The following is a 72,089-nucleotide window of genomic DNA, read 5'->3' as shown; positions in this document are numbered from 1 at the left end:
GCTGAAGTCTCTAATAGAGAACTAAAAAGAATCCTGGAACGGACTGTAATTGCCCGTAGAAAGGATTGGGCAAAATTCTTGGATGATGCTCTGTGAGGATACAGAACAGCATTCAAGACTCCTATAGGAACCTCTCCATACCAGCTTGTGTATGGCAAGGCCTATCATCTGCCCATGGAACTGGAACATAAAGCCTACTGGGCAACCAGATTCCTAAACCTGGATGCTAAGTTAGCTGGAGAGAAAAGATTGCTCCAGCTGAATGAGCTAGAGGAATTCAGACTCAATGCTTTTAAAAATGCAAAAATTTATAAGGAGAAAGCAAAAAGGTGGCATGACAAGAAACTATCATCTAGAGTCTTTGAACCAGGACAGAAGGTTCTGCTGTTTAACTCTAGGCTCAGATTATTCCCTAGGAAATTGAAATCCCGGTGGAGTGGACCATATGTGATTACAAGTGTGTCACCATATGGATATGTTGAGCTTCAGGATATTGACTCTGACAAAAAGTTCATTGTTAATGGACAGAGAATCAAACATTATCTTGAAAGCAACTTTGAGCAAGAATGCTCAGAACTAAGACTAGAATAAAAGCTCAGTCAAGGTCCAGCTAAAGACAATAAAGAAGCGCTTATTGGGAGGCAACCCAATGTTCTTTAATTATATATATTTATGTTCCATTGTTATTTTGTATTTTCTTTAGGTTGATGATCATGTGGAGTAACAAAAACAACTGAAAAAGCAAAAACAAAATGAAAAACCGCATTAAAAACAGCACACCCTAGAGGATGAGCTTCCTGGCGTTCAAACGCTAGTAAGGGCAGAAGAATGGGCATTAAACGCCCAGTCTGGCACCATTATGGGCGTTTAACGCCAGAAAAGGGCACAGACTGGTGTTTAACGCCAGAAAAGGGCACAAAGCTGGCGGCACAAAGCTGGCGTTAAACGCCAGAAATGGGCAGCAACCTGGCGTTTAACTCCAGGATTGGCACTCTAAGGGGCGTTTACAAGCCAACATGGTGCAGGGATAAAAAATCCTTGACACCTCAGGATCTGTGGATCCCACAGGATCCCCACTTACCTCAACTCTATTTTTCTTTTCTTCACACCTTCCGATAACACCCTTTTTCTTCTTCTGCTCGAGGACGAGCAAACCATCTAAGTTTGGTGTGGTAAAAGCGTTGCTTTTTATTTTTTCATAACCATTTATGGAACCTAAGGCCGGAGAAACCTCTAGGAAGAGGAAAGAGAAGGCAATTGCTTCCAATTCCGAGTCATGAGAGATGGAGAGATTCATCTCAAAAGCCCATCACTAGAAAGAGGATGGAGCAAACAAGAGAGCCCACTCATGGACCTCAACAAAAGCAACCCATTATCCTCCATGAAATCAGAGAAGAGCAACAAAGGCAAGAAAGAGATATTGAGGAGCTCAAGCACTCCATAGGATCTTCAAGAAGGAGAACTAGCCGCCATCACTAAGGTGGACCTGTTCTTTAATTTCCTTGTTCTTATTTTTCTGTTTTTCGATTTCTATGCTTGATGTTCTATCTATGTTTGTGTCTTTACTACATGATCATTAGTATCTTAGTGTCTATGCCTTAAAGCTATGAATGTCCTATGAATCCATCACCTTTCTTAAGTGAAAATGTTTTTAATTGCAGAAGAAAAAGAAGTACATGAAATTCAAATTTTAAAACAGTTTAATTATTTTGATGTGGTGGCAATACTTTTTGCTTTCTGAATGAATGCTTGAACAATGCATATTTTTTAATTTATTGTTTATGAATGTTAAAATTGTTATCTCTTGAAAGAATTATGAAAAAGGAGAAATGTTATTTGATAATCTGAAAAATCATAAAATTGGTTCTTGAAGCAAGAAAAAGCAGTGAAAAGCTTGCAGAAAAAAAAAATAAAATATGGCGAAAAAAAAGAGAGAGAGAAAAAGCAAGCAGAAAAAGCCAGTAACCCTTTAAACCAAAAGGCAAGGGTAAAAAAGGATCCAAGGCTTTGAGCATTAATGGATAGGAGGGCCCAAAGGAATAAAATCTTGGCCTAAGCGGCTAAACCAAGCTGTCCCTAACCATGTGCTTGTGGCGTGAAGGTGTCAAGTGAAAAGCTTGAGACTGAGCGGTTAAAGTCGTGGACCAAAGAAAAAGAGTGTGCTTAAGAGCTCTGGACACCTCTAGTTGGGGACTCTAGCAAAGCTGAGTCACAATCTGAAAAGGTTCACCCAGTTATGTGTCTCTGGCATTTATGTATCTGGTGGTAATACTGGAAAATAAAATGCTTAGGGTCACGGCCAAGACTCATAAAGTAACTATGTTCAAGAATCAACATACTGAACTAGGAGAATCAATAATACTATCTGAATTCTGAGTTTCTATAGATGCTAATCATTCTGAACTTCAAAGGATAAAGTGAGATGCCAAAACTGTTCAGAAGCAAAAAGCTAAGAGCCCTGCTCATCTAATTAAGACTGATCTTCATAGATGTTTTCAGAATTTATTGTATATTCTCTTCTTCTCATCCTACTTTGTTTTTAGTTGCTTGGGGACAAGCAACAATTTAAGTTTGGTGTTGTGATAAGCGGATAATTTATACGCTTTTTGGCATTGTTTTTAGGTAGTTTTTAGTATGTTTTAATTACTTTTTATTATATTTTTATTAGTTTTTAAATAAAAATCACATTCCTGGGCTTTACTATGTGTTTGTGTGTTTTTTTTTATTTCAGGTATTTTCTGGCTGAAATTGAGGGACTGAGCAAAAATCTGATTCAGAGGCTGAAAAAGGACTACAGATGCTGTTGGATTCTGACCTCCCTGTACTCGAAGTGGATTTTCTGGAGCTACAGAGGCCCAATTTGCATGCTCTTAATTGCGTTGGAAAGTAGATATTCTGGGCTTTCCAGCAATATATAATAGTTTATACTTTGCTCGAGATTTGATGGCCCAAACCGGCGTTCCAAGTCAACATAAAAATTCTAGCGTCAAAACGCCAGAACTGGCATAAAAGCTGGAGTTAAACGCCCAAACTGGCACAAAAGCTGGCGTTTAACTCCAAGAAAAGTCTCTACATGTGAAAGCTTCAATGCTCAGCCCAAGCACACACCAAGTGGGCCCTGAAAGTGGATTCTACATCATTTACTCATTTCTATAAACCCTAGGCTACAAGTTTTCTATAAATAGGACCTTTTGCTATTGTATTTAGACACCTCATGACACTTTACACGTTTTATATTGTATTTCTGACGGCATGAGTCTCTAAACCCCTTGGTTGGGGGTGAGGAGCTCTGCTGTGTTTTGATGAATTAATGCAATTACTACTGTTTTCCATTCAATCACGCTTGTTTCTATTCTAAGATATTCACTCGCACTTCAACTTGATGAATGTGATTATCCGTGACACCCATCACCATTCTCAACCTATGAACGCGTGCCTAACAACCACCTCCGTTCTACCTTAGACTGAGTGCATATCTCTTAGCCTCCTGATTCAAATCAGAGTCTTCGTGGTATAGGCTAGAATTATTGGCAGCCATTCTTGAGATCCGGAAGGTCTAAACCTTGTCTGTGGTATTCCGAGTAGGATCTGGGAAGGGATGACTGTGACGAGTTTCAAACTCGCAAGTGCTGGGTGTAGTGACAGACGCAAAAGGATCAATAGATCCTATTCCAGCATGAGTGAGAACCGACAGATGATTAGCCGTGCGGTGACAGCACATTTGGACCATTTTCACTTAGTGGACGAATGGTAGCCATTGACAACGGTGATCCACCAATATACAGCTTGCCATGGAAGGTGCCTTGCGTGTGTGAAGAAAAAGATAGTAAGAAAGCAGAGATTCAGAAGACAGAGCATCTCCAAAACTTCAACATGTTCTCCATTACTGCATAACAAGTATTTATTTCATGTTCTTTTACTCATTCCAATTAAATCTGAGAATTATTGATATCCTAACTAAGAGTTACAAGATAACCATAGCTTGCTTCAAGTCGACAATCTCCGTGGGATCGACCCTTACTCACGTAAGGTATTACTTGGACGACCCAATGCACTTATTGGTTAGTTGTGCGGAATTGCAAAAGTGTGATTGTGATATCGTGCACCAATAGCCATTGCTTGCTTAATCAAACAATCTCCGTGGGATCGACCCTCACTCACTTGAGGTATTACTTGGTGCAAACTAACTAAATGCAATCTATCTATATATAATCTATCTACATGAATGCATCCACTTGGTCAAAATAAATCAATTTCCAAGAATATATATACAAACACAAGGGCTAAGGCAAAAGCAATCAACTCAACCCACAATTAAATTGAATCATTGAAAGATGTTACAAACTTTCAAGAAAATACAATCATGGGTGGAAACATGTAATTGAGCGATCGAATCCTCGCCGGATGTGTATCCGCTCTAGGCACTCAAGTGTATGGGGTTGATTCACTCAATTCTCCCCTAATCATGCTCTCCGAGATTTTTTTCTCATCTAACAATCAACAATCATCTAACAATCAACAATTACTTTATGCATGCATACAAATATCATGAGGACTTTTCCATAGGTTGTAATGGGGCTAGGGTCAAGGTAGGGTGCATATGGTCAAGTGAGCTTGAGATTTGAATCTTTGATTAACTTAAACTTCCCACCTAACTTATGACAACCTATACAATTCTAAACAATCCTAGCTATCCATTCTTCACTTTTCTACACACTCATGCATTCTCTTTTGATCACCACACATATGCATTGATCATTATTGAACTTCACCTTGGGACATTTTTTTTGTCCCCTTTTTATTGTAATTCTTTTTCTTTCTTTTATATATATTTTCTTTTTCTTCTTATATATATATATATATATATTTCAAACTAAAATATATACAAGAACATCAATGCATATGGTTTACACATGATTAATACATGAGTTAAGCACTCTCCCAAAATCAAATGATAAACACTCTCACTAGCCTAAGCTAATCAAAGAACCAAATTAAGGGATATTTCTTGTTTTTCACTTAAGCATGTAATGTGCTACAATTAAGAACAAATGGGTTAAGCATAGGCTCAAGATTGGCTAACAATGGAAGATAAAAGGTAGGCTATTTGGGTAAGTGAGCTATTTGAACAATGGCCTCAATCATATAAATGCATGTGTACACAAAATAATGGACATAAAGAATCAAACAAATCAAAGATTACACTCATAGGAAGAGAATAATGCACACAAGAATGAAAATAAGTGGTAATATGATGTAAACACATAATTAGGCTCCAAACTCACATGCTTGTGTTCTTAGCTCAAGAACGTGATCCACAAAATATATAATTCAAGCAAGTTCTAAAAAAAAAATTTTTTTTCAATCAATTGGGGTGCCCTATAGATAAAATCCTTAGAAAATATCCTGATTTTGACTAAGCTTAATATACACATATGCAAAATAAGAAAATGCAACTAAGAATCCTAAAATGAAATGTAAAAGTGTTGGGATTAGAAACATGTCACCCAAAAATGCCGCACGGTTAGATGACCTCTCCACACTTAAAAGTTTGCATCGTTCTTGGTGTAGTAAATGAGCAAGGGGGTACGGTGACTTTTCGAGTCGCCACCTTCATCTGGTAGGTCAACCGGTGCTGCTTGTCCTTCCTCCCGCTTGCATTTTTGCTTATGGTGCATCAATCATGAAAAACAAAATAAACACCGTAAGATGAGAAAATACAAGAGCAAGGAAGCGTGAATTGTTGGAATGAGGTAAATCACTAGAATTGAGTGGGTGAATTGGTGTGACATTGATGAAAGATAGGTGTGTGGGTTCTAAAATTACGTGCGGTTTAGAATCACACACGGGGTAGTATAAAAAGTTATGTCACAATTACACAAAAGGGGTATACACTTCACTCATTCTAGTGTGCTTGAAGTACTTCAAAAGAAGACTTGTAGGTTAAGTCAACCAAACAAGTAGTGAAGAGGTATGAAAGCATTCAAGCAATTAGACAATCCATTGTGAAATTGGATAGTGCATGGACATTGATTGATGTGTAGGTATACTTAGTGAACAAAATGGTATATGAAACTCATACGACAATCAATGACACATATTGAAGTTGTTGCAACACCTAAGTGACATAGAGGTGAAACACATGGATGCTATGGAACTTAGGAAAAAGAAGATAGAAGTGAAAATCAATCACATCGCAAGCGTGGTCCACAAAGCTTTACAAAGCTCAAAAACATGTCACTAGGTAAGCTTTCGATCCAACTTCACAACTTTACAATCTCAATGCATGAAATAAGTGATGTGAATAAAGGTAAACCATAAACAAGCATCACCTAAAAAAATACAATGATAATATACAATTGCCTAGCAATGGGTGATGAATGCATGGTGGCCAAAACAAGCAATTCACAGAGGTAAGATGCATGATGGCAATGTAACAAGTACTTGGTATTCAAAAGTGTTAAACATGAAAAATTCCAAACCAGGTAACCAAATACAACCTCAACAAAGAAATCCAACAAGTACAATTAACAACAATGATGTTAAACTAACATCCTATCAATAAGTAGCAGTAGTAAACAGTAAACAAGATTAGTAATCTAACACTTATAATGGAAAACAAAAGTTAAACGAAAATTAAACTAACTAAAAGAAATGGTGTTACATGATATTTGGTAGTGTTGGATGATGTTTGAAGGGTGGAAAGAAAAGAAGAGAAGAGAGAAGAAGGAAAGAAATGGAAAGAGGAGAAGAAAAGAATGTGAGTGAAATAGGACAATCCACGCGTGCGTGTCATGTGTGCGTAAGTGTGGATTAATGAAATGGCAGCGACGCGTACGCATGGCTGACGCGTACGCGTCCATGGCAAAGCAGAGAGTCGACGCGTACGCGCAAGGTACGCGTACGCGTGCCCTAGGGCACAAAGTTGGCACACTTCAGGCACAACTCTCGGGTGAATGTATGGGAAGTGGAAAAATTCAATCCACGCATACGCGTACATGATGCGTGCACGTGGATGGTCGAAAGTGCTTGATTCACGCGTACGCGTGAAGCACGTGCGCGCGTGGATGGTGCTCTATTTTTTTTTTTTTCAAAATTTTTCTATGCTTTTGCACCAAACCAAGCATTTCAAACCTCCAAACAGCTACCAAAACATCATAAAACCTTATTTAACCTACTAGACTCCCGGATAAACTCAACTAATCAAAACATGAAATTAAACCTAGATTACCAATATTTACAAAGAGAAAAAGGGAAAGATGTTACCATAGTGGGGTGTCTCCCACCTAGCACTTTTGTTTATTGTCCTTAAGTTGGACTTTTGGGGAGCTCCTCATCAAGGTAGCTTGTGCTTGAATCTATCCTTGAACATTCACCAATACTTGGACTTCGATTGTGCTTCATCATTCAAAGTTAATAACTCCAAGCTTTGATGGAGTTCTTCACAACCCATAGGCTCCCAAAGTTGATTTTCCTTGTGCGATCCGGGATCCCACACTTTGTTTTCACACCCATCCTTGAGTTCATCATGGTGATTTCCTCCGGGTGACAAGAGAGATGAATTCTCATGGAAGCACTAAACTATCCTCCTAGACCCATCCAATTGAGCACTAGTCCAACCTTTGCTCCTTGAAGCTTCAACCATAATGAGTCTAGACTTACAACGCCAACCACTAAACATCCTCCTTTTACGCTTAATTCGGCAAAGCGCCCTAAGTTGGCCATCCGTCTCAAGCAAACCAAATTCAATTGGGATAATAAAGCTAAGATTTAGAAGTTTTACCCACAAAATGAAGAATTAGATGACAACCTAGGTGGAGGAGTTCCCAATGATCTTGACAAAGCATGCTCCACTCCCGTCCATCCTCTTCTAGAGGCTTCCACCATTTGGCAAGGTTATTCTAGTTCTACCTCTTGCCAAGCTTCCTCAAATTCACATTCTTCTTCACCAAGTTCTTCTACCTCTTCCTCATCACTCTCATCATAGATAGGAGACTTAGTGAAGTCTACCTCATCATCAATTCCAAGTATAGTGGGGAAGGATTCCTCAAACTCAAAAGGATCATATGTTGATGCGGAATCATCATAAATAGGAGGGCCTATTGATTGGAACACTTCTTCCAATTCTTTAATCACATTGTTCTTGGAGGTTGTACACTCTCCTCCTCAGCATTAACTTCAAACTCCATGGAAGAAGGCTCTTCAATTTGTGACTCCTTTGTGTACTCAACATATCCTAAGGTTCCAACCACTACTTCCTTTAGTTCAATCATCTCTACCTTCTCCTCTTGTTGCACTTCTTTCTTCAACTCTTCTTCTCCACCTTGAAGCTCCAATTCCACTCCCTTACTAAGCTCTTTGGGTGCTTCTCCACATTCAACAATGGGAGTACCTTGATCACATAGGCTTAGGCGGGATGAGACTATGTTCCCAATGGCTTCTACCATGATAGACATTTTTGCTCTTAACTTCTCAAACTTCTTTTCATCCTCCTTGTGTCGCCTTAAGATATGAGATTCAAGATCTCTCAATTCTAGCATGAGGGTTTCATTGGGAGGTGGTGGTGGAAGAGAGGGTTCATTATTTGAGGGAAGGTTGCTGTAATTGGAAGGTGGTTCATATTGGTGAAATTCTTGAGGTGGTGTGTGTGGAATTTGTGGCTCTTGGGAGTATTGGTGTTGAAATGGTGCTATGTTATTGGGTATTGTATATATTGTGAATAGCTTGATTTTGATAATGAAAATTTGTCGTGTTGGTCTAGATTTCCTTCTTATAGAAAAGAATTACTTCGTTGTAAGCATAGCTCCAAACCAACAAACAATTCTCACATCAAAAATTTTGGTTGTCACAAAGAACAAACCCCAAATAAGAATTAACCAAAGTATTTAGACTCCGGGTCATCTCACGAGGAATTGCAATGAAGTGTATACTTATTGGCTATGAAGGAACAAGGGGGTTTGATTTATAAGGGGCGGGAAATAAATGGCAAGAAAAGTAAATCAAGCAAGCAATCAAAGAAATCAAAATAAAGAAAAGTAAATAATAAAGAGAGAGATTCATGGCAAGAATTGAGATCATAAGCCTTCCATCCTAGTCACTGATAACAATAATTAACAAGAATTTATCTTATTACGTTATCCCCAATGATATAAGAAGATATAGGTTATCTTCCATGAGAGAAAGTCTAACAAGACTAGTTAATCTCAATCCAAATGTCCTAATTGACTCACTAATTGGATTAGCAAGAGATTAGAGTCAATGAAAATGATATTAACTAATAACTCTAGATCACTGAAAGAGCGAAACTCTCGCGCGATCTAGAATTTTCTCAAATAAATTCGCGTTGTAGGTATAGCTTCTAGACCGACAAGAATTCCTTTCTTACAAACATTTTGGTTGTCACAAGTAATAAACCCAATAAAATTTATAAATTGAAGTAATCATACCTCAGGTCGTCTTCTCAAGGAACTGCAGGGAGGTGTTCTTATTATTAGTTATGGAAAACAGTGTTTTTGGGTTTTAAAAGGTTTGAAGAAGGGAAATAAATTGCAGGAATTAATAAATTAATAACTAATAAAAATCTTGGCAAGGTATGAAATTTGGAAGTCCTATCCTAGTTATCCTTATCGACGGTGATGAGAATTGAGTTTTAATCCCACTTAGTTAATGGTGCACAGAAATTGTGATTACACTTTGATTATGTAAAATTCATCGCTCTTTCTTTCCCTGGTAATGGCGCAAAAAACATGATGCCAATACCATGGTTCACAACTTCGCACAACTAACCAGCAAGTGCACTGGGTCGTCCAAGTAATACCTTACGTGAGTAAGGGTCGAATCCCACGGAGATTGTTGGTATGAAGCAAGCTATGGTCACCTTGCAAATCTCAGTCAGGTAGGGTTAAATGTGATTGGATTAGATAATTAAAAGATAAATAATAAAGGATAGAAATACTAATGTAATTCATTGGTGATAATTTCAGATAAGCGAATAGAGATGCTTTTCGTTCCTCTGAACCTTTGCTTTCCTGCTATCTTCATCCAATCAGTCTTACTCCTTTCCATGGCTGGTTTTATGTGATGCATCACTATTGTCAATGGCTACTTTCGGTCTTCTCTCGGAAAAATGATCCAAATGCCCTGTCACGGCATGGATAATCTTCTGGAGGCATCACCCTTGTCAATGGTTATATCCTATCCTCTCAGTGAAAATGTTCAACGCACCCTGTCACGGTACGACTATTCATCTGTGGGTTCTCGATCATGCTGGAATAGGATTTACTATCCTTTTGCGTCTGTCACTATGCCCAGCAATCGCGAGTTTGAAGCTCGTCACAGTCATTCAATCATTGAATCCTACTCGGAATACCACAGACAAGGTTTAGACTTTCCGGATTCTCTTGAATGCCGCCATCATTCTAGCTTACACCACGAAGATTCTGATTAAGAGATCTAAGAGATACTCATTCAGTCGAAGGTAGAACGGAAGTGGTTGTCAGGCACGCGTTCATAGGGAATGATGATGATTGTCACATTCATCACATTCAGATTGAAGTGCGAATGAATATCTTGGAAGCGAAACAGGATGAATTGAATAGAAAATAGTAGTACTTTGCATTAATCTTTGAGGAACAACAGAGCTCCACACCTTAATCTATGGAGTGCAGAAACTCTACCGTTGAAAATACATAAGTGATAATGGAGTTCATTGGTCTCGGCCCCAGAGGGGAACCGGAGTAACCAAGACTGATCACAGGATCAAAATACAATCCAGGATGTCTAATACAATAGTAAAAAGTCCTATTTATAATAAACTAGCTACTAGGGTTTATAGAAGTAAGTAATTGATGCATAAATCCACTTCTGGGGCCCACTTGGTGTGTGCTTGGGCTGAGCTTGAGTGTTACACGTGTAGAGGTCATTCCTGGAGTTGAACGCCAGCTTTTGTGCCAGTTTGGGCGTTGAACTCCACTTTGCAGCTTGTTTCTGACGCTGGACGCCAGAATTGGGCAGAGAGCTGGCGTTGAACGCCAGTTTGCGTCATCTAAACTTGGGCAAAGTATGTACTATTATACATTTCTGGAAAGCCCTAGATGTCTACTTTCCAACGCAATTGGAAGCGCGCCATTTCGAGTTCTGTAGCTCCAGAAAATCTACTTTGAGTGAAGGGAGATCAGAATCCAACAGCATCAGCAGTCCTTCTTTAACCTCTGATTCTGATTTTGCTCAAGTCCCTCAATTTCAGCCAGAAAATACCTGAAATCACAGAAAAACACACAAACTCATAGTAAAGTCCAGAAATGTGAATTTAACATAAAAACTAATGAAAACATCCCTAAAAGTAACTAGATCCTACTAAAAACATACTAAAAACAATGTCAAAAAGCGTATAAATTATCCGCTCATCAGTTAACCTTTACGAAAGCAAACGAAAGTCAAGTGGACTAATTAGTTTGATCCTCAAGTCCTAGCCAACTCCTAAGAAAGGACTAGAGTTATTGGAATTCAATTCAATTAGCAAAAATAACAATTATCAATCACGATGAGTTTGATAACTCAAGAGTCTCCAATTAATCAATTTAAGCCAAGAATATAAAAATCTAAATAAGAATCATAAATCTGAAATACCTCAATTTATATTAAATAAAGAAAATCCTAACATGAATGGTTCATAAGCCAATTTGGCAACATAAGTAATCAACAAATAAAAGCATTAAAGTATCTGAAAGTAGAAGAGAAATATAAAGTAAAAGGAATATTGAACCTGAGAGGAAGTTGAAATCCTAAATCCTTTAAGAGGAATCCTAATCCTAAATCCTAAGAGAGAGGAGAGAACCTCTCTCTCTAAAAACTACATCTAAATTATGAAAAGTGAATAATGGAAGACATGTTTTTGAATGGATGCATTTCCCCACTTTATAACCTCTAATCTGTGTTTTCTAGACTTGGATCTGGGCCAAAAGGGTTTCAGAAATCGCTGGGGGCGTTTTCTGCAGTTTCTGCATGTGGCGTCTGTCACGCGTCCGCGTGGGTCACGTGGTCGCGTCATCTGGGAGTTTTCCTTGTCGCGTTCGCTTCGGTCACGCGTACGTGTCATTTGCGTTCTGCTCAAGGCACGCGTCTGCGTCAGTAACGCGTTCACGTCGCTGCCTTTTCGCGCTAGACACGCGGCCGTGTCGTCCATGCGTTCGCGTCACTGCCCTTTTCTTTAAAACTCCATTTTCGTGCTTTCCTTCCATTTTTGTATGTTTCCTTTTTGTCCCCTAAGCCATTCCTGCCTTAAGAGACCTGAAAATACTTAACACACAAATCACGGCATCGAATGGTAATAAAGGGTAATTAAAATTAATATTTTTAAAGCATAGGAAACATGTTTTTCGCATATATCACATAATAAGGAACGGAAAGTAAAACCATGTAATTTACATGAATAAATGGGTGAAGGATTGAATAAATCACTTAAATTGAGCACAAAATACATCATAAAATATGGGTTTATCAATCACCAACATAGGTTGGGTTCTCATGACTTGAGATTGCCTAAGTACTCTTTCCAAGCCAAGAATGCTCAAATTCTACTCTAAAGCCCAACCAAGCATTTTGTCAAACACTTGGTGGGTACAAATGGAAAGCATAGTAAAAGTACAAGAATAATAAATCTACCAACTACCAATTGCAAGAAAAGTAAATTCAGAACTCAAATCAACAATTAAAAGAACATCAACATTAAATTTCATTAAATGTAAATCAAATCCAACTTGAGTTCATCATCACCAAAGAAACATAAAAGAGAAATTAACATGAAAACTAAGAGAATCAAGTAGTAGGAACAAGAAATCATAAAGGAAACAAGATGAAAACATGAAGTTGGACCTAGATCTAAGATGCAAAATAGCCTAAGAACCCTAATTCTAGAGAGAAGAGGGAGCTTCTCTCTCTAGAAACTAACCTACATGATGCTACACTACAAACAATTCCTCCCCCCTTTGCTTGGGCTTCAATTCTGCATGAAATACACTCAGAAACAAGTTGGATTTGGGCCTGGGCAGCACAAAAATCGCCCCCAGCATTTTGCCTTTAGCGGGTTACGTGCGAGTATCAGCGCGTACGCGCCATGTGCGCGTGTGCATCGATTGGCTATTTCTTCATCCGTGCGTACGCGCCATGTATGCGTACGCGCCGTCAGGTGACTTCACCTCTGCGTGCGCGCACCTTGTACGCTTGCGCGCCCATCGATGCATTCCCAATCCTTGTTTCCTCATGCATTCTCCACTTTGTATGCTTTTCTCCTCATTTCTTCCATTCGATACTTGCTTTATGAACCTGAAATAACTCAACAAACACATCAAGGCATCGAATGGAATTAAAGTGAATTAAAATCACCAATTTAAGGGCCTAAAAAGTATGTTTTTACACTTAAGCACAATTTAAGGGAAAATTACAAAATCATTCTATTTCATTGAATAAATGTAGGAAAAGGTGATAAAATCTCCTGAAATAAGCACAAGATAAACCACGAAATTGGGGTTTATCACTTGGACGACCCGGTGCACTTGCCAGTTCATCTGTACCAAAGTTGCAGAGTTCAATTTTGCGCACCAATCAGCCATGAAATAGTTATTTTCCAAGTCTTCCTATGATGCCATCAGCACCTTCTTCTTGTCTTTCCTCATCTTGTCCTCCTTTTTGAGCTTGGAACAGTCATACTTGAAGTGACCAACTTCCTTGCAATAATAGCATATAACCTTGCTGAAATCCCTCTTGTGTTCCTTCGAGCTTGAGCCTTTGTTCTTTTCTTTGCTTTTCATGAGTCTTCTCAACCTCCTAGCAAAAAACACAATTTTGCCATCCGAAAAACTATCGTTGGAATCTTCTACCAATGAATCAATATTGGATTTAAAGGTCACTCTTTTCTATTTTGTGTCACAGTTCATGTGATGGTTTCATAGGTAAGTAGTTTTTCTCTCAACTCATCGTATGATATTTTGTTCAGATTTCTACTCTCAGAGTTGACAGTTACTTTTGTTTTCTACTCTTTAGTGAGACTTCTAAGTATTTTCCTCACTAGTACTGATGATCGAAAATCTTTCAAGTGTCTCATCGATGGTTTCTTCTTCCTTCAATGTGAACATTTCATATTCCTTTTTTAGCATATCGATCATTGTTTTCTTAACTTGTTCGGTGCCCTCATGAGTAACTTTGAGTTTATCCCAAATCTCTTTTGCTGTTTTGCACCTTGATACCTTCCGGTATTCCTCAAAGCTAATTGAGCAATGCATCATGTTGATTGCCCTTGTGTTCAGCTCCACTTTCTTCTTATCTTCATCATTCCATTTGGCCTTTTCTTTCGTAGTCAATACCCTTTCAGCACTTGTTTTTGTTGGACTTGCGGACCATTTATAATGATCTTTCAAATGTTGTAATCAACGAACTACACAAATATCCTCATTCTCTCCTTCCAATAGGTGTAGTTCGAGACATTGAAGAAGGGAGGTCTATTGTTGGGCTGACCTTTAGTGAGTGTGTAAGCCACAATGTTCACACCCATGTTATTGGCCATTGGATCTTTGTTCCAAGCTGTGAAGCTTGATTCCTTGAAACTGGGCTCTAATACCAATTGAAGATTATCAATGGCCTAGAAAATGAGGGTTAAATTTATAGCCTCTTTTAAAATTGTATATTTTAACTTGAAATTGGATTTTACTAAGTGTTGCTATTAAGTCTGCAATATTAACTATGCAGGAGACAATTTTATTTAGTCTCTTAACTATTGATCATGAACAAAGCAAACATGTTACTTTTGAGTGTACTGAGTTTCTGTGACTTCTGGTAAGTTGATTTTGTAGGAGACAATTTTATTTTGTCTCTTCTAGAAAGAAACCAGAAACAAAGAGAAAATGACACAGACATATATCCTGGTTCAACCACCTTGTGCATTGTGGCCTAAAATTGTGGTGAAATTTTCACTATCTTTCACAAATATTACTATCACCAATACGTTAGGATTCTATCCAATCCTATCTGGGATAAACCAAACTTTTACCTAAACTTGATTTAGCTAGGTTCACTCCCTAGATTTTCAACCACTAAGTGCTCACCCAACTTAGCAAGAAAATCTCTTCAGGATCATGAATACAAAACAAAAATACAAACAAAAGAGTTTGAAATAATTTTATGGCTTTTCTCCTAGAACACTCATTTTGCCCTTTCTCTCAATGGATTTTTCTATTACCTCACATAATGAATTTTTTCATTGATAAGAAAAAAAGAAAGATAAGAATTGAAGAACAGAAAACTCAATTTAAAGCCATGAAGGAGAAGAAGGGATAGCTCGAAGGCTATGAAAACCCAAATAGTGTGCTCACTCTCCTTGTTTCAATTTCTGGCTATTTACCCTTTTTAAAGAAGAGTAAAGCTTCAAAAACTTGAGCTTGGTTAAACACATTTGACTTGTTCTTCTTCTCCAAAATTTCATATCAGAGGCATAAAGGAGAGATAGGACAGTAGCAGTAATTAGAGTTGGCATACATCCTTACCTTACTGCTTCTCTTTCTTCTTTTTTCTTTTGGCTTCAAGGATCTGAGTCATTCATCCATTCTTTGGCTCCAAGTTTTGTTTATGACTTTTTATTTGAGGTAGTGATACACAATCTCCATTTTCTTCATCTTACATGAATGATGCATGTAGGAGGAAGGCAGCTTCAACAAGCTACAATGGAAGCACAAAGATGAAAGTGTTGTTCTGATATAACCTTTGATTTGATTTTGGCTTTTTGCACTAGACTCTAACTTTTTCACTTCTTTCCTCTTTGCTGCTTGAACTTGGTGATTACCTTTTTTATTTTTGATGGAACCCTAAACTGAGCTTCTTTTTCTTTGCTTGCTTTTGAAACTTTTAACCTTGATTTAGGGGTAATCACGTGGGTTGTAGTTTTGAAGAGAGAACGGAGTGTTCAGTTGCTTAGTTAAAGGCCACAAAAGAGAGTGTTGCTTTCTTTCTTGGTTTGTGATTAGCAACAATTATTATGGGACACATGGGAATGAAATGTTTGCTTTTGGTGTTGGGCCTGTTGCATAATAACATAATGAATTACACACACTATTAGGCTTATTTTGAGCATTTTATTTTTCCACACAATGAACACACACATCAAAACATGTTTTGGGCTTTCATCCCATGATTATAATGTTAGTCATCATCAATTATTGTTGTTATTTTTCTGAAACTCAACAAAAATGAAAACAAAATTTGAAATATGCTAATGAATGCGGGATGATAGATGGATCATCCCAAGCTTATTTATAATCTAGATCCTAACCTAAATTTTAAATTTAAACTAAACCTAGTCTTATCTTTTATAGAAGAATAAGATAAACCTAATAATATCTTAAATTTAAACTAAGTGCAATCAAATCTTAAATTCTTAGAGTGTGTGGGCCGAGTCATGTCCATTTGAAAGAATACTGGGCCTTGATTTTGCATGGCCGCTGGGCTCCAAATGTTGGGCACTGGGCATCCTTCCTTAATTATTTATGGGAGCTGGGTGCTAGCCCGTGGGGCTAAGCGCCTAGGCTTTTTGGATTTTCTTGATCATGGATGCTTGGTGCCAAGGTTGGGCGCTTAGCGTTGGGAAGTTGTTGCTTGGTACTAAGGTTGGGCGCGTGGGGTTGGGGCTCTGGACATGAAAAAATCTTGGGAGCTGTGCACTGATCATGGGCGCTGGGTGCCCACCCTTTCTCTCTTCTTGGGCACTGTGCGCCTTATCTTTCTCTCCCCTTGGGCGCTGGGCACCAACTCTTTCTCTCCTCTTGGGTGCTGGGTGCGAGCGTCTGGGAGCTTTGCGCCCACCTTTCCTGACTACTTTTGGCTTTTCTTCTCATCATCTAAGTTTTCTTAAAAATCACCATGGATACACAACACTCTAAACCAACTCTAAATGAAATAGATTAGTGAATAAAATCGAAATTAACCTAAGAAAAACTACTAAAGAAATGCTAAAAAACTACTAAAGATGTCAAGGTATCAATATGTCAAAATAGTAGAATCAGAGCCTTATTAATTGTGTCACTAAACCACTAAACTAGTCAAGACAAAAAAATTCGAATTTATTTATAATGTAAAAACTTAGTTAACCTTTATTATTAAACAACTTTAGGAGTTAAATAATATATATAATCATATAAAAAGTCAAGAAACTTATTAAAGTGTTATATTTTGAATATGTAGTCCTATATATATACATGTAACACATGATTATTTTTATAAGTAGCCATAGATAAAATTTTGCATTCACATTTATATGAATTTAATTTCTATGGTTATGAGTATAAATTTGTACTAGAAATTCATCAAAAATTCAAAATCTTTGATCAACAGGTAATTATATTATCAGATGTGTAAAATGCAGATTCAGATAAACGTCTATCATTTCTCTCTATGCTCAATTTGTCTCAAAATAATTAAACTTTGTCAATATAAATATATATATGGAGCAAAGACTTGAGTAGAAGGGGAAGGTAAAGATCTATATTTCTTGTGTGTACAAGGAACAATGATATTTACACACTATTGAATGCCTTCCTCTACTAGCCATCTCTATCTTAATCTGCTTAGCATTTTTATTTTATTATTGAATCGTCTTTGACTATGCTTCAACATTCTCGTCAACTTTAGGCCTCGTATTCATCAGAACCTGCCAGTAAATTTAGCAAACATTCAATATACTTCAGTATGATAGTATAACTTCTTTTCATAAATAGTTTCTAATATTTTTTAAATTTTAAACTAATTAAGAAAATCTCTAGTTCAAATTATACTATAACTTATTTACTAGTTTTACTAGTTCCATTTGTTATTATTATACATTTTTACTAAAAAAATGAATTATAGGTAATGTGTCTATTAATCCATCAACATATTATCTATTATTTCTATTATGTATATAATGCGGATTAGGAGGGATATGGTGTACAAATTTTCTTTTTTAAATGTCTTTCACTATACAAAATATATACAACAAAATATTTTGTTATTTCTAAAGTTAAACAAAATGCCACTTTGTTTGGTTTTAAATATCATTCATTATACATAATAAATATACTTAAATTTTAGGATTGTGATAATTTCTCTTTTGTCAATTGCATTTTGTTTCGTGTAGGACTTGAATTGTGTAGTTTTGTTGTTGCTCGGAGCTGAGGCTGGTTCTTTATCACTTAATTATTTTAAGTTTAAGAAACATTAGCTTTATGTTAGACTTATTTTCAGTAGGAGAGATTTGTAGGCCACGAAATTAGAGAATGATAACTAGTTGACCCTTTCAGCCTTTGTTTATTGCAAATTGCGGATTAACAAAGAGATCTGCAATGGAATGCTTAGGATGGTACGATTTCTTATTAACTCATGATTTTTAAATTATTTATTCTATTAAAAATAATGCTGTTTGATGGATTGTCTGTAATTTATAGGAAAATTTTGTCGAAATTTCATAAAAACTTTTTGTGTAATCATGATTCCAATTCATGTTTTTCAAATTGTTTTCCCCAAGAAAAATGAGGATATTGTTTAGTCGATGCTTCTAATTTAAGGAAAAGTTCTACTAAAATTTTGTAAAAGAAATTTAAACTTATGATTTTATTAATGTTTTTGTTGTTTTCACTTTGTGACGCAATAGTTCCAATTATTTATCATTTGGTAGGAATGATAACGTGGGAGAATCATCCTCAATTTACCCAATGGTATTGTAGGGGCGAGTAGTGTTTACTGGCTAGATGAGAAGGAAAAAATTGCTACCCAGCTGCACGTTCTACTTAACTTATGATAAGGTTTCAGACTATCATATAAGTAATATAATTTGAAAATGATTTTATCATTCTTAGTATATAATACAATTTGAAAATGGTTTTTAATTTTAGGATATTCCATGAGAAAAATCCTTATCTGACCCTAGAATAATTTTCAATGTGGCTCAAGAATTATGTTCGATAACCTTAATAACACATCCAATGTTGAACTAGTCACACTCAAATGGGTCTAGTGAGCAAAGTCATAAGCAATCCAATGGATATAAATTACATTCTAATCAATGACAATTGGAATAGGGTGTTGCATGCCATAATTTAATTAGAGTATTTTTTTTAGACTGTATGCAATTTTTTTTGTTTAAATATAAATGATTTGATCCAAACATGTGAAAAATAAAATACAAAAACATAAAAACTATGACATTATTGAGATAAATAGTAGTAATAAAAATAATTCATTCATCCTACCCCAAAATGCATGTTAAGTACACTACTAATTGTATTACCTAAGAAGTTTCAAATCAAATTGGATGGTTATCGTTAATACTAAGCCATGATGTTGAGTTGAATGTAATGGACAAAAAACTCAAGTGCTTACCAAGTTGTTAAGCCAATTCCTTACAAAATAATTGTTGAAACTAATCCTCCGACCAATGTAAGTTTCTCTTTAGTGGATGAAAAAGTTGATCTTTTAATCGATAATTTCGTGTGAGTAATAGACGTATTGGAAGGAATAGATGATGAAAAAGATAAATTTAACAATGAAGTTTATTTTAAAAATACTAAAGATGGTCTCTATATTTTGAATTAAGATACTAGCTTATATTTTATAATATTAAAATTTAACTAAAGAGTAAAGTGTTGCTTTTTCCCCAAACGTTTAGGATAAGTCCTATTTGTGTTCCTAATGTTTAAATCGTTCTATTCGTATCCCTAGCATTTATAAAAGTGATTCAATGTTATCTTGCTATCAATTATACTAACAAATCAGATTGTATTTTTCAATTATTCTTACTTGGATGTATTCATTCTCAATTAGGTCTCAGTTGGATGTATTCAATTTCAATATTGTACCCACTATTTGTGTTTAGGTTCAATTATATTCATAGAAAAGTGAATTATGTAAATGTTTTAGGAATTAGTTTCAACTTTTGATGAGCTATTTTTCGGAGTGGATCATCGGTTCTATCCTAGACATTTGTATTCTAATTTGAAGAAGATATTTTCAAAACTCAAACTAAAGCTCATGATGTGTAATTGATGGCAGGATAACATTGAATCACTTTTACAAAAGTTAGGGATACAAATAGGACGATTTAAATGTTATAGACACGAATAGAACTTACCCCAAATATTGGATACAAAAATTATACTTTACTCTTTAACTAAATCATAATTTCAATTCACTACATATGTTTATCCTCATGTATATTATTTATGTTATGTTAACTTAATAATAAAATGCTTATTTCATATAATATTCATATAAAAATAATGGTTGGTAGCAATCTAGGTAGTGGTCGAGGATTAGGTTGGGGTAGGGTCATGATTACCCCCGATACTCCAACAACTGCTTCCCCAACACCATTTACCTTAACTCTTCCTTAACCCACCATATCATTGGCACCTTTTTCACAACCATTTTTCATGATTCCTAACCCAAACTATATGGGTCCTCTTCCCCTCTCCCCTTATGCTTACATGGAGTGGACATCTTCTCCTCCACCTACCTCTTCCATAGACTAGTTTATCGCCAATGTCTCCCTCTACCTACAGACTTGTCAATGGCATTTATAACAAACGAAGAGACCATGGTTCAGCTATAAAGTTCGAGTGCAGCTAACGGATAATAATTTGTATATGTACACTATTTATGACCTTATGTCACTACCATTAATAAGTTTTATATGTATACAAACAATGGCAGCTTTTCTCATATCTAGTTCCTTTTTATATAATGCAGCAACTCAGGTAATGTCATTTGATAAGTGGTTTGACAAGTGGAGAGTTAAATTAAACTTAATAGTAATTTAATTATTATAATTTTACTTTTTAGTTATTAATAATTAATATTTTTATGTAGGGGACTTCAAATGGGATTATACACACCAATTGTACATAAGGAAGGCATTTGATTATTATTGTGGTCGATCATTTCAACAAATGCTTTCGGATATCCATAATGGGAAAGAAGATCCCACAATGTAGTTGCGCCCTTATTTGAAGCATGAGTTAAGATGCTACTAGGCAATGATTCAAAGTTCAACCACCTCCAGACTATAAACATGAACTGATGTCTACCAAGGGAGGCTATTTGCATTGTAGGGGCTTAGCAACCATTGCATCAACCAAAAGAAAGCTACTATTATATTATTTAATTAAACCAATTTTTATTTATATTTTCATTAAATTTTTACTTTTCCAAATTTTTTTAGACTATGTGCAAACAAAGGAATTAGAACACAAGTCAACTAACTTTGAAGTCTTCAAACACCTCCAGATAAGAAAGGAGAACAAGGCTCTATGAGTGAATGAAAAGTTTGATCGTTTGTATATAAGTCTCAATTTTTTTAAAAATATTTCAAATATTATTTATTTCAATCTGATACGAAAAATATATTTTATTACCTAGGACAAATTTATACAAAACTTGGAGACCAGAACCCAGCAATCCTAGTAGAGTGTCGAGGAAGGTAACATTCAAAAATTGTATGTGTAAAATCTGATAAATTAATAAATAATAAACTAATAAATTAATTATGAGCCAAAAAAATTAGAAAATTAAATTTTATGATTTAAAAAAGTAAAAATATTTAAAATACAAATTAAAACATTAATTTAAAAGATTTTGGCCCAAAGTTGGACAACGAACTAAACTGGTTGAACCGGGCCCATACTGGGCCCAAAGCCCAACCATATAAACCTAATGAGCCACTGTCCCCCTTAATTCACAATGAAACACGTTAAGAAAGAGATATTTAAAGAAGAACCCTAACTTTTGTTTTTTAATTTAATCTTCTATCGATCATAACTTTCAATCCGGAGCTCTGATCACTGGACCGTTTGCGGCCACACATTCAGCTCGTCGGGCTCTTTAAATCCATCTGAACAAAGTGGTAAGAAACTCAAATTTCTCATCCAGTCCTCCACTCCTTTCATTTTCATGATTTTGGTTCATGGGTATTTAGGAATTTTGTGCTTTTGATAGTTTAGGGGTACTCTAGTGCAAGATATAGCTAGGTTTCATCGAAGTGCTCAGTGGGTAAAGGTGAAGAACTCTTATCCCTTTGAATTCTTTAATTTTATGAAGTTTAGGTATTGAAATTAGTTGTTGTGTATGAAATTGTATGAAATTAGATTGAATCCATGTGAATTGAAGTCAAATTGGTGAAGTGGAGTGCTTGAATTGGAACTCTGGTGGCCGAAAACTTGTTGAGTTAGCTTGAAAGTTTGTGAAAAGGAGGGTTTTGAGGTGTTTTGAGCTTGGGAAGAAATTGGCCAAGGTATGATTTTGGTTTCTTATAATTAATATATAACGTTGCATGAAAACTTAGGCTAGTTGCCAAAAGTTAGACTTGAATGCTCTGAATTATTAGATTTGGTGGATTAAATGTGTATATATGTGATGTGTGATGAGTACTTTGATGAGTAGATATAATGGAAGTTTAATAACTTAGGTTTTTGGGTGATTGATAAGTAGGAGACTAATATTTGATGATGTATGTGAATGATTAGGATTGATTTTGGTTGTGAGTGGTTTGGTTTGTATTGAGAATTTTGGAAAACTAGAGGATTTATAACTTTTGGTAAAAACCTATTTTTGACCAATTTCGACAGGCCATAACTTGGCTTCTGGACACCCAAATCTTGTGAAACTTGTTTTGAATAAAAATTAGGTCCGTGAAGTTTATAACATCTAAAGAACAGACTAAAAATAATTTTTTACGAAAAAGTTATACGCATTTGAAGTTTGGTGTCTAATGCGTGAATATCTTTTCTATATTTTCTTATTATTTTAGATGTGAATTTAGTGAGTTTTATTTATATTTTAGTGTTTGAAGCCTATTTAGATGCTACTTTGAGGTGCATGGTTTTATTAATTTCAGGAAAGATTCGGGTAAGTTTGACAGAGTTCGTTCATATGAAAATGGAAGAAAGTGGATATTGTCAACCCTGACCTCCTCGCACTCCAACGAGCATAACTTGAGCTATAGAAGTCCAATTGACGCAGTTCTACCAGAGTTAGAAAGCCAACTTCTAGAGCTTTCTAACAATATATAATAGTCTATACTTTCTTCTGGTATCATGTCGCTAAACACCATGACTCAGCATTTAGCGCCAGGTACCTTGTAAAGCACCCAAGCCACTGCCTCGAGGGTCGTTAAACGCTGAACCTGGCATTTTGCGCCAGGAAGACAGCAACAACTAGAAGCTTACTACCTCTAAGGCACTAAACGGTGATTCTAGTATTTAGCCCTAGCAGCACGGATCCAACTTTAAGGAAAGGGCTTCATTAGTTAGATTTGGGTCATATTTATCTTATTTTATTTCTTTTTAGTTATTTTTGTTCCCAAACACAATCTTTTGGCTTTAGTAGTGATTATTTTATTTTATTTTGAAATTAAATTAGCTTAGATATAAAAGGGAGAAGATTTAGCCATCTGGTTCTCATCTTCTCTCGTCTCTTTTCTCTTTAACCTCATTCTAGTTTTTAATAGGGGTGGCAAAACGGGTTGAACCCGTCGGGCCAATCCGCTAAACCCGCTAAAAAGGCGGGTCGGACTAGGATTTGGAGCCCGCCAAATTAAAAAAATCTGCCAAACCCGCACCGCCAAATTGGCGGATTTTGGCGGGGCGGGGCGGGCCGGTCCACCGGGCCGAAGATTTTTATTTTTTCTTTTTTTATTAAATAAATGAGTGATTACTATTATAAAATTAATAATTATAAAAATTTTAAACACTTTTTTTTTATTTTTTGTTTTTATTCTTCTTATAGTTATTAACTTTATTTATTTTATTTTACAAATTCGTATATATGCTCAAATTATGTGACTTATTTTTTAAAATAAAGATGATTCTATTGACAAATATTATTTTGAATAATTTTATTGAAGTTAAAAATTCAAAAAAAATAGTGAAAAATTATATTATAATTTGACTATTTTTTATTGTATTTGATATTTTAATTATTATTTTTTGGTTAATTTTAATGAATTTTATTTTTCAAAAAAAAAAGAGTCAAGCGGGCTAGCCCGCTAACCCGCCAACCCGCCAATCCGCCATAAAGTGGGACAGGCTAGCATTTTGAACCCATTTTAGTTGGCGGGACGGGTCGTTCTGCCCCGTTTTTGGGGCGGGCCTAGGCAGGGCATGTTAGGGCGGGCCAGCCCGCTTTTCCACCCCTAGTTTTTACACACCTTAGAACCCTAGTTTTTCTCTCTGAGTCATGAGCAACTAAACCTCCTTGGTTAAGGTTAGGATCTATGTTTATTCTATGGATTGATACTATTGTCACTCTATTTTAATTAAGTATTGATTTAATTTCATGGATTACTTTCGTTCTTCATCCTATGAATTTGAGTGTATTAGAAAATAACTCTTATTCTATATGAATTCTTATTGATTCTTCGAAATGTTATCTCACTTGAATACTAGCTTGAAAGTAAACTCCTCCTAGACCACTACTTGCTTAGACTTTACAGGATACGTGACATATAATCCCCTTATATTTGGGTAATTAGGATTTTGTGGCTAATAAACTAGAATTGAACCTAACCCTCTAATCTATATTAAGTGACCAGGGAATTGGTGGTTGATTAGGTTAGAGGAGACTAAATCACTAAGGAATTATGGTTTAATTAATTACATTTTTCCATTTAATGAATCTTACATAATTGAAATAGTTGGTAAGAAATATTAATCCAGAAGAATAAATAACTCTGAAATCTTAACTATCTTTTCATATACTTTTCACACCAATTTTATTGTTTGCTTTCTTACTCTCTGAATTACTGTTTAATGCTTTTGAACCTAAAAACATTAATTTCTGCCTACCTGACTAAGTGAATCAATTGACTATTGTTGCTCGGTCTATCGATCCTCGTGCGATCGACCATCACTCACCTGAGGTATTACTAGGTGCGACCCGGTGCACTTGTCGGTAAGTTTGTAGACTTTGAATTCTGCACCAGTGTGAAAAACTTATTTTTTGAACCTAATAGCTTTTTAGCAAAACTGACATGCTTGCGTACACAATAATGTCACGCAACGTGGGTATTGGTCTCTACCCAGAAATCTCGCGTTCCCGAACACGGTCTCACGTATGCAGCACTGTGAAATCCGCAATCTTGCGTACGCGGTAGTGCCACGCGACATAGGGATTGCTCCTTGCCTCATGAGCTCGTGTCTCGCGTACGCAACACTGTAAATTTTCGAATTTTCATGTACGTAGGTGGCATGCGTACGCATGACCACCTTGTTTTGCCAAAGTTGTATTTTTTAATTCTTCAACCATTTCTCTAACTTTTCAAACCTTTGTAACTCTTGTTTAAAGCTCGATAGCTAATGTTAGGCTTAGAAAAGAGAGCGAACCTATTGAGGGAGTTAGGCCGACATTGAGAAAGATTTGTGAAGTGAATAATTGAATTAATGAGGCGTGGGTAAAGTTATATAAGAAATGAATAAGGATGATGATGATAATGATGAATTGTGATTGTATGAGATATGAGCAAGGGTGATGATGATATTGATGAATTATGCTTGAAAGATCCAGATGGCATATGCATTTAAATTATCTGAGACACGAATTTTCTTAGGTAGATGCAGTGGTTTGCCTCCACTTGCTCTAGGTTGAGACCCGATACCCTCCGCCGCAAGATGTGATTGGGCACTTTAACTCTCCTGATTTCTCCAATGAGATGATAAATGAACGATTATATATATGCATAGGCTCTTGAGGATGTATACACGCAGGGACTGTCCAGGGTTTGCTACCGGACATGTCAACTAACAAATGATATTATTAGCCATAGGACAGACATGCATCATATGCACTTGTATGTTTTGTTTGAGTGTGCATTTATATTGGTTTGCTTACCTATTTAACTGCGATTAACTGCTTCTTGATCTATTTGCTTATCTGCTATCCATATCTATTTTTTCTTTGTTTGTCTTGTATATTTGTTTCTGAGGGATCCCTCATGCTGGCAGAGGTGACGCTGAGGGTTTTCCACTTGCTTATTGGTAGGTTTGCAAAGAATGGAAAACGAAGAATTAGACTAGAATCCTTTGATGTAGTTACTATAATTCGGTTTAGTGAGAACTCTAGGATTTTGATATTGATTGTTGGAGTTTATGAATGCATCTGGCTTCTCGGGGCCTTATATCTTAACTATTTGGGTAATGTTACTATACTTAGAACTGTCGATTCTCATTTCATACATATTCTGCAATTTTTTAGATACAAGACATGAGGCACCTTGATGAGCATGCTAGAGACTCTCTGGAAGCGAAGATCTACATTTTGGGGACTTTTTATTGTGTACCTGGTTTATATATGTTCTCCACTTTGAATAAATTTGTATTTCGTCCTTCCTAGAATTTGACTAGGAGAATAGAATTTATACCTTGTCTTTTGGTAAACTTTTGGGTTATATATAGGTATATATAGTCTGGCTGGCTTTGTTTCACAGGTCGAGTCTGGAACTTGTTAATATGTATTTCTTTTGAAACTCTTATCCCATATGTATTATGTTTCTTCTGTTTCACTATTATCTACGCGTTTTATTCTTAACTGTTCGAGTGTGAAGCAATTTTTTATTTCTGTTTTGTTCAACTTTTGGTCAAGACTCCTAGTTAAACTTCCTTTTAAATCTACCTATATATGTATTTTTATTTTAGATATCATAATACCTCTCCACCTCTAATTTATGACTTAAGCGTAACGTTTTGAGTGGTAGAGTGTTATACTATGCAAGTGGATCTAAATGCAGTTTGGCTGCAGACTCTTGAAGAGACATACAAAAACTGCATTCACGAAAAGGTTTTCTTCATTGTTAGTACTCTTCGATCGGGTCCTTTGGATGCATCCACCATAACTACAAATGCACTTCCACCTTCTCAAGAGATTGTCACATGTTATATGAAGCAAATTCAAAATCCTACGCAGAGATTGGATGATTCAGGTTGCCACTTATATGAAGTTAAGGACAGGAGTCTGATAAGGTGATAGATGCGGTAAACAAAAAAAAAGTGAAATGGTATGTATATTGAATAGAGTAATTACGCCAGAGGTACAAGTTTAGAGTTCAAAAATAACTAAGAACAATCAGAAGGAAATCAAGCTCATCAGTGACTTGAGCTCTAAGAACATAAACAAGATAGAGTTCTTCAGTGTAACAGTAATTGCGTCAAAATTGAAGAAAATAGGGAAATTAGAATCCGTCGAATCAGATTACAGCAGTGGGAAGAATCTATAACCTGAGAGATGGAAATGGGAATCAGCACAGGAAAGGAGAGATAACAGAATAGGAAAATAGAAGGGAAAATTTTATGTAGCAGCTGAATAAGAGTGACCAAAGAAAGAGGGTTGAGAGAGAAGAAAGAAGAGAATACCACAATACGCCTAGTGCCTGAAATCCCTCAACAGCCTGCTATTTGACCTCTTTCTCACGCTTCTTCTGAGGCCCTGAATTTGAGGATTGATAAACCACTATTTCATGTTTTATATTGTGTTTAAATTGTGTGGTTTTATCATAATCTTTGTCCACTTATTCATTAAATAAGCATGCATTTATATTTCCTTCCTAAAGATGTTTTCTGGTTGAAAACCTGCTTCCTAGAGACTTTTAATTATGTATTTTATTTCTCCCTTATTCCATTCGATGCCGTGATCTGTGTTTTAAGTGTTTCAGGCTTTATAGGGCATGAATGAGTTAGAGATTGGAAGGGAAGCCTGCAAAAATGGAAGGAACACAAGAAATTGAGGAGATGACCAGCGAGAAGCGACGCGGCCGCATGGATGACGCAACCGCGCGGAAGAGAGCAATTTGAAGCGACGCGGCCGCATGGATGACGCGACCGCGCGGCATGGAATAACAAGTGACGCGGCCGCATGGGCGACGCGTCCGCGTGGCAAAGCAGAAACGCGAATGACGCGTTCGCATGAACGACGCGATCGCGTGACGTGCGCGATCTGCATAATTTGCAGATTCGCTGGGGGCGATTTCAGGCCCTATTTTGACCCAGTTTTCAGCCCGGAACAGCAGACTAGAGCCAGAGAACATGCAGAAACCAAAAACAACATTCATTCTACACGATTTTAGTTTTTAGATCTAGTTTTACTCCTCCTCTAGGTTTTTGTTCTCTACACATTCATAGTTCTTAGGATTTTAGTTTCTTTAGCTTTTTGCATTGGGATATTGAGAAGAGTTATTACCTCATCAAGACTTCATCATTCTAGTTCGTTTTCTTTACTTGGCTTACTCTTCCATGTTCCTTGCTTTGTTTAATTTTACCATTGGAATATTTTTAGGATTATTTAATACAAGGATCACTTTTATTTTTAATTGATTATTTTCAATTTTTATTTATAATGTCTTTCTTTAATTCCTTTTCATATGCTTCGAATTTTACCTTTACAATGAGTGAGTAGTTCCCTAACTTGATGGGAAGTTGATTGAAAGGAACCCTTGAGTTGGAAGGTTCAAGAGAAAGATTGCAATTGGGTTATTGTTGGATTGCTCTCTAATTCCTAAAACCAATCCTCCCCAGAGTGGATTGGGACTTGTGAATAGAATAGCATCCCAATTTGTTTTACCTCCCTTTACTTAGTAAAGGATAACTAAACGAAATAACTCTCAATTGTCAATTAACCTTAAGAGTGTTCCATCAAGAATAGGGCTTCCATATAATCAACTCCCAGTCAAGGCTTTTATTTACATTATTCAATTTCATCAATTTAATTTCCTATTTACTTAACTCAACCCTTTTCAAAAACATCTGATTAATAAAATAGCACCCTTTCCTGCAACTCGTTGGGAGACGACCTGGGATTCATACTCCCAGTATTTTAAATTCAATTTTCTGTGACACCTTTCTAAATTGATAGGCGGATTTCTGGCGAGTTAAGAACTATACTTGCAACGTACATATTTCAACAATTTTTAATTCGCCAATTTCTGCCCGCATCAAGGATCTACTGCCATCTACCCCGAGTTAGTTGTAACCTCTTTTGCTGACGTTGCAAGCCTCTCACTTCCTTCCTTGCATTTAGCTATACTCATATCATTACTCTCCCCATCAAGACCAACCTTGTCATCAAAGTTGAAATCTGGAAATAACTTGATGAATTGGGCAGTATCCTCCCAAGAGTTATCTGTCAAACCATCCTGGCCCCATTGTACCAAGATTTGAGACACAACTTGATCACCCCTTTTAATTGAACGAGTCTGCTTGCAAGGTTCTAAAATCAGCCCTGCAATTATAGTAGTTAACGGTAGAGGAAAATATGGTGAGGTTCCTTCACCCCGAAATGGTTTTAAGGCTGAGATATGAAACACATTATGAATACGTGCTTCCGGTGGCAACTCCAAATGGTATGCCACATTACTCAACTTCTTTACTATAGAGAATGGTCTAAAATATCTTAATCCAATCTTCTGATGCTTTTTCAAAGCCACCGATTGCTGGCGATAGGGCTGCAGCTTAACTAGCACTAAATCTCCTTCATTAAATTCATAATGTCTTCTACTCTTGTCAGCAACCTACTTCATATACTGCCGTGATCTTTCCAAATTAAACTTTAATGTGTCCAGCAGTTGATCACGGTCCTCCAACAGCTCTTGTAGGGAGGAATCATCTTGAGCTAAAAACTCATAGCGAGCTAACGTAGGAGGTTCTCGGCCATACAATGCCTTAAATGGAGTCATTTTGATGCTGCTTTGCCAAGAAGTATTATACCAATATTCTGCCCATGGAAGAAGAGTAACCTAACGCTTTGGATTATCAGAAAAAAAGCAACGTAGATACATCTCCAATGTCCTATTACATACCTCACTCTGCCCATCCGTTTGTGGATGATAAGCGGAACTCATTGCTAATGTGGTTCCTTGACTTCGAAATAGGTGCTGCCAGAATTTGCTGATGAAAACCCGGTCTCGATTAGAAACAATAGAACTTGGAAAACCATGAAGCTTAACCACATTGTTGATGAATATATCTGCCACTGATTTGCTATTGAAATCATGTTTTAAAGGGATAAAATGAGCGTATTTGGTTAATCTATCAACTACCATCATAATTACTGAATTCCCTGCTGCCAGTGGTAATGCTGTGATAAAATCCATTGTAATATCCTCCCAAACCTGTGAGGGAACTGGTAATGGTTTGAGTAACCCCGCCGGGGCCTTAGTGTCCACCTTAGCTTGCTGACAAACACAACAGTTTAGAACATAACGCCTAATGTCTCGCTGCATGTTGGGCCAATAAAAGATTGCACAATTCGCTCTACGGTCTTTACTATGCCAGCATGACCTCCAATAACACTATCATGGTACTCATGCAAAATTTTAGGTATCAAAGAGCTATTTGTAGGTATCACCAATCTGTTCCTCCACAAAAGAAGGTCATTATGGACTGTGTAATTTAAATCCCCCAAAGTATAATTACTACACTTTTCTATCAGTATTTGAAGATCAGAATTTTGAGCTAAATCCTCCTTCAACTGCCTCAGCCAATCAGCTCGTGGTGCGGACCAAGCCCCAAGGAAACTCCTCGAATGGGCATCTGCAGCCACATTCTCAGCACCAGATTTGTAGTGAATTTCGTAGTCATATCCCAATAGCTTGTGCATCCATTTGTGTTGTTCTGGAGTGTGTAGGTCCTGCTCAAGCAGCGCCTTAAGGCTCTGCTGATCTGTACGCAATACAAATTTCTTTCCTAGTAAATAATGTTAAAATTTCACCAACGCTTCAATGATGGCATAAAGTTCCCGAACATAAGCTGATTGTTTCTGCAGAGTTTGGGGAAGCTTCTTGGAAAAGAATGCTATTGGATGTTTTTGCTGCAATAGAACTACACCTATTCCCGAACCTGAAGCATCAGTTTCAACCTCAAATGGTAGATCAAAATTGGGCAATTGCAGCATAGGTTTTGAGCATATAGCCTTTTGAAGTTGAGTGAAAGCCTTAGAAGCTTCTATACTCCATACAAAAGTATCCTTCTTTAGCAGATCTGTTAAAGGGGAAGCCAAGGAAGCGTATCCTTTAATGAATCTTCTGTAGTATCCAGTAAGGCCAAGGAACCCTCTAAGCTGTTTAACATTAGTGGGCTGTGGCTAATCCATAACAGCCTACACTTTAGCCATTTCCATATGTACTCCACCTACTCTAAACGTATGTCCCAAGTAATCCACTTCGGATGAGCCAAAAATACACTTGGATAGTTTGGCAAAGAGAGACTCATGTTGCAACAGCTTTAAGACCACTTCCAAATGCTCAAGATGCTTAGTAAAGCCATCACTATAAATTAGTTTATCATCAAAGAAGACAAGCACGAATTTTCGAAGGTAAGGCTTAAACACCTCGTTTATTAAGCTCTGAAATGTAGCAGGAGCATTGGTGAGGCCGAATGGCATAACCAACCATTCATATAATCCTTGATGAGTCCGAAAAGTAATCTTGAATCTGTCATCAGGGTTGACTAGTATTTGGTGATAGCCAGAACGCAAATCCAATTTGGAAAAGATATTAGCCCCAAATAATTCATCTAAGAGTTCATCTACAGTAGGAATTGGAAATCCATCCTTTACAGTGATGGCATTTAAAGCTCTATAGTCTGTGCAAAATCTCCACGTGCCATCCTTTTTCTTAACCAAGAGAATTGGTAAAGAGAACGGACTCTTATTAGGCTATATTATACCCTCCTGCAGCATCTCATTCACCATTGATTGTATCTGAGCCTTCAAATGATGAGGGTAATGGTAAGGGCGAGCCTTCACTGGTTCAGCACCCATAATTAAAGGAATTGCATGATCTTGTGACCTCTGAGGGGGTAAACCCGAAGGCACATTGAATACACCCGCATATTGCTGAAGCAATTTGTCCAAAGCTGGGTTAAGTGAATCGGGTAATTGCAATAGTGGAGTTGCAGGCACCGTCGAATGCTGGACCTCCAAGGTAAACATCTCAGCTAGTGCATCAGTAGAGAGCATTCGCCTAATATGATGGAACTGAGCCTGTGACGAATGAGCTAATTTGTACCCTTGAATTGTGATAAATTTTCCATAATGCATAAACCTCAAAAAAGAAGAATCATAGTCAGTAATGTGAGCTTTAAGAGATTCTAACCAATTGGATCCAATGACCAACTCACCCTCTGCAACATAAAGAACAAAGACCTCAGGGAGGCTGATAGTATTGCCCGATATAGTGATGTCCAAACTGGGAATCATGCCTTCCACTAGAAGAATTTGAAAATTACCAACCATGTCCTTAATACCAAGAGCAGGTTCAATTGGTAAGTTCAGAAACTTGGCAATACGGGGTTGGATAAAGCAATCCGAGCTCCCCCCCCCCCATCCAATAACGTGTGTACCTCATGTCCATTAATAACAGCAGTGAATCTGATCATAGCAGGTCCCTTAGTGCCATGCATGGCATTGTAAGAGAGATGATGGGCAGCAACCTCCTGTTCTAGAGCCTCCAAAGTAATATCAACATTAGTGTCATCTGTAGTTTCAGAGTCAGCATCAATAGAATCATCCAATTCAAGGTGAAGTTGCAGGTATTGTTTATTGGCACAACGATGAGTAGCTAAAAATTTCTCATCACACCAATAACACAAAACCTTATGCCTCTTGTTGTGTATCTCGGCAGGGAAAGCCTCTGAACCGAATTCTTCGATGGTGGTCAAGCTAAGCAAGGCGCAGGAGTAAGAAGAAGAGGTGAAAGAGGACTCTTCGGTAGACTGCGATTCTGCTGGGAACTTGAGTAAGAAGGATTCACCGAGCGAGGTTGGGACGTATTATAAGTGGTTCTTGGAATCAAAGCAAACTTCTCCTCCTACATTCTAGCCAAAGTCAAGGCGCACATCAACAAAGGAAGGCACTGAGCCTTCACCTCTCTGTGAATATCAGCTCGTAACCCACCAATAAAACAATCCTTCAAAGGCTCAGGAGGTTCAATATGAGATCGATTAGCCAAGGCAACAAAAGCAGCGTAATATTCACCTACAGTACCTTGCTGCTGCAATTTGAAAAGGAGTTCTCAAGGCGATTCGAAAAGAGAAGGGCCAAACTCTAATTCGATTGCTCTCTTCAACTGTGTCCAAGAACGAAATTGGGCCGATCGTTAAGACATTTGAAACCACGGAATCGTAGGCCCAACCATGTGTATTGCAGTGATCCCAATTTGTTCATCGTCTGGCACTTTGAAAAACTCAAAGTATTGATCCATGGAGAATATCCACCCCAGAGCATCTGAGCCATCAAACTTGGGCAAATCAAAGTTCACTCGGCTATGCTGAGCCAATCGATTCACGTTATCCACCCCATGGCCAGAGTTCGAACCATAGGAGAAAGCCCTCGATGGAGAGCGAGATCGAGATTGTTCCTGCATGATTTGCATCAACGAGGATTGAATAGCGTCAAACTTCAAGCTCGTTGCCTCTGTGGCTCTTGCGCGTTTAATGCGAGTCTCATCTGAGACCTCCTCGATATGCTAACCCAAGCATTTCAGCTCTGCCCCCAAGGTTTTGAGCCTCGTGTTTTCTGCCATGGCACAATGAAAGCACCAAATGATAGGGTGATAGATGCTCTAAACAAAAAAAAAAAACAGTGAAATGGTATGTATAATGAATAGAGTAATTACGCCAGAAGTACAAGTTTAGAGTTAAAAAATAACTAAGAACAATCAGAAGGAAATCAAGCTCATCAGTGACTTGAGTTCTAAGAACAGAAACAAGATAGAGTTCTTCAGTGTAACAGTAATTACGTCAAAATTGAAGAAAATAGGGAAATCAGAATCCGCCGAATCAGATTGCAGCAGTGGGAAGATTCCATAACCTGAGAGATGGAAATGAAAATCAGCACAGGAAAGAGAAGATAACAGAATAGAAAAATAGAAGGGAATATTCTATGTAGCAGCTGAATGAGAGTGACCAAAGAAAGAGGGTTGAGAGAGAAGAAAGAAGAGAATACCACAATACGCCTAGTGCCTGAAATCCCTCAACAGCCTGCTATTTGACCTCTTTCTCACGCTTCTTCTGAGGCCCTGAATTTGAGGATCTGCTGCCATCTATCCCGAGTAAGTTGTAACCTCTTTTGCTGACGTTGCAAGCCTCTCACTTCCTTCCTTGCATTTAGCTATACTCGTATCAGAGTCGCATCTTACTTGCTTGCCTGCATGAACGTGAGTCGATGGTCAAAGAGGTTAGATAGATCTTTGTGGTAGCCCATTCCAAATCTTGAGGGACCGAGAGAAAATTCGCAAGATGATAGAAGATGTCACCATGTACTATCACCAAGCTTGTGTAGTTAGCAACTCCGCATGAGGGGATTCATCATCAGCACCAATATATCCAACCCTGCAAAAGGAAGGGGATAGGCCTAAGGACGATGCAGATGACTATGTCGACTTTAGCCTCATTTATTTTCTTAGTACACTTATCATTCGACACTTTATTGATTTCATACTCCTTGGTTTGTATTATTAAAATTTTATTGTTTTTGATATAAAATACTATTTATTTTGTGATGTGTTTAATAATAGTGCATTAAAAAATTTTAATTATAAACATATAATATATCTAAATAGAAATTAGTTTAAAAAATAAAATTAATTATTTATCATCAGATTTAGTGTGACATTATCCGATAGTAATTATTATTATTCTATCAAGGCTTTTTCTGTGGGATATTTTTTATTGTAATATGCGGAAATATTCTATAGTAATTAATATTTTCATTATTTACCTATACTTTTCCTTAATATTTTATCTATAGTATAAGAAAAGTAAACTCCTCTCCCAACAAATTGAGTTATCTTGTCCCTTGCTTGACCTTAGGATGTGAACTAAATACCATCATAGCTAGGTAGGCACCATTATTTTTGTCACCGACCTTTGCTTCGCCACGTTGCCACTACTATGTCGTCTTCTACATCTTCATTGCTATTTACTTCAATGTTATAGAGTTGCTTTGCCAATTTCTGTTTTGTCTTATGTCAATTGCTACCCTTTTTCTTTCATGTTCTCTCTTATTTGTTCTTTTTTTTGTTCTTATAGTTTTTTTTTCATATGTTGATATTGAGAGCACTTATGGGATTGAATGATTTTGGATGCTCAAAAATGAAAAAAATTGGATGTTTGCTACTGATCTCTGAAAGTATAGTTTCTGATGTTCGAAAAGGCTCCTTGATAGATCTATCGAACATTCTTTACAAATCAATATCGCAATTTATTTGGAGTATAAATCTGGTCGCTATTGAGCTTCTTCTATAGATCCACTAGTTTGGGCAAGGAGAACAGTGGTTGATGGTGGGCGACTTGTGTAATGGAGAAGAGATGATTAGTTAGTTTATGGGTAGAAGGATATGATGTAAAAATGTGAGACTAAAATGAAATTAGATTAGAAAAAATCTCTAATTGTTTGGTAGTTAAATGCTATCTCTGCTAGGTGCCTAATTTTTTAAAATATTTTTTTTTCTGACGGAATTTAATTTTAAAATAGGTTCAAAAGGGGTGTAATTCATGGTCGTGCGGGGTTGGAGGTGTTTAACCTTGATATGGGTTAACATAGCTTCTCACACTTAATGAACTAACGCAGATTTCTCGCACGTTACGAGATTCTGAGATGAAGCAAGCTTTAGGATCTTGAAATATACCAAAAGGATTAATAAAATTAAACAAAAAAAATAAAAGAACTTGCAAATAGTGAAAGAAGAGTTAAAAAAATAGGAGTTAATCTAATCGAAATTCACATAATTCAGATACCCATGTACCATGCCAATTTCTTTTTTCAGGAAATCAAAGAATTCAGATGAAACTAACAAACCAAAGAAAAATAGAAAGAAAGAAAACCTTCTTGTTGTATTTAAGGATCAGAAACACAAAATTCACAAAAATTAGAGAAGAAGAAAAGAAAGTGAGTGTTGCGTCTCCAATGTCAAACGATTTCTCTTTTTTTCATTTATTATTTTTCTTTACTTCTTTTTTGTTTTTCACTTCTTGATGGCGGTTCCTATTTAGATGGCACTTCATTGCAAGCCTCTTGTATGTTTTTTTATGAAAAAAATTATAAGTCTTTTAAATGAATTTCTAAAAGTTTTTAAATTTTTTGGTTTGGGTGTGAGTTTGATGTGTATGATTACAAAAGGGGGTGGTTGGTTGGTGGTGAAAGGTAAATGAGTTGAAAAAAAAAAAAGTGTATAATACTACACTAATAAACAGTTCCAGCTATCAAGAGACAATCCACACATCTTATATTGGTGAATTTCTCCAACCAGTCTCATTTTGAAACAAATAATTTTTTTAGCACTTTTCTAAATTCATCGTGTTAAGAAGTGCTATTAAAGACATTTATTAACGTTTTTTAAATACTAGAAATATAATTATATTTAATTTTTTCAATAAATACATTATAAAAATTTGAAATTTCAGTTTTTGGCTTTTCGCAAAACTTCTTTTTGATCTAATTGAGTTATAAAAATCGACAGTTATTTTAGACATAAGAAACTACGTTTAGTGAATTGCGAACTAATTTTTACAGGTGGAAATAAATTATGAAAGTAAGACCAAAACTGATTTTTAGACCAACTCCTTAATTAATCATAAAAGAATGATATTGACGGAAGGAAAAAGTGATAGGCTGATAGGTATTAATCAGTTACCTTGCGGAGCATGGTGTTCTCATTCATTAAGGTGGAGATACGCTCTTCCAAGTTGGAATTCTTATCTTCCAAGTCTTTAGCTCTTGATTCCAAGTCATTCACATAAACCTTTTTTCTTTCGCGTGCTTGTTGGGCAGAAACCCTGTTCCTCAATAATCTGTTTATAATGCCAAAAAGTCATGAAATAAATATTAGAGCCATAAATATTTCCGATAATTGCACATGGGTTTATATGCAATCTGTACAAAGTGCCTTCAATAGTGTCTTCAACTATGATAGTGGATTAGTGGGATATATATGATGGAAGATGGTTGCATTATTCGGACAAATATTTGACACAGTATTTCACGTACATCTAATAATAACAATTTTAACTGAGAATTATTGAAGTTGGTACATTAAATAATGTTACGTCGATTAATTTGTTTATATGCATTGCTACTCTAAAGAATGATCTAACTAACTAATAAGAAAATTATATATTTATATATTTGCATGAAAAAGTGCAAATAAATTTACCCTTAATTTGAACCTCATATTTTGTTGTGGTTGTCATTTTGTCATGTATGCTCTCTACATTTCGATTCTAGATTCAGATTCCACCACAAAAAAGCGTTATATGCGCCCACTTTTCCTAACTACATCTTCGGCCAAATATAACAAATCTAACATAAAACAGAAAATTCTACAGCTCATTTGATAATTCTATCAGCATAATATCTCTCATGCAAGTTTATATAGACTGTTTGGATCAATGTTTGGTACAAATTTGTACAGGAGTCGTGCGCAAGAATATTAAAGCTTTGGCCCGATATTTAGAACCGTTTTAAGTAGTATTATCAATTAAATGATTAACTTTAATTTACAATTTTCTCGTATGACTTTTCTATACCATGGTGTGTGTGTGTGAGTTTGCCCCTTCACACCAGGGAGGCCGTTTGAGGCCATATAACTCGGGTTGACGAGACTGTTAAGGGTACATCAAAATCAATTATCATATATTTATATATAAATATATTTATATATTTTAATTTATTTTTAATATATATTCTATAATTTAAAAATTAATTTTAGTATATATCTATATTAGTTATAAATTAAAAAATACTAAATCATGTCAAACAACATGGATCGTACTTGTAATTTAAAATATTTACTCGTAACTTAACTTGGAAAGTTTATTGTAATATTAAATAAGAATTCTAAGTTATTTCACATGATTTGTGCAAATTTACGCTAGAGGTACAAAAATTTTTATTCTTAGTCCATGTAAATATGCACAAAAGAATTATCAAGTAATTAATTATTTTAATATAAGGATTGGGCTTGAGCAAGTCAATTTCTGTACCAAAATATTATTTTAGATACAAACAAATCAGTTTCTTTTTTTTTCTTAATGAAAATATCGTATTCCATAGATTTACATTAAATGTTATACATTAATAAATATTTAAAAAAACAACTTTCGATTTTTTTTTAACAAATAACTAAATAAAATAGTTTCTAAAAATAATTTTTTTTTTGCAAACTCACCTTAAAAAAATCCATTATAATAAAAGACTCTTTTTTAAAGGAGTGTTCAAATTCAAATTGATTCAAATAAAATTGTACATCTAAAATTTAAACTAAAAATTGATTAAAATTATACTCATTTGAATCAGATTCATTTCATTATTAACAAACCGTATAGAATAGATCGACTTCAAAATTAAATTAATCCCATCTAAACAACAAAAGATAATACAATATTATTTTATTTTATATATAATATATTTAATTTATTATATATTTTTATCTTATTAATATATTATTATTATTTATTGAGTATTTTATAAATATAATATTAAATTTATTTATTTATTTATTTATTTTACCGACCTAAAATTATTTTTCTTTTTTAATAAAAACCGAATAAATTAATCCAATCCAAACCAGAATACTATGAATCCGATTGGATTGGCTTTGAAAATAAATTAAATCCATCTAATCTAAATTGCAATAAATTAAACACTTTGATCAAATTGATTTTCTTTTCTAAAACCCATACTACTAACATTTTTACTTTTAACTATGGTGCATGGACACTCACACGAACATAGAAACATACGAACACACAAATTTTAAATTTTTATAAGATATGAGAGCATAACGTATATATAAAAAGTAATTTTTAGATAAATTGTAATATTATTTTAATAATTTATTAATATTAAAATATAAATTAATTTTAACTATTTTTAATATTCTTTAACTATATAAATTAATAAAAATATTTTTAATAAATAATATATATTATTTCTAAATTTATTTTAAAAATTACGTATTAAGAATAAGACTAGACACGCTAATACATGACGGTATTTAGGTGTGTTCAAGTATGTTTGAAAAAAAATATTTTTAATTAAAACACAATTAGATACAAAAAACTTGTGTATCAAATAAATATTGTTCAGTTGCTCAGGAGAATGGCGGTTCAGGTGGAGTCGAGGTTGGAGCAACGAACTGGGTGTGAAGGGGAATCTGGACCGGGGCGCGAGCTTCGAGAGAGAGAGAGAGAGAGACACGATCGTCCGAGCCCCGAGTCCCTGGTTAGGCTGGTTGTTTGAGACTGAAAACTCGAATTTGAATGACTACTCATAGGTCATACCTTCCGAGCTTTCCAGAATGATCCCGGTTCTCCCGAACGCCTGGTTGGAGGCTCCATCAACATGGAGCTTCCACCATATACCCGGGTTTCTAGAGGAATTCCCAATCACCTCTACCAAGAAATCTGTCATTCCTTGAGTATTGATTGCGTGTCTAGGCTTGTATTGGATGTCATACTGAGATAACTCTATCGCCCAAGTCATCACACAACCCGCTAGGTCGGGTTTTTGCAAGATCTGTCATATGGCTTGGTCAGTCCTCAGTGTGATTGGGTGCCCTTAAAAATATTGTCTTAACCTCCAAGAGAAAATTAATAGAGCATAGGCTAATTTTTCCAACTTAGTGTACTTCAGCTCCGCCGCTTGGAGCACCTTGCTAATGAAGTATACCAGTTGTTGGAGTTCTTCTTTTTCCCGAATCAAAATGGCCACCATGGCCTCCTCCGTCACGGTTAAATAGAGGAATAGAGTCTTTCCTTCTTTCGGCTTCTCGAGTATTGGTGGTTCCAATAGGATCCTTTTGAAATGGTTGAAGGCTTTCTCGGAAGCCGAGGTCCATTCAAAGGCTATTCCCTTTTTCATTAAATTAAAAATAGGGAGGGCCTTTGCTGTTGAGACCTCGAGGAAACGAGACAAAGCCGTGGGCCTACCAGCCAGTCTTTGTACGTCCTTTACACCCTGGGTTGTCATCCAAATGGTGGCTTCACATTTATCTGGGTTGGCTTTAACCTCTCTTTACATGATCATAGAGTCCGAAAACTTTCCTGCCTCCATTGCAAACACGCATTTAAGAGGGTTCAGCCTCATATTGTGCTTCCAAAGCAATCTGAAGACAAATTCTAAGTTAGCAACCAGGTTGCTTGGTTCGGCTATTTTTACCAACATATCATTGACATTGACCTCCACTGACTTGCCGATGAGCTCCTTGAAGACTTTGCTCATTAACCTTTGATATGTGGCTCCCGCATTCTTTAGTCCAAACTGAATAACCTTGTAGCAGTAGGTCCCCGTTGGTGTTATGAATGTCATTTTTTCCTTGTCGGGATGGTGCATCAGGATCTGATTGTACCCTGAGTACGCGTCTATGAAGTTCAGAAACCGGTACCCCGCAACCGCATCTACTAGGGCATCGATGTTAGTAAGCGGAAATGAATTTTTTGGGCATGCCTTGTTAAGATCTGAATAATCGACGCACATTCTCCATTTTGCATTGGCTTTCTTGACAAGGATCACGTTCGAGAGCCATGTCGAGTACTTTAACTCTCTTATGAAACTGGCTTCTAACAAGCTGGCCGTTTGCCTAACCACCTCGTTAGCCCTTTCTGGTGACATCTTTCTTCGTCGTTGTGCTACTGGTTTGGCATCCGATTTCATAGCCAGACGATGTGACATGAAATCGAGGTCCACCCCTGGCATGTCAGCTGGGGTCCAGGTGAATAAATCACTATTTGCTCTGACAGTCTCGATGCGAGGTTTCTTTAACTCTTGGGGGAGGTTCCGGTTTACGAAGGTAAACTTATCCTCCGCGTCTTCCACCTGGAACTTCTCCAGGTCGCCCTGAGGATCTAGCCTCAGCTTGTCGTCAACCCTTGCATCCAAATCCTTCAGGAACACCCCAGCTGCTTTCTTTGACTTCTTCCTTAACGAGAGACTGGCATTGTCACATGTGACTGCCATTTTCAAGTCTATTCTGATAGATCTTACAACTCCTCTATTCGTTACAAACTTCATCGTGAGAAGTTTCGTGCAAATAACAGCTGACAGTTCGTTGATAGTCCTCCTCTCTAAGATCACATTGTATGTTGTAGAGTCCCTTAGGATAACGAACTCTGCCATCGCTGATTTCCTATTCTCCCCGGATCCAACACAGATCGGAAGCATGACTAGTCCATCGGGTCTTATGTAATTTCTCCTAAGCCAACGACCCAATGTGGATGGCTTTTGAGATCTCCTTCTTTGAGCCCTAGGGCATCGAACATATTCCTAAACATGATATTCAAGTCTGCTCCGGTGTCCACCAGAATTCGCTTGACGAGGCCCATCCCAATTCTCGCCGTAATCACCATTGGCCGGTCCTAGGAGAGGTCGTTGCACCAGCGATCTTTCAAGCCGAAAGAAATTTCGGGGAGCACTCCAGATCGAGTGTTAGGGATTCCCGATGTCACTGCCAAAACCTTTGCATCCTTTTTTGCTGCTGATTTTGACTTGGGTGGTGTATCTCTTCCGACCACAACATTGATGACCACAATTGGATCATTTTCCGCATTATCGGGAGGCCCCTGCCTTGGCTTCACAGCTCGGCTGTGGTCCTCCTCGGAACGTTCATGTTCTCCCCTTCTCGGTTCTCGTATGAATTAGGAGAACTCAGTCAGCTTACCTTTTTGAATGGCCTGCTCCAAAGCATCCTTCAAATCAAAATATTCTTGGGTTGTGTCCAAAAACCTTGTGGTAGTCACAATACAAACTTTTGTTTTCACGAAGTCCGTCAAGCCATCAATCTCTAGGCATACATCGTTGAAACAATCGAGGAACATCCTCGTTGGCTCGCCGACACACTGCGTCACACCTAACAAGTTGATTGGGTGTATGGCCTTGGAAATCTGTGAGGTGAATTGCTCTAAGAAACTCTGAGAGATATTCACAAAGGCCGCAATGGACTTGTGGGAGCGTATTAAACAACTGTATCACTGAACTTGCCAAGCTTACTGGAAAAGCATGACACCTAACAGCATCACCAATACCCTCCGGGTTTATTATGGCCACAAAGGCTATCAAATGTTCCTGGGGGCCTTTTGTCCTATCATATCTCGTGTCTGTGGGCTTGTCAAAATTTTTCGGCAGCCGGACCTTGTGAATAAAGGGATGGAAAGAGGTTGCGCTAATAATAATGGGATCCTGCTGCTTCTTCCCTTTATCTCTTCTCATCTCCCCATGGCCTTCCGATATGCCGTGGGTGTAGGTGTGAGACCAACCGTCGGTTTGTCCGTGCTTGTTGACCTTCCTGGGGCTCCTACGATCCTCCGGTCCCTCAGTCGGTGACCGGGTACAAGACAAGCTTGGGCGGGAACCTCTGCTGTGCTCTGGATAGTAACGGTCACTCGCGGCCAGCTCCCTCTCCAAGTTTTGTGCTCGATACCGAAGTTCTTGCATAATCTTCGAGTTGTCATCACTTATGCCACCAAATGGGCATCTCTCGGAAGATCGAGAGGGGGGTCATCTGACGGGATAGCGGTCTCGAGCATACTTGAGAAGATGTTGTGGAGCTTACCCTGCTTCTCAAACGGGCTCCCCCTTCTTCACGTATCTCCTCTCTACGAGGGAAAAGCTCCATGTTGACACCAGCTCCCCACAGACAGCGCCAATTTTTAGTTACTCGGGTGAATGGCGGTTCGGGTGGAGTTGAGGTTAGAGCAACTGGACGTGATGGGGATCTAGATCGGGGTGCGAGCTTCGAGAAAGAGAGACATTCGTCTGAATCTTCAGTTGGTTAGCAGGTAGGACCACCTACAAGGACACTCCGATGTTAAAGTTAGCGTCTGTACGAAAAGACAACCAATTAGGGTAGAATGGTGACATACCTCTGAAACCGGATGGGTCCTTTCACTTGGGCCCATATGCTTGGAAGCTTTTGTTAGCTGTCCAAGTCTTCTCAGCAAGGTGTGAGGCGACGCGCGGATCACTTCTCGATCTGGGTTGAGTAACCCGATGGGTCGGTGGTCCATAGCCGGATCCGAGTCCCTGGTTGGACTAGACCGAAACAAATATCTATGAGTGTTATATCCAAAATGTGTCCCACATACGAATGCGTGAAGGCAACTAATAACTATCCGTGTTTTATATTTTTTAATAAATATTCAAATGAGGTAATAACATTGTATGAATTGGGATGTGTACCTCTTGAGGCGTCTATATTCCTTGTCTACAGGGTTTCTTCCACGGCGGCGTTTCCCAGCAACGGCAGCTTGAAGCTGAGAGTCTATTGCGTTGCTTTGATCAACGTTACCACTATTTGTATTTGTCGCTGTAGAATGCACACTCAGCATGGTTTCCACATCAGGAACTGTGAACAGATCTTCGTCGCTATCTTCTGGCGGATAAGCAATGAAGAAGCTAATGTATTCAGATATGAATTCTAGAGAATTATGTGATTATACTTTATCAACATGCCATAGCAAAAAGTTATATTCTTTTCCCTATTGTGTTATATTATTATTGTTAGAAGGTATACTTAATTTCAATTAACATGTCTTTTATTTTTAACCAAGGCCAATAATAAGACTGAGAAGGAGTCGAATTATTCGACTCGAATACAAGATCCTAACTAAACTTAATAGAGATGTGTAAAAAAGAGTTTATCAATAAGTAGTTATGGCTGGGTTCAACTCCAATGAATGTGTGTTTCTGACCGAATGCAGTACAATACCCTTTCTTTGTTATGAGATGTTATATATATATATATATATATATATATATATATATATATATATAGTCATGTACTGGTTGGTTTAAAAATAATTGAAACTAAGCTAGGAAGTAATACATTGTTAGGTAGTTCAGGGCGGATGCGTTTACATTATTATTTACTTTGTCACATCTTTGATTGGAGTAATCTCTCATAATGTTTCAACAGGAAAACTGTGACCAAAACCAAAATTTTCAAATAAAACAACATATCACACATGTATATTCACAATGTTTTCACCCAAATTAGTCAATTTTTCAATAATAATAATAATAATAATAATAATAATAATAATAAACAAAACACATACATGTATAATATAACAATATATAATAAAAAATATTATATATATACCAAAAATTAACCATTAAATTAATTATCATGTATTTATATATAAATAAATTTATGTATAATTTTATTTTTTAATGTATATTTTATATTTAAATATATATTTTATATTAGTAGTTAATTTTAATATTTAATTTTAATATATATTTAATATGATTGATATATAACGTAACTTACCAAGTTTGCTTCTCTTTTGTGGAGGTATAGGATTAACAGAGTTTCTGATGTTATTGTTGTTGTTGATAATCCTATTCCAAGAAGAAGAAGAAGAAGATGGTGCTGCTGCTACTCCTCCTTCATTGTTCATCAGTTGCTGTTGAAGAGTGTTGTTGTTTGGACTATTATTGCCTACTGTTGTGGCTCTTGGAAGAGACATGTCTATTAGTGTTTCTGAAAGAGCATTACCAACGAATGGACCGAAGAAAAGAAAAGGAAGGGGAAAACTGAAAAGTGTATGTAAGCGTGTTTTCTAATGTCGGAATCTCATCATATATCCAAAAACCAAAACCATTGCGAATGAAGGAATCGATGGGGCCTAAGAGTTTGGTTCACAAATGAACACGTTGATGCGCACGTAGCCAACACTTTTTGCTACTCTCTCTTTTTCGCGTCTACATACATATATGATATATCAAACAGTCAAACACTATTCATCACTCTCCATATATAGCAAACTTTGCTTTTAATCTATAACATTTTTTTTGAAAAACAAAATACAATTCTTTAACTGAAAATAACTTAGCATTAAGAAAAGTTAAATTATTTTTCTCAAAAATACGGAATGTTACATTATATATTTATAAAAAAAATATAATATTTATTATAAATTTAGTTTTATTTTTTTTAAAATAATATTTATTATATATTTATAACAATAATTTTTTAGTATTTATAAATTTAGTATTTTTAGAAAAAATTATTTAAATTTATATGATTATTTATAATAATTTTTGTATGTATCTTTTTATTTGTAATAATTATTTAAATAATATTAGAAAATTGTTGTTTGATAAATAATTGTTGTAATGATTATAAAACCATTCTTTAAAATAGTCAAAGAGAACGATTTTATTTTATTGGTATAACATGATGAAAAATTGAACTTCAATAACTACATTGTAAAAACTGTTGTCTAAGACCATCTAATAGAACGATTTTAAAATGTAGCATTTTAACAATTGTTTTTTTGCGTTTCTTTTGTACAATTATTTAAACAACAATAAAAATTGTTGCTTAAAAATAAATCATGGTAACGGTTATAAAACCGTTCTTTAAAATAGTCAAAGATAACCGTTTTAATTTGTTGCTATAAAATATTAAAAAATTAAATTCAACAGTAACACTATAAAAACCCGTTGTCTAAAACTATCTAAGAGAACGGTTTTAAGGCGTTGCAAAATTTGGTGTTGCTAAATCCCATATTTGTTGTAGTGATTGTTCACAAGGGAGGACACCCCAGGAGAGGATCTTCAGATCCCTCACGTGGCTCTCTTCTTCTTGTCTTTTGCTTTGTTTTTCAATTCCTCCATGAGTAACTAATCCCTCTGTCAAAGCATTAGGAGCTCAGTTTATATTTCTATGAATTATTAATCTAGGTTTTCTTCTATTTTAAAGTATTGCATTGATCTGTTTTATGTGTTTCGTTCTTCATCCCTAAAGGATTTGTAGTGTCGACAAGCATACTAATCCCGTTTTGAATTTGTTTATTGTTTCGACATAACTAATATCCGAATTATGCTTGAAAATTCTTTCATATGATTTTTTGAATCGACAAGACATAGTGGTTTTTAAAGTGTGTGACACAATAAATGATTTGTCAATTACCCTAGTTTTGAATACGTGACATATAATTTGGATTAGGACAATTTTTAAAAATTATATTTTCTCATAAGATTCAATCGGACAGGACTAACTTGGATATGTGACATATAATCCGACCTAAAGACTAATTTTGAATCTTATGAAGAACTGAATCAGATTTAGCACTTAACTTCTTTGGTTAATCGATTGACCAAGACATTGGCGATTGGTAAATTGAAGAGAAACTGAGGAGTCAAGACATTAGAAATCGGTTAATTAAGATTCGTCGTGAAAAGATTTGCTTTCTTTAGAATAGGAAAATAAAATTTGATTTTTCTAAGGACTTAAACATCTTCGAAAATCCTTGACTTCTCCATCATATATTCTTTTTCAATCAATTATACATTCACTGCCCTTAAGCAATCCAATATTCAAGTATTTCAAGTTTTCCGCAAGTTCCAACATTCATCAATTTCAAGTTTTGTTGATCTAATTAGTCATTTAACTCAATATTTACGTGCTCAGTCCTTTAATCCTCGTGGAAATGATATCCACTCACTGTGGTATTACTTGAACGATCCGGTGCACTTGTCGTATCCGTGAGCTTCAGTTTTCACTCAACACGAAGATATTATAAGAGTAACTGTCAAATTACATTAGATTAGTTTATAAATAGAATTTTGGATAAACATTGTAATCAAATCAATTTTTTTTTTTTGGAAAACACTTGGAAATCTATAAACACTTTCAGCCTTCCTGGCATCACAAAGTAAAACTGGGAATCTTAAGTAATTCCTTTGAAATCTAAATTCAAACGTATACTCTATTTTCTATTTTTAATTAAGTTGTTTATTTGAATTTAGGTTTTGAATTTTGGTATAAAATGAGAAGAAGAAAAAGAAGCAGCTGAAACTTCTTGCTCCTTGGTCCTTGACTCCTTATTGTTCCTTACTTATGTTTCTCATCTTCCCAATCCATAAAACCCTAAATTACTACCCAGAATCCCCTTTCCATTTTCCTCAATCACCTCTAGCCATTTCCATTCCCATTTCTGATATTCCCACAAAGCTCGCCTTCTCTCTGCTTCCTTTAATTCTCTCTGTAAGAATTCCCAAATTTCCCATTCTAATTTCAGGAATAAGCAACTGAAGTAATTACTAGAAACCGAAGGAAGGAATTGGTACATCTGTGAAAAGAGCGACCACTGTGTTAACCGTTAGATGAAGCTACTCATCCATGTTAGAATTGCTGCTCCTGCACCTGCTCCTACTTCCGGTGCTCCTCATTCTTTGCCGTCATCGTCGTCATTTTACATTGCTGCAACTCTTGCCATTGCTGCCACTTTATTTGTCTGAGATTTGTTTGAGGTTCTTCATCTTCGTTGCTTGTTATGGAAAGTAACGATTTCAGATATATGTGCTTTTAGCTTTAATGTCACTGGTTTAACCTTGCTTTTTATTTAATTATTATTTTTATCTTAAATGAGATTTATTTTTTAATTATCATATATACTAGATAGTTTGATTATAATATATATTACAGATAAAATGAATCATCTTATTATTTTTTTATATTTATTATAAAAAATAAAAATCATATACAAAATGAGAAAATTGAATTAATCTATTCGTTTTTTTTGGGAATTAATATACAAAATCCTTGTTTTGGTGTTTATTTATTTAATGTTAAGCAGGTATTTTGCGTGTAATTAACTAATTGAGAATCATGTCGAGGCCCATGTTGCTTGTTTTTCTACTGCTTATACTCATAATCACTTTCGCAGTTCAAGTGAAAGCAACAGCTAGTAGCCAATGCTGACTCAAATACCACTCTATCTCAAAAGTAGCATCAGATTACAAAGGATGAAGAAACTATAAAGGAGAAGGTGTTGTTTTGGTTTATCCCCATTCTCCACGTTATTTGGTTTTTGTGCATATTTGTTTTATAATTTGTAGCATTTTAGCTATGATCCAGTATTTCTTTGCTGTGTTGTTGTTCTAAGTCTGTTAGGTTGCACTTTGATTCAAGATGCATGTTATCAACTTATCTTACAAGAGAGAGGGGGAGGGGGGAGATAAGACTAGATTGTAGAAAAGTAATAATTCGAAAAAAGTATTTTTGGCAAGAAGTAATAATAATAAGTTTCTCCCTTTTTGACTTCTCCTCATTTGACGAGTGGAATTAACACTCATTTTTTAAATAACAACTTATTTTCTAGTTTTCTGCTTAATTACACAAGGAAAAAGTGTACATTGAAAAATATTTAATTAATCAAGTACTATATAATACTTTATGTTTATTTAATTTTCTAATAAATATCCCTATTATGTGCCTAATATTGAGCAACTTCAATAGTAAGTGCGGATGAACCTAAATGTTGGCTGCATCCTCAAGCCAAGTCCATTTTGATTGTGTATAGTCAACATTTTCATAACTAGGCATAGTTGCATGAACATCATTCACGCCATACTTGATTCTTAAGCAAGTATAGACACTGACTAGGGAAATAGTTGTTTAATGTACACAATTAATTCAAAACAAAAGTATAATTATTGTAAATTTGATGATGGAAGAAGTTAGTTTTTATTGGTAGTATTAGATCTCAATCCTTCATGTTCTCCCTCAATAAGTTACATTCTATTTACAGAGGTAGAGATTTTCTTGTCTGATTTAGCACATTCAAACATTTTTCATCCAAAAATTATTTGCAGCCATGCATATTTATATACTCCAAACTTAATCCTGTGATTTTGGTTTATAATAATTCAGGAACCAAGTAAGGCTACAGAGAAATCTAATGTACCTAGCAACAACAGCTGATTCTTAACCATAACCACGTTTTATTGGACTGCTCCCCAAATTCTACTTGTTGCCGCTACCGTTAATCCTCATTTCAGTAACTGTTTGAGCTTTAAAACAAGTAGGATTTTCTTATCCATATCTTAATAAGTGAATGCATGTGTTAGATTATATGTTGTACTTGATTTTATGCATTATTGTCAAGAATTCTTTGATCTCTTCTTCTAATTGTTTGGTAGAAAGTTTGAGGAGGTACTTCTCCTATATTTAGTCTTGAGATTTTATCTTACATACCTTCTATAATTGTTATAGTGTTATCGCACATTATAATGCCTTGTTCTACAATAATAGTTTAGTAAAATGCTCCTTATTTTAGTTTTTTTCTTTCTCATTTTGTAGACATTATGAATTTTATAATATTAGTTAGTCATGGATAAGAGTTGGATGCTCAAACTGCGAACTTCTAAGAAGTACTTAGATGGGTTAGATGAGTTTCTTGATTTTGTGTTTCATAATGCAGCTGAAGGAACTCAAATTCTATGCTCTTGTAAGAATTGTAAAAATTATGCTTGGGGAAATCGAGAGGATGTTTACGAGCATTTAGTTTGTGATGGGTTTGATAAGGGATACAGTAAGTGGATATTTCACGGAGAATGTGGATCTTCAAAATCTGCTGAGAAGGATGGATCTAAAATACGAGATAACATGGATAAATTATTGGAAGAGACCTTCATGATGTCGAGGCAATTTGAAACGAGTCAATTTGATGATGCATTGGATGCGGATGAAAATGAAGAAGAGCCTGATGAAGAAACTAAGAAGTTTTACAAGTTGATACATGATGCTCATCAAGAATTATATCCAAGCTGTAAAGATTTTACAAAGTTATCAACTATTGTTCATTTGCTCCACGTAAAGACCTTCATAGTTGGAGCAACGTATCATTTACTACAATTACTCAATGAATTACTTCCCGAAGGCTCGTGTCTACTATCAACATATGAAGAATGCAAGTACATCATCAAGGACATAGATTTCAGTTATGAAAAAATTGACGCTTGTCCAAATGGCTATATCTTATACTGGAAAAAGTTCAAGGAATACACTACTTGTCCAAAGTGTGGTGCTTCTAGGTATAAAATGAAAAAGGTCCAAACTGCTAAAAGAAAAGTTTCTTGCAAGGTAACTTCTCGATCAATTCCAGCAAAGATTTTGAGGTATTTTCCTTTGAAATTGAGGATCAAGAAACTATTCATATCTTCAAAAACCACCGATCTGATGACATGGCACAATAAAGGTCATAAAAATGATGGAAAACTAAGGCATCCAGTAGACTCACCAGCTTGAAAAACTTTTGATTCATTACATTCAGATTTTGCATTGGAGCCTCGAAATGTGAGGATGGGTTTAGCAAGTAATGGCTTTAACCTATATAAAACAATGAGTAGTAGATACAGTATTTGGCCGGTGGTCCTAATGATATATAACTTGCCTCGGATTGCATGAAACAACATTCTATGATGTTATCTTTGCTTATTCCTGGTCCTTTTTCTCCTAATAGAAATATTGACATATATTTACAACCTTTAATTGATGAGTTAAAAGAGTTGTGGGAGAATGGCTTTGAGACATATGATGCTTCTAGTGGGAAGTTATTTCGTGTACATGCTGCCTTGCTTTGGACTATAAGCGATTTGCCTGGTTACTCTATGTTATCTGGTTGGCGTACAAGTGGAAAATTGGCATGTCCTGTTTGTAATTATGAAAAATGCTCTAGATTCTTGAAACATAGTAAAAAAACTTGTTACATGGGTCATCGAAGATTTTTAGCATCAAAGCATCGGTTGTTAAAGGACAAGAGTTTCGACGGTATGAAAGAGCTAAGAACAGCACCTGGGACACTATCAGGGCCTGATATATTAGAAAAATTAGGCAACATGGAGATTCCGTTTGGGAAGACTATAAAGAGGAGAAGAAATGATGATGATCCCTGGACTAAGAAAAGCATATTTTTTGAGTTACCATATTGGAGTACTAATTTGCTTCGTCACAATTTGGATGTAATGCACATTGAAAAGAATATTTGTGAAAATATTGTTGGAACATTACTGAATTTAGAAGGAAAATCAAAAGATCATCTCAAAGTAAGGCTTGACTTGGTAGATATGGAGATACGACATGAACTTCATCCAAAAAATATAGGACTAAATAAGACATTTTTGCCACCAGCACATTTCACAATGTCTTCAAAGGAAAAATGTGTCTTTTGTTGTATTTTGAAAAATGTGAAGCTTCCTAAAGGGTATGTAATGAATCCATATTTGACGATATTTTTTGGTTTGATTTGAGTAGATTTCATTATATAAACCCACATTTATTCATCCAAATAGCATACTTTTGTGTTCTCTCCCTAAATTGAGCTTAATTGTAAAAACATGCTATTTTGTGGCTAATTTAATCAATTTTATCCCACTTTCATTCTATTCGATGTCTTGATGGTTTTGGTGAGTGATTTCAAGTGTAATAGGTTGGAATGGCTTGATAAGAGTGGAGGAGAAGCATTCAATTGGGAGAAAACATGAAGAAAACAAAGGAGAAGCACACAGCCATGTGTGCGTACGCACAGCACAGGTACCAGCGGGTGACTTCATTAAAAAGTCATGTGGCTCGCGTTTGGAGAGGCTTTTTGGCCCATTTCTGATGGCTTGGAGACATATTTGAAGGGGGAAGCAACACCAAATGGGGGGATAAACTACCATACTTCATAGAATACATTTTAGGAGTAGTTTTAGGGTAGTTTTAGGTTAGTTTTCTCTCAATCTCCTTAGGGTTCTTAATTAGGATTTTGTAGAATTTTATAGTTCAAGTTTTGATTTTGGATCCTAGTAATTTTATTGTAAGTATTTCTTTAATTCTCTCTTTTATTATACTACTTGTTCTACACTTTCTTCTACTTTAATTTCCTTTGTCAATATATACATAGTTTTGCAATTTTAAATTTTTAGTTGGTTAATTTGATGTTTGATGATTATTACATGTTTGTTTGAGTTGCTTTTACTAGTTTTGAGTATTTGTGGTTCATAGTTTTCATTAATTTACTAATTTTACCATGTTTTGTGAATATGCATACTAGGTGTTTGATGAAATGCCAATCTTAGTTATGGGGTAATTTTCACCCCTTGGCTTAGGGAAAATGATTGTATGGATTACAAGAGTCATAATGTCCGACATTTAGCGATAATTTTTGGGTTGTTAGTTGTTATTGTTTCCACTAATGCTACCTTTTTACCAATTAATTTGGTAAGTTAGCTAGGATTTTTGGATTAATGACAATTATGCTCACTTGACCTATCTTTCGATGTTAAGGGTTGACTTAGTGAGATTAATCCATCATAATTATCATAGTTCTGGTTCTGGCAAGGAAGGATTCCATAACTCATCCCAAGTCAAGGTTTCATTTATGTTTTAAACCACTTTTTCACCACTTTTGATTCTTGTTTATATTACATACATAGTTCTTTTGTTCTTTTATTAGTTTATTAATTGCAATTTTGGCTTGTTCTTTCATTTCTTTATTGCTTGCTTCTATATTAAAAACCCCTTTGAATCTCACAACCAAAATTGTGTGCACTTGTTGGCACTAGTTCCTAGGAAAGACGACCTGGGAGTCTAAATACTCTCGGTTAATTAGAAATTGTAAACTTTGATTGATGGGATTTAAATTGTCAGTTTGGACTATACTACTGACGAAGACATTCTCTTTTCTAAAGTGAAATCCCGAATCGGTACGAATTGCATCTATCAATTTTTGGCGCCGTTGCCGGAAAACTATCGTCATGAGTGAAATAGTTTTGGTTGTTGTGTATATATGAATAGTGTGAATAGATACTTTTTGGGTTGTTTGATTGTTTTTGCTATTAATTAGGATTTTGTTTCTTTTGTTAATTGATGTCTTTAGTTTTTATTTTCTATTTTCTCTATGAGTTATCACCCTCTTGGTTTTGAGTTTGGTTGTGATTATTTTGTAGGGCTTGATAACCTCAATTTTGGATTGCATCATGGGATTGGAACATTTGTTTTGGAAGGAGCAACCTCCTCTATACTACAATGAGCCAAACCCTTCCCAATATGCATACCAAAACCAAGGATATGGTGGATTCCATTTTGATTGTGTACCTCCACCACCATATGCCTATGACCCATACCCTTAACATAATCGTCAATCACCACATTTTCAAACACCACACCAATACCACCATCCACTTTCTCACATACCACCTCATGATACTCACCAACATGAACTACCTCCCAAAAATACAACCTTCCTCCCAAACAATGAACCTCATTTTTCACCACAATGTGAAGCTTTTCCACCCTTGGCCCAAGAACCACATGACCTTCAAGCCTTTCTCCAAGAGCAATGTGAAGCCTTCGTTCAACGCCAGCTTTCTGCTCCAAGTAAAGCGTTGGATGCCCATTAAGGTCTCCCTTCCTAGCGTTCAACGCCAGGTCTCTACTCCTTGTAAGCCATAGAATACCCAGAATGGTCCCATTCTGGCATTCAACGCCAGCAAGCTACTTGATGAGCGGATAATTTATACGCTTTTTGACATTGTTTTTAGTATGTTTTTAGTATATTTTAGTTAGTTTTTATTATGTTTTTATTAGTTTTTAAATAAAAATCACTCTTTTGGACTTTACTATGAGTTTGTATGTTTTTCTGTGATTTCAGGTATTTTCTGGCTGAAATTGAGGGACCTGAGCAAAAATCTGATTCAGAGGCTGAAAAAGGACTGCAGATGCTGTTGGATTCTGACCTCCCTGCACTCAAAGTGGATTTTCTGAAGCTACAAAAACCCAATTGGCGCGCTCTCAATTGTGTTGGAAAGTCAACATTCTGGGCTTTCCAGCAATATATAATAGTCTATACTTTGCCTAGGATTTGATGGCCCAAACAGGCGTTCCAAGTCAGCTCAAGAATTCTGGCGTTTAACGCCAGAACTGGCACAAAAGCTGGAGTTAAACGCCGAAACTGGCACAAAACCTGGTGTTTAACTCCAAGAAAAGTCTCTACACATGGAAGCTTCAATGCTCAGCCGAAGCACACACCAAGTGGGCCTGGAAGAAGATTTCTGCATTAATTACTTATTTCTGTAAACCCTAGGCTACTAGTTATCTATAAATAGGACCTTTTGCTATTGTATTTTCGTCTTGGTTCTTCTGGTTCCCCCTCTGGGGCCGAAGCCAATGAACCTTCATTACTTTTGTATTTTCAACGGTGGAGTTTCTACACACCATAGATTAAGGTGTGGAGCTCTGCTGTTCTTCATGAATTAATACAAGTACTATTGTTTTTCTATTCAACTCAAGTCTATTTCTTCTCCAAGATATTCATTTGCACCCAAGAACATGATGAATGTGATGATTATGTGACACTCATCACCATTCTCACCTATGAATGCGTGCTTGACAACCACTTCCGTTCTACATGCAAACAAGCTTGAATGTGTATCTCTTGGGTTTCTAATCTAAGATTAGAACCTTCGTGGTATAGGCTAGAATTATTGGCGGCCATTCCTGAGATCCGGAACATCTAAACCTTGTCTGTCGTATTCTGAGTAGGATTTGGGAAGGGATGACCGTGACGAGCTTCAAACTCGCGAGTGTTGGGCGTGTGACAGACGCAAAAGGATCAATGGATCCTATTCCAACATGATCGAGAACCGACAGATGATTAGCCGTACGGTGATAGCGTGCGTAGAACATTTTCACTGAGAGGATGGGAAGTAGCCATTGACAACGGTGATGCCCAACATAAAGCTTGCCATGGAAAGGAGTATGAATGATTGGAAGAAGGCAATAGGAAAGCAGAGGTTCGAGAGGAACAAAGCATCTTCATACGCTTATCTGAAATTCCTACCAATGAATTACATAAGTATCTCTATCTTTATCTTATTTTATGTTTTATTCATCTTTTAATTATCAATCCTCCACAACCATTTGAATCCGGTTGACTGAGATTTACAAGATGACCATAGCTTGCTTCAAGCTGACAATCTCCGTGGGATCGACCCTTACTCACGTAAGGTTTATTACTTGGACGACCCAGTGCACTTGCTGGTTAGTTGTGCCGAATTGTGACAAAGTGTGATTCACGTTTGAGAGCTCCAAGTCCTTTGGCACCATTGTTGATGATCACAATTTCATGCACCAAGTTTTTGGCACCGTTGCCGGGGATTGTTTGAGTTTGGACAACTGACGGTTCATTTTGTTGCTTAGATTAGGTAATTTTACTTTTTATTTTCGAATTTTTTTTAAAAATACAAAAAATTTTTTTATTTTGTTCTTCAGAGTTTTTAAGAATGAATTCTAGAGTTTCATGATGATCTGTTGAAGTCTGGCTGGCTGTGAAGCCATGTCTAATCTTATTGGACCGAGGTTTCAACTTATAATCACAAGAGCTTGTTGATTTCTATCAATTTTGCTGTTGTTAGCAATGATCTGCTAAAGCTTGGCTGGCCATTGGCCATGTCTAGTGTTTTGGACCGGAGCTTTCATTGAAAGCTTGGCTGGCTAGTAAGCCATGTCTAATTCCTGGACCAGAGTCTTAGACTAGCATTACAATGATTCCTGGAATTCTTATTAAAAATTTTGAATCCCTTTATTTTCTTTTCCACTCAATTTTCAAAAAATCACAAATAATTTATAAAACCATAAAAATAAAAAATATTTTATGTTTCTTGTTTGAGTCTAGTATCAATTTTTAAGTTTGGTGTCAATTGCATGTCTGTATTATTGCATTTTTCGAATACATGCATTATGTTCTTCATTAATCTTCAAGTTGTTCTTGATGATTTCGGTGCTCTGATCTTTAATTTCTCTTATTTTGTGTATTTTGTTGTTTCTTATATGCATTTTCAAATTGTTATAGTCCTTAGTATACAAACTTCTAAGTTTGGTGTCTTGCATGCATTGTTTATTTGATCTTAGTTTCATTTTTATTGTTTCTCATCATTAAAAAAAATTCAAAAAAAATTTTAAAATTATTTCTTTTCAAGTCAATAGTATAGAGAATTGAAGACTCAGAACATTCAGCAGAGGAATCAAACAGAAAAAGCTGGGCGTTCAAAACGGCCAGTGAAGAAGGAAAACTGGCGTTTAAACGCCAGCCAGGGTACCTGGCTGGGCGTTAAACGCCCAAAAGGTAGGATTTTGGGCGTTAAACGCCAGAATGGATGCCATTCTGGGCGTTTAACGCCAGGATGACACTAGAGGGAAGATTTTGTTTTTAATTCAAATCTTTTTCAAATTTTCATAATTTTTCAAAGTAAAATCTTTTTCAAATCATATCTTTTCAATCATATTTTTTCAAAATCAATTTCTTTTCAATTTTTTTATTATTACTATTTTCGAAAATCCTTGCTACAATTAATGATTTAATTCAAAATTTTCTAGTTGTTACTTGCCTATTAAGAAAGGATCATAGTTTAAATTCTAGAATCATATCTTCAAATTTCTTGTTAGTCAAGTAATCAGCTTTAATTTTTAAAACTTTCTCTTTTTAATTTGATTTTCAATGATATCTTTTCAATCATATCTTTTCAATAACATCTTTTTCAAAATTAAGTCTCAATCATATCTTTTTGATTTCTAATTTCAAAATCTTTGTCAAAAATCACTTAATTTCTTTCCCAATCTTAGTTTTCGAAAATCATCAATCAAATTTTCAAATTTCTTTTAATTATTTCAAAATCTTTTACTTTAATTTCAAAAATTCTTCCCCTCTTCTCACATCCTTCTACTTAAGGACTAATACTCCTCCACTATCAACAATTCGAACTCTATCCCTCTTAATAAGTTCGAATTCTTCTCTTTCTACCTTCTCCTTCTATTCTTCTTTTCCTCTGACACTTCAAGGAATCTCTATACTGTAACATAGAGGATTCCATACTTCCTTGTTCTCTTCTCTTTCATATGAGCAGGAGCAAGGACAAAAGCATTCTTGTTGAGGCTGATCCTGAACCTGAAAGGACCTTGAAGCGAAAGCTAAAAGAAGCTAAAGTACAACTCTCTATAGAGGGCCTAACAGAGCTTTTCAAACAAGAAGAAGACATGGCAGCCGAAAACAATAACAATGCCAATAATGCAAGGAAGGTGCTTGGTGACTTTACTGTACCTACTCCCGACTTCTATGGGAGAAGCATCTCAATCCCTGCCATTGGAGCAAACAATTTTGAGCTTAAGCCTCAATTAGTTTCTCTAATGCAACAGAATTGCAAGTTTCATGGACTTCCATTGGAAGATCCTCATCAGTTCTTAGCTGAATTCTTGCAAATCTGTGACACTGTCAAGACCAATGGGGTTGAACCTGAGGTCTATAGACTTATGCTCTTCTCTTTTGCTGTAAGAGACAGAGCTAGGACATGGTTGGACTCACAACCTAAAGAAAGCCTGAACTCTTGGAAAAAGCTAGTTAATGCCTTCTTGGCAAAGTTCTTTTCACCTCAAAAATTGAGTAAGCTTAGAGTGGAAGTCCAAACCTTCAGGAAGAAGGAAGGTGAATCCCTTTATGAAGCTTGGGAAAGATACAAGAAATTAATCAGAAGGTGTCCTTCTTACATGCTTTCAGAATGGAGCATCATAGGTATCTTCTATGATAGTCTGTCTGAATTGTCCAAGATGTCATTGGACAGCTCTGCTGGAGGATCTCTTCATCTGAAGAAGACGCCTACAGAAGCTTAGGAACTCATTGAAATGGTTGCAAATAACCAATTCATGTACACTTCTGAAAGGAATCTTGTGAATAATGGGACAAATCAGAAGAAAGGAGTTCTTGAGATTGATACTCTGAATGCCATACTGGCTCAGAATAAAATATTAACTCAACAAATTAATATGATCTCTCAGAGTCTGTCTGGAATATAAGAAGCAACAGGCAGTACTAAAGAAGCTTCCTCTGAAGAAGAAGCTTATGACCCTGAGAACCCAGCAATGGAAGAGGTGAATTACATGGGAGAACCCTATGAAAACACCTATAATCCTTCATGGAGGAATCATCCAAACCTCTCATGGAAGGATCAATAGAGACCTCAACAAGGTTTCAATAACAATAATGGTGGAAGAAATAGGTTTAGCAATAGTAAGCCTTTTCCATCATCTTCTCAGCAACAGACAGAGAATTCTAAGCAAAACCATTCTGACTTAGCAACCATAGTCTCTGATCTGATTAAAACCACTCAAAGTTTCATGACTGAAACAAGGTCCTCCATTAGAAATTTAGAGGCACAAGTGGGTCAGTTGAGCAAGAAAGTTACTGAACTCCCTCCTAGTACTCTTCCAAGCAATACAGAAGAGAATCCAAAAGGAGAGTGCAAGGCCATCACTATAACCCACACGGCCGAACCTGGAGAGGAGGAAGAGGCAGTGATCTCCACTGAGGAAGACCTCAATGGACGTCCACTGGCCTCCATGAAGTTCCCTAAGGAGGAACCATGGGAATCTGAGGCTTATACAGAGACCATTGAGATTTCATTGAATTTACTTTTGCCATTCATGAGCTCTGATGAGGATTCTTCTTCTGAAGAGGATGAAGATGTTATTGACGAGCAAGTTGCTAAGTACCTTGGAGCAATCAAGAAGCTCAATGTCAAGCTATTTGGTAATGAGACTTGGGAGGATGAACCCCCTTGCTCACCAAAGAACTGGGTGACTTGACTAAGCAGAGATTACCTCTGAAGAGACAAGATCCTAGAAAGTTCTCAATACCTTGTACCATAAGCACCATGACCTTTGAAAAGGCTCTGTGTGACCTAGGGTCAAGCATAAACCTCATGCCTCTCTCTGTAATGGAGAAACTAGGAATTTTTGAGGTTCAAGCTGCAAGAATCTCACTAGAGATGACAGACAATTCAAGAAAACAGGCTTATAGACTTGTAGAGGATGTCCTGGTAAAGGTTGAAGACCATTACATCCCTGCTGATTTGATAATCCTAGAGACTGGGAAGTGTATGGATGAATCCATCATCCTTGGCAGACCCTTCCTAGCCACAGCAAAAGCTGTAATTGATGTTGACAGAGAAGAATTGATCATTCAAGTGAATGAAGACTCCCTTGTGTTTAAAGCTCAAGGATATCCCTCTGTAACCATGGAGAGGAAGCATGAAGAGCTTCTCTCAATACAGAGTCAAACAGAGTCCCGACAGTCAAACTCTAAGTTTGGTGTTGGAAGGCCACAACCAAACTTTAAGTTTGGTGTTGAACCCCCACATTCAAACTCTAAGTTTGGTGTTGGGAGGTTCCAACATTGCTCTGAACATCTGTGAGGCTCCATGAGAGCCCACTGTCAAGCTATTGACATTAAAGAAGTGCTTGTTGGGAGGCAACCCAATCTTTAATTATCTATGTTAAATTTCTCTTTTCTTTTGTTATTTTATGTTTTCTGTAGGTTGATGATCATGTGAAGTCACAAAAACAATTGAAAAAGCAAAAACAGAATGGAAAATAGAATTAAAAATAGAACACCCTGGAGGAGAAAATTACTGGCGTTTAAACACCAGTAAGGGTAGCAGAATGGGCGTTAAACGCCCAGTCTGGCACCATTATGGGTGTTTAACGACAGAAATGGGCACTAGACTGGCGTTTAACGCCAGAAAAGGGCAAGAAGCTGGCGTTAAATGCCAGAAATGGGCAGCAGCCTGGCGTTTAATGCCAAGATTGGCAGAAAGGGGCATTTTGCACGCCACTTGGTGCAGGGATGAGATATCCTTGACACCTCAGGATCTGTGGACCCCACAGGATCCCCACCTACCCCACCTTTCTCTCTCTTCTTCACCCATTCACCAATCACCTCAATACCTCTTCCCCAAAAACCCGTTACCTATCAAATCCCACCATTCTCTTCACCACTCACATCCATCCTTCATAAAACCCCACCTACCTCACCATTCAAATTCAAACCACTTTCCCACCCAAACCCACCCATAATGGCCAAACCATACCCCCCTCTCCACTCCTATATAAGCCCATCTTCACTCCTTCATTTTCACACAACATACACACTACTTCTCCCCCTTGGTCGAAACACTAAGCCCCCTCCATCTCTTCTATTTCTTCTTTTTCTACTATCTTCTTTCTTCTTTTACTCGAGGACGAGCAAACCTTCTAAGTTTGGTGTGGTAAAAGCGTTGCTTTTTATTTTTTCATAACCATTTATGGTACCTAAGGCCGGAAAACCTCTAGAAAGAGGAAAGGGAAGGCAAAAGCTTCCACCTCCGAGTCATGGGAGATGGAGAGATTCATCTCAAGGGTGCATCAAAACCACTTCTATGATGTTGTGGCCAAGAAGAAGATGATCCCCGAGGTCCCTTTTAAGCTAAAAAAGAATGAATATCCGGAGATCCGACATGAGATTTGAAGAAGAGGTTGGGAAATTCTCACCAACCCCATTCAACAAGTCAGGATCTTAATGGTTCAAGAGTTCTATGCCAATGCATGGATCACCAAGAACCATGATCAAAGTGTAAACCCGGACCCTAAGAATTGGCTTACAATGGTTCGGGGGAAATGCTTAGATTTTAGTCCGGAGAATGTAAGGTTGGCATTCAACTTGCCCATCATGCAAGGAGATGCGCACCCCTACACTAGAAGGGTCAACTTTGATCAAAGGTTGGACCAAGTCCTCATAGACATTTGTGAAGAGAGCGCTCAATGGAAGAGAGATTCAAGAAGGAAGCCGGTTCAACTAAGAAGGCATAACCTCAAGCCCGTGGCTAGGGGATGGTTGGAGTTCATCCAACGCTCAATCATTCCCACTAGCAACCGTTCTGAAGTTACTATAGACCGAGCTATCATGATTCATAGCATCATGATTAGAGAAGAAGTAGAAGTTCATGAGGTTAAATCCCAAGAACTCTACAAGGTGGCAGACAAGTCCTCTACTTTGGCAAGGTTAGCCTTCCCTCATCTCATTTATCACCTTTGCAATTCAGCTGGAATTGACATAGAAGAAGACATCCTCATTGATGAGGACAAGCCCATTACTAAGAAAAGGATGGAGCAAACAAGAGATCCCACTCATGGACAAGACCATGAGGAAATTCCTCATCATGAGGTCCCTGAGATGCCTCAAGGGATCCATTTTCCTCCACATAACTATTGGGAGCAAATCAACACCTCCCTAGGAGAATTAAGTTCCAATATGGGACAACTAAGGGTGGAGCACCAAGAGCATTCTATCCTCCTCCATGAAATTAGAGAAGACCAAAGAGTTATGAGAGAGGAGCAACAAAGACAAGGAAGAGACATTGAGGAGCTCAAGCACTCCATAAGATCTTCAAGAGGAAGAACAAGCCACCATCACTAAGGTGGATCCGTTCTTTAACTTCCTTGTTCTTTATTTTCTGTTTTTCAAATTTTTATGTTTATTTATGTTTGTGTCTTTATTACATGATCACTAGTGTCTAAGTGTCTATGCCTTAATGCAATGAAAATGAATCCATCACCTTTCTTAAATGGAAAATGTTTTTAATTGAAAAAGAAAAAGAAGTGCATGAATTTCGAATTTTATAACAAATTAATTATTTTGATGTGGTGGCAATACTTTTGTCTTTCTGAATGAATGCTTGAACAGTGCATATTTTTGAATTTGTTGTTTATGAATGTTAAAATTGTTGGCTCTTGAAAGAATGATGGAAAAGGAGAAATGTTATTTGATAATATGAAAAATCATAAAATTGATTCTTAAAGCAAGAAAAAGCAGTGAAAAGCTTGCAGAAAAAAATAGAGTATATGCGAAAAAAAAAAGAGAGAGAAAGAAAGAAAAAGAAAAAGCAAGCAGAAAAATCCAATAGCCCTTTAAACCAAAAGGCAAGGGTAAAATAAAAAGGATCCAAGGCTTTGAGTATCAGTGGATAGGAGGGCCCACAGGAATAAAATACTGGCCTAAGCGGCTAAACCAAGCTGTCCCTAACCATGTGCTTGTGGCGTGAAGGTGTCAAGTGAAAACTTGAGACTGAGCGGTTAAAGTCGTGGTCCAAAAGCAAAAAGAGTGTGCTTAAGAGCTCTGGACACCTCTAATTGGGTTCTCTAGCAAAGCTGAATCACAATCTGAAAAGGTCCACCCAGTTATGTGTCTGTGACATTTATGTATCCGGTGGTAATACTGGAAAACAAAATGCTTTGGGTCACGGCCAAGACTCATAAAGTAGCTGTGTTCAAGAATCAACATACTTAACTAGGAGAATCAATAACACTATCTGGATTCTGAGTTCCTATAGATGCCAATCATTCTGAACTTCAAGGGATAAAGTGAGATGCCAAAACTGTTCAGAAGCAAAAAGCTAAAAGCCCCGCTCATTTAATTAATACTGATCTTCATAGATGTTTTTGGAATTCATTGAACATTCTATTCTTTTTTTTATCCTATATGATTTTCAGTTGCTTGGGGACAAGCAACAATTTAAGTTTGGTGTTGTGATGAGCGGATAATTTATACGCTTTTTGGCATTGTTTTTAGTTAGTTTTTATTATGTTTTTATTAGTTTTTAAATAAAAATCATTCTTCTGGACTTTACTATGAGTTTGTGTATTTTTCTATGATTTCAGGTATTTTCTGGCTGAAATTGAGGGACCTGAGCAAAAATCTGATTCAGAGGCTGAAAAAGGACTGCAGATGTTGTTGGATTCTGACCTCCCTGCACTCGAAGTTCATTTTCTGGAGCTACAGAAGCCCAGATGGCACGCTCTTAATTGCGCTGGAAAGTAGACATCCTGGGCTTTCCAGCAATATATAATAGTCTATACTTTGCCCAAGATTTGATGGCCCAAATAGGCGTTTCAAGTCAGCTCAAGAATTCTGGCGTTTAACGCCAGAACTGGCACAAAAGCTGGAGTTAAACGCCCAAACTGGCACAAAAGCTGGCATTTAACTCCAAGAAAAGTCTTTACACATGGAAGCTTCAATGCTCAGCCGAAGCACACACCAAGTGGGCCCGGAAGAAGATTTCTGCATTAATTACATATTTCTGTAAACCCTAGGCTACTAGTTCTCTATAAATAGGACCTTTTGCTATTGTATTTTCGTCTTGGTTCTTCTGGTTCCCCCTCTGGGGCCGAAGCCAATGAACCTTCATTACTTTTGTATTTTCAACGGTGGAGTTTCTACACACCATAGATTAAGGTGTGGAGCTCTGCTGTTCTTCATGAATTAATACAAGTACTATTGTTTTTCTATTCAACTCAAGTCTATTTCTTCTCCAAGATATTCATTCGCATCCAAGAACATGATGAATGTGATGATTATGTGACACTCATCACCATTCTCACCTATGAACGCGTGCTTGACAACCACTTCTGTTCTACATGCAAACAAGCTTGAATGTGTATCTCTTGGGTTTCTAATCTAAGATTAGAACCTTCGTGGTATAGGCTTGAATTATTGGCGGCCATTCCTGAGATCCGGAACGTCTAAACCATATCTATGGTATTCTGAGTAGGATCTGGGAAGGGATGACTGTGACGAGCTTCAAACTCGCGACTGTTGGGCGTGTGACAGACGCAAAAGGATCAATGGATCCTATTCCAATATGATCGAGAACCGACAGATGATTAGCCGTGCGGTGACAGCGTGCGTAGAATATTTTAACTGAGAGGACGGGAAGTAGCCATTGACAATGGTGATGCCCAACATGAAGCTTGCCATAGAAAGGAGTATGAATGATTGGAAGAAGGCAATAGGAAAGCAGAGGTTCGAGAGGAACAAAGCATCTTCATACGCTTATCTGAAATTCCTACCAATGAATTACATAAGTATCTCTATCTTTATCTTATTTTATGTTTTATTCATCTTTGAATTATCAATCCTCCATAACCATTTGAATCCGCCTGACTGAGATTTACAAGATGACCATAGCTTTCTTCAAGCCGACAATCTTCGTGGGATCGACCCTTACTCACGTAAGGTTTATTACTTGGACGACCCAGTGCACTTGCTGGTTAGTTGTGCGGAATTGTGACAAAGTGTGATTCACGTTTGAGAGCTCCAAGTCCTTTGGCGCCATTGTTGATGATCACAATTTCGTGCACCACTGCTCCCTCTTGGGCGTTGGACACCCACACTTCTCCCTGTGTGGCATTCAACACCAGCTTTCTTACCCATATCGGGCGTTGAACGCCCCTCCTGCCTCCTTATCTGGCGTTCAACGCCAGCAAGGGGTCTACTTCAGGGTGTTCTGTTTCCATCTCGGAATCTCTCCATCTTTGTTTTGCTACACATGATCACAAATTCTAAAAGAAAAAAAGAATTCTGAAAATAACTTAATATAACTCAAATAGAAATAACTAAAAATAGAAATACTATAATTATGGTTGGGTTGCCTCCCAACAAGTACTTCTTTAACGTCACTAGCTAGACGGTCATCTCCTTTACGGAGATAGTTAGGGGCTCAAAATTTTGCCCCCTTACAGTGAACTTATTCCCTATGCTCTCATGGATGAGCTCCACGTGTTCTAGAGACAGGATCTTGTTCACCATATGTGGAATCACTGGGCTGTCTGTGAAGACAACTCTCATGCCAAGTGAGAGGCCTTTAGTGGGGATTTTCTTATCCCTCCAACCCTTAAGTACCTTTTTTTTAGTACCTTCATTCTCATTGCTTGATGATGGTTTCTCAACAGCTGATGCACGGAAATTTGTCTCTCAACAATTTTCCTTCGGCAAGTATACCGAATTGTCGTCAAGTAAAAACTCACAATAGAGTGAGGTCGATGATGCACGGAAAACTTGTCTTGCAACAAATCTCCCTTCGGCAAGTGTACCGAATTTGTCGTCAAGTAAAAACTCACAATAGAGTGAGGTCGAATCCCACAGGGATTGATTGATCAAGCAACTTTAATAAGAAGAATGTTCTAGTTGAGCGAATCCAGAATTTGGGTTGAGAGTTGCAGAAAATAAAATAGTGGGAATGTAAATAACAGAAAAGTAAATGCTAGAATTAAAGGACTGGAAGTAAATGACTGAAAATAAATTGCAGAATTGTAAATGGGAATGACGGATTTGCTCATAAAAGTAAATGGCAGAAATTAAAGAGAATGGGTAAGATCAGAGATAGGGATATCATTGGGCTTAGGAGATGTTGCAATTCTCCGGATCAAGTTCATTTTCATCTCTTCCTCAATCAATGCACTCATTGATCTCCTTGGCAATCTTAATTGATTGAATTACAATTTCTTGCAATTCAATCTCTCAAGTCTTGATCAATAGCCAATTCCTTGGTCAATTGCTCATGAGAAGAGATGAAGTATGGTCACTGATTATACCACATACATTTCCCAAATCAAGTATTGAGAGGGTTATAGTCACATACCCATCCAAACCCAATTTGGTCCAACATGAGAAAGCATTTCTAGCTTGATCTCTTCATTCCTCTTTCAAGGTTCAAAAGAGATCCAAGTTTGAATAGCTTCTTTTCCAAGATAACTACTCAATTGGATGAAGATCAAAAGCTTTCAAGTAAAATCAAGAGAAAAGATAGAAGAAGAATAATGAAAATTAGTATTGATCCATCAAATTACAACAGAGCTCCCTAACCCAATGAAAGGGGTTTAGTTGTTCATAGCTCTTGAAAATGAAAACAAAGATGGAGAATACATCATAAAACTAGAAAATGCAGAGAAAGTAAAATACAGAGAGTAGTTCTCTTTTTCCAACCTCCCGAACTCCTTTAACAATTCAAAACTACTCCTATATATACTACTTCTCTCAGCTTCTAGTTGGCTCTTCAAGTCTTGGGCCTTTGGATCTTGAGTTTGAAGCAGTTCTTTTCTTCATTTGGGCTTGGCTTTACTTGCAGAGAGAAAATGTGAAGTGGGCAGAGACTTTAGCTCAGGACGTTAGGGGTGTTAACGTTTAGTGAAAATATGAGTTCGAGAACGTTAGTGACAATCAACTTTCTCACTAACGTTACTAAGTAAAAGCCACGTTAACTTCAACGTTAGTGGCATAAACGTTGCCACTAACGTTGCCTCTAAGTCCTTCGCACACGTTATTTAGACTTAACATTTCCAATAACTTTGAAAAGCCCCCTTTGTTCCCACGTTAGAGCCCACGTTAACTTAGTTAACGTGGCTCTTTAACGTGGGTTTGCCATCCTTCGAGAACGTTAGTGACACTCAACATTGTCACTAACGTTCCAAGGTGCCCCTATGCCTCACGTTAGAGTCCACGTTAACTAGGTTAATGTGGCTTCTAACGTGGCCATGCTTAGCCATCCCCAACGTTAGTGACAATGTTGAGTGTCACTAACGTTGGCCATTCTTTCACTCATCAACGTTAGCTTCCACGTTAACTAAGTTAACGTGGAAGTTAACGTGGCTCTTTGGGGGGTTGTGTGGTTGCTTTCAACGTTAGTGACAATGTTGGGTGTCACTAATGTTGTCGACCACTCTTGCTTCCTACGTTAGCTCCCACGTTAACCAAGTTAACGTGGGAGTTAACGTGGTATGTTTCTCCTTAGGCCAACGTTAGTGACAATGTTGAATGTCACTAACGTTGGCATTTCTCCCCCTTTCTAACGTTAGAGGCCACGTTAACTAAGTTAACGTGGACTCTAACGTGGCCACTTATGAGCATCTGCCAACGTTAGTGACAATGTTAAGTGTCACTAACGTTGGCTCAACTTCCCTTCTCCACGTTAGAGTTCACGTTAACTTAGTTAACGTGACTCTTAACGTGGTCAATGATGGCTTCGAGAGCGTTATTGGCAATTACTTTTCTCATTAACTTTGCAAGTTACCTCCCATTCCTTGCTTCCTTTGGTCCTGAAATCAAGCAATAGAGTGCATCAAAGTTCTAGTCTAAGTCATGGGTAATGCAACATACAATTTGTCACTAAACTTATGCAAAATCCTCATGAAATAATGTAAAATGCACAATGTATGCTTGAATCAAGGTGTAAGTGAATATCTACCCAAAACTAGCTTATTTCCTAAGGAAATGCATGAAACTAACCTAAAAACAGTAAAGAATAGGTCAGTAAAACTGGCCAAGATGCCCTGGCATCACAACACTAAACTTAAAGCTTGCTTGTCCCTAAGCAAGTACTGGAACAAGAGAATGATGAATGGAATGCCAAGAGCAATGAGTCATTCTTGTGGAAGTCATATCACTGATTTTATGGTGGTTTCATGCATAGCAACTTAGGTTCATTCCTGGCTTTCAGACCTTTATCATGTCTTAAAACACTCACTTTGCTTACATGCCATGAGACTTTTATTCATTGATCCCTTTATTGTCATTTCAGAACTTATTGGTGTTCTTAGGCTAAGTGCTCTGTAAGGGGGCAACTTTTTAAGATAAGCTTTCAGCCAACACTCCCGAACCAGTTGGTTCAAGGTGCTAGGTGTTGAAGCACCCCTAAGGACTTACTCCCTCAAGTCTCTCCCCCATACATACACACCACAGGCATATAGTTCATTTATTTTCCTTCTTGAGACCTTGGTGTCCAGCACCTCTTTGGGTTACTAAATGCTCTGTGGTGAGGGTTACTCTTGATAATGGACTTTCAGCCGATAATCCCGGGTTAGTTAACCCAAGTTACCAGGTGATAAAGCACCCCTAAGAGCTTATTCATCCAAGTAGATCCCTCACACAGGAATACCACAGACACATATCTTAAGATCAAAACCATTGGTGCCTAGCCTTATTGCTTACTCTTTTTCTTTTGTTTTTTTTTCACTTTCATTATTCTTTTCTCTTTCTCTTATTAGGATCTTGTCATATACTTAGTCTCATGAGGTGTGTTCAAAGCAAAGTATTCAGGCCAGATAGTTGTCATCCCACCTTATGATTGAACCAACTTAGCTAACTTATGATCATACCATAAACTCATGAATGTACTCCATAGTGTGAACTCCACTCTGGTCTTTTGAAACATAAACATTCTCTCTTCATTTGATTAAAAAGGGACAAGCATACAAGTAAGTAAAGTAGGGATGCAGTGACATAAAGACTAGTGTACATAGACCTATTCAGAACTTAAAAGACAGAATTTAAAAAAGGGTTCAACTACGAGTAACTACAAATCAAAAGTGCATTCGGACTTCCAATTTTCAACAATTCTGAGTACAATGGAATTAAGTAACAATACAACCTCCGAGTGATGATTTCTGGTTGCCCTCTCTCTTTGTCATCATCCTAGTTTTTGCTGCCTCGCTTCTTTGGGTGAAGGTGCACCATTTCCTCATAAGATTCCTGCAAGGTTACTGGAAGTTGCTTGTTCCCAAAGCACTTGAGACATAGTTAGTTTGCATGTATGCTGGTGCTTTTTGAACTTAATTTGGTGTGTGAACACCAAACTTAGTTCCTTGCCCAGTGCAAACATTGTACATATGCAGAGAACCCCATATGTTATTGTCACAAAGCAATGATCACCTATAGTCTAACTACATCTAAGTGGTTTCTCTTGATTGGGTGGAGCTAGCAATGTTCTTTTGGAGTAGAGTGTAGTTCTAACCAATGTCCTTTGGTGGAACACCAAACTTAGAATTACACCATCACTCTTGGATTGTTCTGGTGTGGAACACCAAACTTAGCTCCTTACAATACAGGGGAAACGACTTGTGATGATTTTTTTTATTGAAATAAAGATGAAAGTGAAACTACCTGAGGTTGGGTTGCCTCCCAACAGAGCGCTCTTTTATCGTCGCTAGCTCGACGAGTCCTTAATTACTTGAGATGGTACTTTACTCTGGGGTTTTCCCCCAGGTTGCCCAGATAATGCTTGAGTCTTTGTCCATTCACTGTAAAAGTCCTCTCTGAACCTTCATCCGTGATTTCGATGTGGCCATATGGTGATACTTTCGTAACTATGAAAGGTTCGGACCACCTTGACTTGAGTTTTCCTGGGAACAGCCTTAATTTAGAATTGTAAAGGAGTACTCGCTGCCCCTTTTCGAAACTCCTGGGCGCAAGATGCATGTCATGTTTTCTCTTTGCCTTTTCTTTATACATCTTAGTGTTTTCATAGGCTTGTGACCTGAATTCCTCCATCTCTTGCAGCTGCAAGATCCTTTTTGCACCAGCAGCAATGCTGTCAAAATTTAGTATCTTGATGGCCCAGAGAGCTTTGTGTTCCAGCTCCAGTGGTAAATGACAAGCCTTCCCATAGACCAGTTGATATGGAGACATTTCAAGTGGAGTTTTGAATGCTGTTCTGTATGCCCAAAGAGCATCATCCAGCTTCTTCGACCAATCATTTCTAGATGCGCCCACAGTCTTTTCTAGGATCCTCTTCAGCTCTCTGTTGGATATCTCAGTTTGCCCACTTGTTTTAGGATGGTAAGGTGTGGCTACTTTGTGTTTTACCCCATATCGTATGAGGAGAGCTTCTAGTGGTTTGTTACAAAAGTGGCTCCCTCCATCACTGATGAGGGCTCTTGGGACTCCAAACCGGCTAAAGATATTCTTCTTGAGGAAGTTCATGACTACCTTGTTATCATTAGTTGGGGTTGCAATAGCCTCTACCCACTTGGAAACATAATCCACTGCTACCAGGATGTACTTGTTTGCATATGAGGTTGGGAATGGTCCCATGAAATCTATTCCCCACACATCAAACAGTTCCAGTTCCAAGATGAAATTTTGTGGCATGGCGTTTCTTTTGGGCAGGTTTCCAGATCTTTGACATTCATTGCAGCTTTTTACTAGTTCCTTGGCATCCTTGAAAAGGGTGGGCCAAAAGAATCCGCTTTGTAACACCTTTGCTGCAGTTCTGTCCCCTCCAAAGTGCCCGCCATAATATGAACCGTGGCAATTCCACAAGACTTCTCTTCCTTCTTCTTCTGAAACACATCTTCTAAGGATTCCATCTGAACATTTCTTGAAGAGATATGGCTCGTCCCAGACAAAGTATTTTGCATCATTCATGAGCTTCCTTTTTTGATGTTTATTGATCCCTAGGGGTAATGCCCCAGTTTCCTTGAGATTTGCAATATCTCCAAACCATGGTGCTTTGTGAACTGTCATCAACTGCTCATTAGGGAAGAGCTCGTTCACATTTGTATCATTTCCTCCATCTTGATCATGAGGGATTCTGGATAGGTGATCTGCCACCTTGTTCTCCACTCCTTTCTTGTCTCTGATTTCAATATCAAATTTCTGCAACAGTAAGATCCACCTTATTAGTCTTGGCTTTGATTCTTGCTTGGCAAACAAATATTTAAGTGCTGTGTGATCTGTAAAGACAATCACTTTAGCACCAATGAGGTATGATCTAAATTCGTCAAATGCAAAAACTATTACTAGCAACTCCTTTTCAGTAGTGGTATAGTTTCTTTGAGTTTTATTAAGGACTTTGCTAGCATAGTATATCACACGAACTCAGTTATCTTTCCTTTGTCCTAACACTGCCCCAACTGCAAAATCAGATGCATCACACATCAATTCAAATGATAGGTTCCAATCAGGTGGGGAAATGATAGGAGCAGAGGATAACCTCATTTTCAAATGTGCAAATGCTAGCATGCATGTTTCATCAAAGATAAATGGTGTATCAGATACAAGGAGATTGCTTAAGGGCTTGGCTATCTTTGAAAAATCTTTAATGAACCTTCTGTAAAAACCAGCATGCCCTAAAAAACTCTGAATTGCCTTGACATCACTGGGTGGGGGTAGTTTTTCAATAAGTTCTACTTTAGCTCTATCAACCTCAATGCCTTGGTGAGAGACCTTGTGACCAAGAACTATTCCTCCTGTCACCATGAAGTGGCATTTTTCCCAGTTCAAGACCAAATTGGTCTCTTGGCATCTTTTTAATACCAAGGCGAGGTGATGTAGGCAACTAGGAAAGAAATCTCCGAATACCGAGAAATCATCCATAAAAACTTCAATAAATTTTTCTATCATATCTGAAAAGATAGAAAGCATGCAGCGTTGGAAAGTTGCAGGGGCATTACATAACCCAAATGGCATGCGCCTATAGGCAAACACTCCATACGGACAAGTAAATGAGGTTTTCTCTTGGTCTCTGGGATCAACCACTATTTGGTTATATCCTGAATAACCGTCGAGAAAATAATAATATGTGTGCCCTGCAAGTCTTTCCAACATCTGATCCATGAATGGAAGGGGAAAATGGTCTTTTCGTGTAGCCTCATTGAGTTTTCTGTAGTCTATACACATCCGCCATCCTGTGACAGTCCTTGTAGGTATGAGCTCGTTCTTCTCATTGGTAACCACAGTGATTCCTCCCTTCTTGGGCACAACATGTATGGGGCTAACCCAAGGGCTGTCCGAAATTGGGTATATGACCCCTCCTTGCCAAAGCTTCATAACCTCTTTCTGCACCACTTCCTTCATGATTGGGTTCAGCCTTCTTTGGGATTGAATGGATGGCTTGGCATCATCTTCCAACAGTATTTTATGCATGCATATGGCTAAACTGATTCCCTTCAAGTCAGCAAGGGTCCATCCAATGGCATCCTTATGCTCCCGCAGCACCTTGAGTAGCTCGTCCTCTTGATCTTGACTGAGGGATGAATTTATGATCACTGGGTAGTTTTCATTTTCTCCTAGATATGCATATTTGAGAGTGGTTGGCAGTGCTTTGAGTTCAAGTTTGGGTGCTTTTGACTTTTCGTTCCCTTCCTTTGGTGCATCTGGTATATGTATTTCTGTTGTGGCCACCTCTTCACTTGATTTAGATTCTTCCTCCACCAATCACTCGTCCTCTTGAGGTTCTTCTTCTTCAAAATTCTCCTGCACTTCATCCTCAAGTGCATCTAACCTCATGCATTCCCCCAATTGTTCTGGTGGGTAACTCATGGCCTTGAACACATTGAATGTCATCTTCTCATTGTGTAACCTGAGGGTGAGGTCACCCTTCTGAACATCAATGACAGCTCCAGCAGTGGCCAAAAATGGCCTTCCCAAGATGATGGAGGTCTTGGCGTCCTCCTGCATGTCCAGCACCACAAAATCTACTGGAAATATGAAATCTCCCACTTTTACCAGTAAATCCTCTACTATCCCGTGAGGGAATTTGAGCGATCGGTCTGCCAGTTGTAGGGCCATTTTTGTTGGTTTAGCCTCCTCAATTTTCATCTTTCTCATCATAGCTACTGACATCAAATTGATGCTGGCCCCTAAGTCACAAAGAGCCTTCTCTACTGTGATTTCTCCTATAATACAAGGGATCTGAAAACTCCCAGGATCCATCAGTTTCTGGGGTAGTTTATGCTGAATGATAGCACTACACTCTTCGGTTAGTATCACAGTCTCATTGTTCTTCCAGCTTCTCTTCTTAGTCATCAGCTCCTTCAAAAACTTGGCATAGAGTGGCATTTGTTCTATGGCTTC

At 37.0% G+C, this 72,089-nt stretch overlaps 2 protein-coding genes across 10 annotated transcripts; one reads left to right on the top strand and one right to left on the bottom strand.

Moving 5' to 3' along the window:
- Nucleotides 1-17,364: 17,364 nt before the first annotated feature.
- LOC112742032 (transcription factor HY5-like) lies at nt 17,365-44,777 on the bottom strand. Of its 9 annotated transcripts, XR_011870884.1 has the most exons (8): nt 44,318-44,737; nt 43,225-43,417; nt 42,909-43,077; nt 36,686-36,842; nt 34,307-34,382; nt 33,997-34,197; nt 33,791-33,861; nt 17,500-17,692 (listed from the first exon to the last, which is right to left on the bottom strand). XR_011870884.1 is itself a non-coding variant. In XM_025791249.3 (4 exons), the coding sequence occupies exons 1-4, from the start codon at nt 44,514-44,516 to the stop codon at nt 17,645-17,647; spliced, it is 597 nt and encodes a 198-aa protein (XP_025647034.1). In that variant the 5' UTR covers nt 44,517-44,777; the 3' UTR covers nt 17,365-17,644. The 9 variants fall into 9 exon arrangements, 5 of the variants coding, with proteins under 5 accessions (XP_025647034.1, XP_072070193.1, XP_025647030.1 ...); XR_003171783.3 differs by lacking the exon at nt 42,909-43,077 and having other exon boundaries at nt 44,318-44,738; XR_011870883.1 differs by lacking the exons at nt 33,791-33,861; nt 33,997-34,197; nt 34,307-34,382 and having other exon boundaries at nt 17,365-17,692.
- Nucleotides 44,778-49,168: 4,391 nt separating this feature from the next.
- On the top strand, nt 49,169-51,321 carry LOC112742581 (uncharacterized). Its single transcript, XM_025791821.1, has 3 exons — nt 49,169-49,956; nt 50,301-51,041; nt 51,267-51,321. The coding sequence occupies exons 1-3, from the start codon at nt 49,169-49,171 to the stop codon at nt 51,319-51,321; spliced, it is 1,584 nt and encodes a 527-aa protein (XP_025647606.1).
- The last annotated feature ends 20,768 nt before the right edge of the window (nt 51,322-72,089 follow it).

The sequence above is a fragment of the Arachis hypogaea genome, chromosome 14, assembly GCF_003086295.3.
Source record: "Arachis hypogaea cultivar Tifrunner chromosome 14, arahy.Tifrunner.gnm2.J5K5, whole genome shotgun sequence".
Classification (NCBI taxonomy): Eukaryota; Viridiplantae; Streptophyta; class Magnoliopsida; order Fabales; family Fabaceae; genus Arachis; species Arachis hypogaea.
This window is presented reverse-complemented; position numbering and strand designations above follow the sequence as displayed.

What these genes read in the sequence shown, in the direction of transcription:
- LOC112742032 (XM_072214090.1), bottom strand. Translation starts at nt 41,211, where the DNA reads ATGCTTCCGATCTGTGTTGGATCCGGGGAGAATAGGAAATCAGCGATG.
- LOC112742581 (XM_025791821.1), top strand. Translation starts at nt 49,169, where the DNA reads ATGGATAAGAGTTGGATGCTCAAACTGCGAACTTCTAAGAAGTACTTA. An exon ending in ATTCCAGCAAAGATTTTGAG is followed by an intron (nt 49,957 to 50,300) that starts GTATTTTCCTTT and finishes TTCTCCTAATAG; the next exon opens with AAATATTGACATATATTTAC. An exon ending in AATGTGAAGCTTCCTAAAGG is followed by an intron (nt 51,042 to 51,266) that starts GTATGTAATGAA and finishes CAAGTGTAATAG; the next exon opens with GTTGGAATGGCTTGATAAGA.